This window comes from Gossypium hirsutum, chromosome A04 (assembly GCF_007990345.1).
Source record: "Gossypium hirsutum isolate 1008001.06 chromosome A04, Gossypium_hirsutum_v2.1, whole genome shotgun sequence".
NCBI classification, from domain to species: Eukaryota; Viridiplantae; Streptophyta; class Magnoliopsida; order Malvales; family Malvaceae; genus Gossypium; species Gossypium hirsutum.
The window spans coordinates 69,880,159-69,952,247 of NC_053427.1; the positions used below are offsets into that span (position 1 = coordinate 69,880,159).

Genomic DNA, 72,089 nt, shown 5'->3' on the forward strand with positions numbered 1-72,089 from the left:
CTCGATTTTCAGTAGTGACGGAACAATGGTTTTGATGCCACAAATTTTCATCATGTCAACTTGTAAATATTATTTATAGAATATTTATGGAGCCATTAGAGTTGTATTAAAATTTGGTTCAGGAATATTAACATTTAAACAGCTAATTAAAGCAAAAGAACTAAATTGTAAAAGGTGCAAAACTTATTAATTAATGCACTAGGATGATTTAATGGCCTAATTAATAAAGGTGGAAGGACCGATGGCGAAATTAGTCCTTATTTTAGATAGTGCACCGTAATGAGATTTAATTTAAAGAAAAAAATTGAATAAAAATTAAGTTTAATGGTAAAATAGTAAATATTGTAAAATTAAAACAAAATTAATGAAGTGAAAGGCATTTTTCTTCTTCATTTTCACTGCATCTTGCTGAAAACAACATGGAAACCTTGCTTAGAGGTTTGGCCAGTGTTATCTCTTGCATGTAAGTCCGTTTTGAGTCTGTTTCTTATAATTTTTATGTTTCTGATACCGTTGCAACTAGGTCCAACTAGCCCATACCTTTATTTTTGAATCTGTTAAAAATTTTAGAAGTTTCCATTGATAAATCTTGAATGTTTTTTATGATAAATATGTATTTGAAGCATTGATTGTATTATTTGGTGATTCTGTGAAGTGATTTTTGTTAGATTTTGATTTTAGGATTAAATTGTGAAAATGTTAAAATTTTAGGGTCTAATAGTGAATTTGATGTTTATTAGGGACTGTTTGAGGGCCTAGTATATTCGGTTGAAATGTTGACTTGAGAAAAATGGTTAATTTGATGATTTTTGAGTTAAGGGATTAAATTGCAAAAGTTGTAAAAATTATGGGTAATTGTGTAAATTAAAAAAAATAAAAGGGTACAAAATGTAAAATTAATTGGAATGTGAAATGTAAGCTAATAATTGAGAAGTTTTATATTTTAGATCAAGATCCAGTTCATACTCCTGGAAAAGAAAAAATTGCAGAATAGTTCCTAAACTTCTACAACTACTACAATTCAGTCCAGGTAAGTTCATATAGTTATAAATTAACATCTATATGGAATTTTTTATGATATTATGCAATACGATAGATGCATTTGATTATAAATGGTGTAAAGTGATTTAAGGAAAATTTGTTGAAATTCTATACTTGGATCGGATTGAACGCGGGATAGAGTACAATCGAGATATGGTGTGCTATGGGGGATTGAAGTGGAGACTGTTGTGGAGTGATATATATATATGTTTCTCGAGTAAACTGAGGTTCAACATTTGTTGTGAACTCTCGTGTTTTCTTGGGTACGTAGTTTTCTTGGGTTGGCCGGATATTATCGAAAGTTTGTGAATGGATTTTCAAAAATAGCTTTACCGATGAAAAAGTTATTGCAAAAGAATGTTCCATTTGTTTGGAGTGAGCAGTGTCAGAAAATTTTTGAAATGTTGAAACAAATGTTGACAGAGGTACCAGTATTGACTTTGCCAGAGTCGAGAAAAGATTTCGTCATGTACAGTGATGCTTCTTTAAATGGTCTCGGGTGTATACTGAAACAAAACAGAAAGGTAATTGCTTATGCTTCACGGCAATTGAAACCGCATGAACGCAATTATCCGACACATGGTCTAAAATTAGCAGCAATGATATTTGCCTTGAAGATTTGGAGACATTACCTATACGGTGAAAATTGTTATATTTACACTGATCATAAAAGTCTCAAGTATCTTCTATCACAGAAAGAATTGAATTTGAGACAGCGTCAGTGGATAGAACTTTTAAATGATTATGATTGTGTTAATGACTATCATCCGGGTAAAGCTAATGTAGTAGCTGACGCATTGAGTAGAAAAGTTGCAACTGAATTGAGAGTAATGTTTGCACGACTCAGTATTATTGATGATGGAAGTCTTTTAGCTGAATTGAGAGTAAAACCAGTAATGTTTGATCAAATCAGAATAGCACAGTTAGAAGACGAAAAGTTAATGAAGAAAAAGGAGATGATACAGAATGGTACAACAGAGAACTTTAGTATTGATGAAAATGATTGTCTGAGATTTCAGAATCGACTTTGTATTCCAACTACTTCAGAGTTGAAAGAGTTAAATACTTCGAGAAGCACATGACAGTTCTTTTGCATTACATCCCGGAGGAACAAAGATGTACCGTGATTTACGGGAACTGTATTGGTGGCCAGGTATGAAAAGAGATATAGTGGAATATGTGGCTAAATGTTTAACATGTCAGCGAGTTAAAGCTGAACATCAGGTTCTGACTGGATTACTTCAGCCTATTAATATTCCTGAATGGAAATGGGACTGCATCACAATGGACTTTGTAACCGGGTTACCGATGTCAACTGGTAAGAAAAATGCTATTTGGGTGATTGTTGGTCGGCTCACAAAGTCAGCTCATTTTATAGCAGTCAGAATAGATTGGTCACTTCAAAAGTTGGCAGAAACTTATATCTAGGAAATTGTAAAACTACATGGTATTCCTGTATCAATAATTTCTGACTGGGATCCACGGTTTACATCAAGGTTCTGGAACAAGTTGCATGAATCTCTCGGTACTCGACTTCATTTTAGTACAGCTTTTCATCCACAAACTGATGGACAGTCAGAACGAGTTATTCAGATTTTAGAAGACATGCTCCGAGCTTGTATCATTGATTTTGAATCAGGTTGGGAACGTTATTTACCATTAGCTAAATTTGTATATAATAATAGCTACCAATCAAGTATTCAAATGGCACCGTATGAAGATTTGTATGGTCGGAGATGTCGATCACCAATGTGTTGGACGGAATTGAATGAAAGAAAAGTGGTTGGTCCAGAGTTGATTCAATAAATGGAAAGAATTGTTCGAAAGATTCGAGAAAGGTTGAAAATAGCTTTTGATAGGCAGAAATCGTACGCAGATTTGAAATGACCAGACATTGAGTACTCAGTTGGAGACAAAGTATTTCTTAAAGTCTCTCCTTGGAAGAAAATTTTGAGATTCGGTCGGAAGGATAAATTGAGTCCACGATACATTGGACCGTATGAGATTATAGAAAGAATTGGACTAGTGGCATATCGTTTAGCTCTGCCTCTTGAATTACGGAAGATTCATGATGTTTTCCATGTTGCTATGTTAAAAAGATACCGATCAGATCCATCTCATTTGATTTCAACTGAAGATATAAAGATTCGACCTGATTTGTCATATGAAGAAGAACCGATTAAAATACTGGAACGAGAAGTAAAGAACTTACGTAATAAACTAGTTCCCTTAGTAAAAGTGTTATGGAGAAGTCATAATATTGAAGAAGCAACGTGGGAACCGGAAGATACAATGAGATCACAGTACCCCAATCTCTTTTCAGGTAAATTTCGAGGATGAAATTTATTAAGGGGGAAGAAATGTAATGACCCAAAATTTACGGGTATTGAAAATTTAAATTTTTGATAATTTCCACAAAATGAATTCGTAAATATTTACTAGAAATATTTATGAAGTTAGTAGTGTGGTTAATTAGATTTTGGTCAAGTGAATTAGCTTGAATTAAGGCTAAGTTAGTGAAAGGACTAGATTGAATATAGGGTAAAAGTTTAATTATAAACTATAGAAAAGTCAAGGGACTAAATTAGAAAAGAAGCCTTATGTGACAAGTGTGTGGTATGTCTAAGTACATTTGCATTACTTTGATTGGTACAAATGTATGTATAAATAAGTATTTACTTATTATTTAAGAAATAATAATTATAATTTAAAATATAATAATATAATAGTTATAATAAATAAAAGAATAAAAACATAAAGAAAAAGGAAAAAGAAGGGCACGAATAGCAGGGAAAGAAAGAAGAAAAAAAGGGAAAGAAAAAGAAAAGGAAAATTTAGGGTTTTGGAGTTTCAAGCTTAATTGGTAAGTCAATTTGATCCATTTTCTTGTAATTTTGGTGTCTATGGAATCGTAGGAAGAAATACTACTTGAGTTATGTTGAAATTTAGAAAGTTAATAAATTTTTAGATGTTGACTAAGTTGTATGAATTGATGAATTATTGGTTTAATTGATAGAAATTCAAGTTAAAAGTGGGAAAATGATTTATTTGTAAATATAGATAAAAGTTTTGTTATAGTAGGGATTAAATTGTTTAAATTGTAGAATTGATGCTTTATATTGAATATTAAGAGTTCAAAACTTGTTAAAAGTAGGTATAAAATGAAATTTATAAGGTTATTTGAAGAAAAAGAATGGTTATGGTGGTAGGACCTAATTGGAAATATAGTAAAAGTTACATGGAAATTAAAGAGTGTGTTATTAAATAACATATATTGATAATTTTAAATGTTAAATTTTATGTAGCCAATGTAGCACCAGAAACGTCATCAAAAAATGGAAAGGAGAAAGTGAACGAGGATATCGAATAAACCTGAGAATTTTGGTTTGTATTTCTATAAACTATGCTTAGAGATTTAATAAAATGTAATTGTTATTTTAATAGTTTGAATGTATGATGAATGATATGATGGAAACTGTTACTACTTTTGTATTGAAATGAAACAATTTTGAATACCCTATTAATAGTGTCGGGCTAGTCGGATACAGTTGGCATGCCATGGGATTGAAAGTGTTCAAGGATATTCCGACTGTGTGTCGATGAGACACTATATGTGTCGACTACTTTGACTGTTCCGAATTCGTTCCGAAGAGGTACTTTGTACCTGACTATGACTGTTATTATTACTGTTACTGTTACCCTACGGTGTATTCCGATTTCGACCAATGAAACACTGTATATTATCCACGGTGTGTGGGTTGGATCTGCGTATCCTTTTAGGTCTGAGTCATGTTAATAGGGATAAATGAAAATACTGAAGACTGTTTTCTATTGATTGTGTGACTGTGACTGGTATATGATACTGACAGAGTTATGAAATGAATGTAAAAGATTAAGCTGTTAAGATTGTGAATGTAAAAGGATTTAAACTACAATGTATATACATGGTTTATATTGTTCTAAGCGTTAGTCTATAGAAATACCACTGAGTGTTTACTCAACGTACAGTTTGTTTCTGTGCGCGGGATTAGGTACGAAAGAAAGCTAAGGACTCAGCATCCAAGCCAATCCCGGACTCAAAGTGGTGAACACTTTTCTTTTGGTAAAATGGCATGTACCTAGGTTGTTAAGGTGTTATTTTGTACATGATAGTGAATAAACATGATAGTTGCTGAAGCATGGTATGAAATATGCATATTTTGGAAGTTAAACTTATATGAGTTTGACTAGTATGATAATGTAGTATAATTTTGATATGAATTGTGGTACATAATCCTTAAGAGGTATTGAAGTGAATGAATGAATATTTGCTAAGTTTGAATGGCATAATGAATGATATTTGATTTAAGAACTATTAGCAAATGTTTGGGTGTGAATTAGATGTGTTAAGCATGTGAAAATAGCTTAAAAATGGTCAAAAATCATGTTTTCACACGACAAGTCACATGGGCGTGTGCTCAGCCCAGTGGCTCTCTGTTTATGTCGCACAAGCTGTTCCCACGATTGTGTGTGCAAGTCAGATCTGCCCACTGCCTGGCCCCACGACCATGGGAACCCCACAGGCTGGCCACACGGCCATGTTCTAGGCCACACGGGCATGTGCCCCTATCTTCAAGGAAAAATTTCTAAAGTTGCCAATTTAGTCTCGAATCACTTCTAAAACATATATTGGGCCCCGTAGGCCCATATTAGGGACTTTATGATGAAATTTGATAAGAATTAATCCGGAATGCAAAATTCATGACTTGATTTTGTATAAATGTTAGTGTATAAGTTTGGTAATGCCTCATAACCCTATTTCGGTGACGGATACGGGTTAGGGGTGTTACATATAACCTCATTTACAATTCATCCACAAAACAACTATCAACTAGACATCCTAGGTACATGCCGACACAAAAGATAAACATCACCACATTTGAGTTCACGATCGTTGTTGGATGCTAAATCGGCGATATTTAATAATTCGAATATTTAAAGACAAGAGAATACAAAATGCACAATTAAAATATAAACACATATTAATGACTAAGATCACAACTATCATATGTCAACCTTTTAAATTCATACATATTAGCACACCATTTCAACATCATTTCGTACTATACTCAAATTGCACATGCTAACATCTTTTATTTGATTAACAATGTCCCAATTCACACAATTGCTATATAAATAGCTATTCACATATCAAACCAAAATTGTTTATACATTGGCATTAGCCATTCAATATTCAATTCATGAGTATATAACTCATGTATCTCAATTAGTCACAACATATCTCATTTTCATGTTTCAAATCTCTATCCCATTTTCAAATCACATACAATATCATCCAATATCAATTATAGAACCGTTTTATTTAATTACCCCTATTAAAACGACTCGGACTGGGATGGATACACGGATCCAACCAACACACCAATTCGGCACCCACTGCCTCATCAAATAAAATTTGAAGTAATATGTGCCCAGCGCTTTATACATTGACACCTAGTGTCTCATCGGTTAAATCAAAGTAAATTGGCACCCAGTTCCTCATCGACTCGACGTCAAAGAAATCCCTGAACTCTTCCTATCCGATGGCATGCTATCTATATCCGACTCAGCCCGATACAGTTAATAGGGTTTAATTTCACATTTCGAAAATAACCAATATCCAATATAAAATTTTCATATAATCACATATACACATGAGTTCAATTCAATCTATAATAATCAATATTCAACTTTCACACTAGCACATATATTCCTTTCAATTCAATAATTAATACATTCATAATTTATATACCAACTCAATCCATTTCAATCAACTTTAATTCAATCCAATATTAAAGTGCCAAATACTTACCTCAACCACTTACCATATGCATTAAATAAAAAAAATACAACAATTAGTAACTAGGTTCAGATTATAAAAATACAAACCGTGGATTTCGAGCTATTCGACTTCGATTTTATCCTTCCCCTTTTTAGTCGAAGATTCCGGTACGATGTTACCTACGGAATTAAAACAATTAGAATTCATCAACACAAAACAATTCAATTTCATATTGAATATTTAAATTTTTACTCAATATTTGTCTAAATTTCAATTTAGTCCCTAAACTGAGACTAATTTTTATTCTTTACAGTTAATTCTATATTTTTATACAAATTTCACTGTAAACTAAATTTAACTTCCTATTTTCACTTAAACCCCTAAATTTTTAATTTTTCACAATTTAATCCCTATTACTCGAAATTTACAATTTATTCTATAATTTAATCCTTTTTAATTTCTAGCTTAAAAATATATCAATTTAGTCCCTAATACTAAAACTATTCAACATTAACAACATTTAAAATCTTAATAATTGCTAAAATTTTAACTTGGGTCGAGTAGCTCTAGGTACCGAGATTCCAAAAACATTAAAATTACAAAAAAATGGACTAAATTGACTAACCAATTGAACTTTGCACCCTAGAAGTCCCTAAGCCGTGCGTCTTTCTTTCTTCTTTCTCTTTTTCTTTTTCTAGCCGTGCGTCTTTCTTTCTTCTTTCTCTTTTACTTTTTCTTTCTTTTCTTTCTAATTTGTATATTCCCTTTCTTTATATTTTTTACACTAACTATTATTATATAATACATATATACATTTACTTAATTATTAAGATATTTTAACTTTTATTATTATAATATATAAAATAAATTTACACATATAAGATATATATAATTCACTAATGCCGTCCACTTAATGGAATAAGGTATAATTGATTCTTTATCCCCTTTAATTAATCTTTAATCTATAATTCAACTTTCACCCTATACAAAATTTAGCCCTTATACTTAATTACTTTTAATTCAAGTAAATTCGCTTAACCGAAACCTAACTAACTACACAACTAACAAGTTTGATTTACGGGAACAGAGTCCCGGGAATGCACTTTTTGACACCTCTCATCTATTTATAGCCCTTCTTGCACAGTCGTTAACCGTGTAAAATCCACCCATTGAAAATCATTATGTCTCCCACTAAGAGGTCAGCTGGTTCTAATTCAACCGAACCAGAATTGGATCTCAACCCTGTCCAATTTCAGTTACTATCTTTTCTTGATCTTTCAGTAGAGACCGGAAGCTCATTATTTCTTTTAATTTAACCCCTTAATTTTTTAATTTTCATACTTAAAGGTATCCGGGTGTGACATTAAATATCTTTGAGGTGTCGCTCCAAAGGATCTTACTATCGTCGCAGTGTCACTCCATAGAGTCGATAAACTGTTGTCACAGTGTCACTCTAGTGAGCCACTCAATATCATTTCGTCTCATTTCCCACATTGATGGTCGAACGCCGTAGTGTCCCATCCGCAATGCTTAAAGCTTCACATATCACAGTGCACACAGCAACATTGGACTGCGAAATCTAACTGAAATTTCATTTCCCTATCCTTCCGCCTATTACTCCATTTCGCCACTTTTATCATTGATGTTCGAACACCGTAGTGTCCCTCTACAAGGCCCGGAGCTTTGCATATCACGACTTGTACCCAGCAATATCGGATTGCAGAATCTAAAGAAAACTTCTTTTCCCTCCAAACTCCACAATTCGTAAACACACAGACACAGGCATAATATCACATAACATAATAACGTGGAGTACACTAATTATATATATATATCGTATCACAACCATTTTATGCATACAGATAGACTTGCAGATACTCATATAACTACTCGTCCCTATACATATATAACACTCAAAACACATCCATGTATGGAGTATAGAAACTCACTTGATGCATCATTTCCTTATCGGTTTAGATTTTTCGAATGCTAGAGCTTCCATTCTCCTGGCAACTAAGCATTACAACCAAAGTTATAAATTCCATCTTAAAAATTCAGTTTCCAAAAACATGCAGAACCCCTCAAAGGTTTTGATAATTTTTAACTTTGTTTCTTAAATTTACGAACACTGAAAGACTTGGAACCTTACCAGCTCACTAGATTCTTTAGTTTTTCAACTCAAACCTGATGATCACCGCTCCATACAGAGCTTCCCGTGACTATCTCTTCTTCAAAGTAAATAAGAATAAGATGAAGAGAGAAAAACTTAATAGAATTGAGAAGAATTCCCCCTAGTAATTCATTTCTCCGCTATTTATAGGCCTTCACACATGATCTTCAACCTTATAAAAACTATCCATTAGTAAGCATTTTGTCTGCCACTAACGAACTAGTTGGTTTTCATCCAACCGAACTAGAATTGAAACTCAAATATGTCCTAATTAGCCACTAACTTTTGATTTCTTTCAATTTAACCCCTAATTATTCCTAAATTTCAAACTTAACGAAAAATCGAGTGTGACACATTCTCAATACAATAAGCGCCCCACTTGGACATAACAAGCTTGTACTGGTTGAAGGCATAACATAATGAGATCCATGGTGCATGTCTTTCATACTTTGCATGATGACAACTTTTCTTATAACAACTTGTCACATCATTCTAGTGGATAAGAGAACCTTTCCTGTAAATACCTTCCCAACGTGGAAGAAAGGATCAACATTTCAACCTTAAAGTTACTTTGAGCAAACTCATTCTCTCTCTCTCTCTCTCTCTCTCTCTCTCTCTCTCAATCCGCGTGTCCTCTTATTCCTTTTCAACTCTCTACCTTTTTAACCGATCTCCACAAAACCACCACTTGCTTATCCCCGCTTCCTCCTTACTCTCCTCCTTTGTTGCACTTTACATCAACAATATTGATGTAAAGATAAATAGCTAAGCTTCATAAAATATTAGCAATTTAGAGAAAAAAATCATGATTCAAAGAGATAAAGAGTGCAAATTTGTGAATCTGATTAGAAAATTTTTGACAACACATTTTTCTAATGCAGGTGGTATAATAATATGGAATTAATACCTGAAAATATATACTCAAAATTTGCAAATCATATGTTTTCTTTTCTACAAATCTTGGTCCTGCTTGCAAGTAGTTCAACAATATTTAATTGTGGCATCAGTGCCATGTTGAAATTTAGATTTTAACCTCTCTTTTTTTTTAAATATAATCTCCCAACATTAGTTTTATATTATTTGCTGGTTCTATTTAAAATAGTAATTAAATTTGTTAGTTCGAATTTTATTATTAATTTCGCACTATCTTTAAGTTATAGATTTAGTGTTTATCCTTTAAGTTAATTGTTTTCAATTCATGTATCTTTTGAATTTTGACTTTTTAATCTAATAATCGTTTAATCTATTAATTAAAATGATATGAGTTTTCTGTAAGTATTATAAATATTTAGTTTTGGTTGCTAATATTTTATCTCTTCTCAGAGATAAATAAGATTATCCTTTAGGAAGGTGTGCATCCAAGCTTGAAACAAGTGTCAATGTTGCTTCACTTACTTCTCTTTTGAAAGAAAAACTCTAGTTTGTTGTTGTCCAAAAGAATTATTGTTTGAGAATTATTACGTTTGGAGCTCCAATTTAGAACATCTGCGATTCAGAGTAGTTACCATTTTGAAAACAACTCTTGTTGAGAGTAACTAATATTTGAAACAACTTCTATTTAGAATAATGGTTGTAGACACTCAATTTTGCCCGGCCCATTTCAGTATTTAAAATAATAAACCCAAAAAAAAACGAAGTCCAAGTTCAGTCCAGAATTACAAATATAATTTGGCCCGATCGGAATGGCCCATTACTTGAAAAAATTTAAGGTCCATCTACAAGCTTGACTCATATGGAAATATAATCTTCAATGATATGTAATCTTAGATATGATACAATCTTAAATATGATTGCAATCTTAGATATGATACAATCTTAGATATGATTGCAATCTTAGATATGATATACAATCTTAGAAGATATGATTTTGTAATCTTGGAGATTTAATTTATAGATATCATTTAATCTTAACCGTTGATGTAATTGATCTGTACCGTTGGATTTGGGGAGGCTCAACTATAAATAGAGGCCTCTCCCTTCATTGTAAATCACTGGAGTTTTGGGAAGCAATAAGAATTCTTGAGAGCATTCACTCAAATTTCTCTCCCTCTTGCGTTCTTACTCTCTCTGGTTTGTTCTTATTTTATTCTTCGTCTATCTTAGTTTTTCAACCTTTTTTAATTTCACCCCTTTTTTATATACTTTTAAACTTATTTTTAATTTATTATATATATTATTTATTATATTATTTATATTTTCAAAATTTGTAAATTATTATTATATATTATATTTTAACTTATATATCTTATATATTTATTTATTTATATTATACATTATTTTAAAAACTTACATTTTTATATTATATATTATAAATTATTTCATTTATTATTATTTTATATACTATCATATATTATCTATTTTAAAATTCACTATTAAATATTATATTTTTATGTATTATTAAATGTTTATATTATTTGATATAATACAATATCATATTTTTTTATTATTTTATCTTAAAATTAAAGTTTATCTATAATATATTATTATCACCCATTTCTAAATTGTATTTTAATTATATACACATATATCCAAATTACTCACTTTATTTTATTAAACCTTTTTATATTTTTTATATTATAAATTGTCCATGTATTAAATGTTATTTTCATGATTTTATAAAGCGTTGATTGCTTGATAACATATGTTATTATATTATTATTATTATTTTTATATATTATTGTATTTGTTTGTCTTGTTTTGTTTTTATACAATCATACATCATGCATCATTTTCTCGTTTATTAATATGTTTAAATATATGTTGAATTACATGTTTATATATTTTATCTATTCTTTTTTAATATATGTTGTTTTTTATGTATATTTTACTTATTTAAAATTTGCCATATTTTATATTTCTTATATATATATATATTAATTAATGTATGACATTTATGTTATTGTTATTATGCTTTTATTTACCTATTTCTATAATATGTTATCTTGTATGTTATGTTTTATTATGTTAATGTGCTCCTTCATGCATCAGTTTTAAAAACGAGACTTCAAAGTTTTCAAAAATAAAAAGGCAATGCTAGGTGTTTGGAAGCTTCGAAAAAGTAGTGCCCTAACTTATTGGATTGCAACTTTTCTCGTTGAGTTCGAATAGTCAAGTACCCTTCTAATTTTTTTTAAGGTTTTCAAAATACGAGCAATTGTCTTGGAATTTCAAAGCGTTGTGTCCTAACTTATTGGATGTGACATTTTGTCGTTTCGAGATAGGGATTTCAGAAAGGGGGGCTAACTTAGTGTCAATATTTTGATACGAGTGAATCTCAATTTTCAAAATCAAAATATTCTAAAGAGGATTGCATCTTAAAATTTTTGAATTTCCGACATTAAAGACACTTGATAATCAATTAGGTACCAATTTTTGGGCGTTACGAGGGTGCTAACCCTTCCTCGTACGTAACCGGCTCCCGAACCCATTTTCTGATTTCGTACACCAAAACTAATGATTTTAAAACAAAACATTTTATAAGGTGATCCAATCACACCTAAAAAGATTGGTGGCGACTCCCGTTTTCATTTTTCTTAAAGTCGATTCCTATTTTCCAAAACTCGATTTGAAAATGGTTTCGACAGCTTGGCGACTCCACTGGGGACTAATAAGAGAGACAAGCCGTGTAATTAATTATCTCTTGTCTTAATGTCGGAAATTAAAAATTTTAAAATTTAATCTTCTTTGCATTACATGTGTTTGTGTTATTGCATGTGTTGCTATATTCTAATACGCATTGCATTTGCATGACCGTTGTGGTCACACCCTTAAGTGGGAGTGAGAAGCTACGCCTTCGTGAGGTTTTCGCCTCCGTGCAGGATAGTGGATCACTTTCGGGATACATCCATACCTATGGTTTCGTGAGATTTTCATCTCCGTGTAGCCATAGGGAAATGTGTCCCCCTGAACTGAACTCGATTCAAATGAGCCTATAATGGGTGAGGATCGAGGAATCTGCTGGTTCAGGTACCTCAACTTTAGAACTAAACCACATATAGAAGGACCGTAAGAGCTCAACCTAGATAGAATTATACCGTAATTATTACCCTTACAGGTTATCTTTGAGTTTATTGTTATCATGTGATACTAACTATCTCCTTTATTTTGTTGCATATCATTTCGCATTTAAAAGGTATCGATTTTCGGTCAGTTTCTAAGTTAGAGAGTTTTATTATGGAGAACGGACTTCTTGATAGAGTGGAAGACAACGCTAACGTCTATATATGGTCAGAGCAAACTCAGTTAGTAAAGGAAAGTAGTCTAGCCATGGGATATGTGTCAGAGCTGTCAGACTACATTCGTATCACATAAGATAATCAGCATGAGTTAAAGGAAATATGGGATCAATGGGGTAGCGAAGCCAAGCAGTTGTTCTACAACAACCATGGGGACTTGCAGTACTTGCTTGACTTGGGAATAGACGAGAATTTGTTTCGGGCCATCACTCAGTATTGGAATCTTGTATACAGTTGCTTTACATTTGGAAAAGCCTATATGGTACCCGTGGTGGAGGACTATTCAATTTTGTGGCATTGTCCTATGATTCAAGTTGATAAAGTTTACTCAAGGGCTAACTGTATTCCAACTTTTGTGAGGAAGTTGATGAATGTCATAGGGGGAGGGAGTGAGCTAAAATGGAAAAAACAGGAGGGAAAAGGGGCAGTCTTGGAATTCCTGCCTCATCTGCCACTAGTGCGTCTTAATGTTGTTTCCAATCAAAGCAGAATTGGATACGAAGAAGATTGTTCGACACTCTATGGCAAGGCGTGCTGCAGGGCAAAAGGTAATGTACTCACCAATCATTTTAAGGTGAACAAGAAGAGTATTGATGGACATTTCCACTATTACAACGTTTCTCTTTCATAGGAAGATGGTCGATGGTAAGAGTGTTGGAAGAAAAGTGATTGACAGAATGCGTGGACCTACAAAGGTGAGTTGGATGGAAAGAATTGTGCCTATGATGGTAAAAGGCTTATTTATTATAGGACCAAACAACAAGCATGAGTTCACTATGTTGCACTTATCAGAGATAATGGAAATGCAAGCCCTGATGATCTATCAAAATGGACGCAAAAGAATGAGACTAAAGAAGTCCATATCATTTAAAAGACCTTTAAAGTAGAGATTAACTATGCTGAGAAGATACCCATCTAAGCATTTCAAAATGCTTTGCGTGGACAGGAATCTGAAAGCTCTCAAGAAACCCTAAAGGTGTTGAATATCACTTTAAGGTAGCATGTTAAGCAGGAATGCCCACTTGTTTGCCAATCTTTCTTTCAAGATAATCAAAACAACTTCATAGAAGGGGTGTCCATAGATGTAGAGATTATCTTATGAGTGAAGCCATAGCTCAAATTCGGGATGGTAGTAGATCATTTATGGACCATGAAGGTACAAGCTGATACATTGAGCACAGTCAAATCATTGTCAAGAGTTAGCTTTGTTGAGTTAAAACTTTGAGCTATAGGACGAAGGTGTATTTGTAATCCATCCATATGTAAAGATATTCGTTTTCTAAATAAAGTTTTCTAAATGAAATTAAGTCGAGATCGATACCTTTTTGCATTCATGCATTTGTATTACATCGCATTATATGCATTTAAATTATAAAAAGACCATAATTAGTTAAAGTTATTAAAAAAAAGAGAAAGAAAAAGAGAGAGAGAGAGAGAGAGAGAGAGAGAAGAGGGCCACGGTTAAGTAAAAAAGAGACGTTCCCTTACATATCCCTGACTTTTGTGTCAAGAGGGATAACTTACCCGGAGAAGGGGGTGTTTGGAAATGAAAATAATCCCATCAATGTCATACATGAGGAAGGGACTGAACAAAGAAATCTTGAGGGCATTCGCCCTTACGAACCGGGAAGTTCTTTAAACAATTGGACTGCAGAAGAACTTCCTGTAATCTTTAGGAATTTTACGGAGTAATATTCAGAACACTCTTGTTACTCTAAAGCCTAGGAGTAATGAGATTTCTTTTGAGAAGTGGGCTCATGTTTAGACATTTTTATTTTCAATAAAACATACTTTTATTATTTATCCGAGTAAATATTCTTTCATTCTGATTCTTTTGACCTTTGACATTCTTTATAAATTTTCATTTCATGTAAATAGTCATTTTTGAATTCATTTATTCCTTGTATATTCTTTTGTGTGCCTATCATAGATCCCTAGATATCAATGACACGGGCAACGATACTATAGATTCAGAGTTCCTTTTGAGTGCGATATGTATTTAGAGGAATCTCAGTACTTTGAAGGTGACAGAAATTGTGACTTGTTTCTGAATTTGTTGAAAATGGTTTTTACCCCATGAAGTGGTGGTAGGAAATATAGCCTTAGAGGAAAGAAAGATTGCGAAATTAGAATTAGCTGAGGAGACAAAACAAGACCTTGTTGAGACTATTATGAGAATTCAAAAATATGGTCCAAAAACGCATGCAGGAGGATTTGCAATTGCCAGGATAAACATGAGGTTTTGGGGCACTGTTGGTCCACCATGGAAAGGGATCGCATCAGTTGTACAATGAATGCCAAATTTAAAGGAGTAAAGACTTATGGGGCATGTATGTTATGGGCCCGAGCTCATCAAAAGTTTCAAGCTGACAATGACTCATCTTTGTAGATTTCAACTACTCCATTAAGAGTGGGAGATAGCTTCATATGCCAATATTACAAAGTCAAAAGTCATCTATTTCAAAAAAAAAAGATTATATATAACTGCACAATGCCAAAAGTTTGCAGTCTTTTCAAAGATAATGCGTCATACCACAGTACAACAAAGGTTGCCAAAAGAAAAGAAAAAGAAGAAAAAACAAATTACAAAAGATGACCGAGAATGGTAAAAATTGGCATAAGAAACTACCGCCTACTCTCTATGCTTACGTTGGGGCAAACACCTTCAATTCTAGTTGTTTCAAAGGTTCCAACCATCATCCTTGGAATGGGTGCATTGTTTGGCTTTCCTGAGCAGTCTGATGTGCCTTCAATACCTGCGATGGTTAGCTCCAGGCGGTGGCCATTGATGTTCGGCTATGGGGCATCAGGCCGTACATAGTCTCTGAAGCTTAAAATGATAGATTCTTTCTTCAAAACCAGTTTCTGACAAAGTTGATGATGGTATCATGAAGGAAGCTCTCTTAGACTTCTATACAAGTTCAGAGAAGAGGAAACCTGATCAAATCATTACTTTCAGGGAGAGGGTTAGCGAGTCTCAATTCATTCAAGTTTTGATCAAGTTATTGAGGCTTGCAAGTTCCTTGGCGAGAAGTGGAACCCTAAAGATTGTGGTTATTATTGTACGAAAAACCATCATACCAAGTTTTTTTTTCAGCAGGGATCTCCTGACAATGTGCTACATGGTACTGTCATTGACAACAAAGTATGCCATCCAAAGAACAATGAATTTTACCTTGGTACCCATGCTGGAATGATTGGAATCACGAGGCAGACCCACTATCATGTTCTCTTAGACCAGGCTGCGTTTTCGGCTGATGATGTGACAGCCCAAAATTGACCCTAGTCGGGAAGTGGTTTCGGGACCACTAAACCGAGTCATAAAAATAATTAACCGTCGTAATCGATGCTCATTATATGTACATGTGCATGTGTGAAAATTTTGTGTTTGAATTTTGTTAATTGTAAGTGAATTTTATCAAATAGGACTTATGTGAGGAAATTTTGAAATGTGATAGGTCAAAGCATAAGGATCTATTAGTGCATGAAATAAAAAGGGGGGACTTGCATGTCAATTTCCCCCCTAAATAGTAGTGGCCAGCCATGACAAGGTGGATAGACAAATTGTGATGGGTAAAACATATTATGAAAAGTTTATGACAACATGTTGTGTTAAGAACAATAAAATATGAGGGGAGTGGGAGGAGAAACCAAAGTTGTTTCATCCTTGCTCCCCCATTTTGCCGAAACTAGAAGAAAAAAAAAGGCTTCATCCTCTTTGTTCTTCTTGACCGAAAAATCAAAGGAAGAAGAAAGAGTTCTCTTGCTTTATGTTCGGTTTGGATGAGGATTAAGAGGAGGTAAGTACCTTGAAATTCTTGGAAAATTTTGTATAAAGAAGGTGGTTAGTTCAAGTTCTAATCATTCCATGGCTTAAGTTTTGATTGTTAGGAGGTTTGATATTTGGCCAAGTAGTTTGAAGCTCTTAGCACATATATATATATTTTTCTTCTTTCTTGAAGGTTGAAATTTGGGTTGTTATTAAGGAGGTGCCGAATGTGGTCCTTGAAGGGCCTTGAGGAACAATATATGTGGCTTGGGTTATAACATTCGGCCATGGTAGTTTGAGGATTAAGGATTTTATTTCTTGTTAAAATTGGATGAATCTTAGTGTGTGAGTGTTTGAACTAACTAAGGATCAAATAGATGCATGGGTACAAAGTAGGAAGAATCGGCTACTATGGTTGATACTAATGCCGAATGTGAAAATGTTATATTAAATAATGTATGTGATTTGAGTTAATAATATGAAAAGAATATTTAGATGTATTATAATTGATTAAGTATTAAATCAAAAGTTGCTAAAATTGCCATTTCTTTAGCCGAATATGTGTTTGATCAATGAAGAATTTGTTGAAGAATATAGGTGAACTTGGTAAGAGTATTCGGCTTAGTGTATAAATGATATAAAGATTTTAGAAATTATTTTGGTTAGGTGTATGTATGATTAAGTATATTCGGCAATATACTTAAAGTGAGTACATGATATTATATTATAATTATTGAGCTTAAGTATATGGATATGTGTATATGTGGTCATATAATGACATTTTGGTTTGAAAATTTAATGATATGTGATTGCCGAATGTGATAAATAAATTCATATTATTGGTTTAAATATTGAATACTCCTATTTGTATTCTTTAAGCTCAAGAGCAAGGGGGAACTAAATCCGATAAAGGGAAGGAAAAAGTAATTGAATAGCCATTAAAGTTGTTCGACAACATCCGAGGTAAGTCTTCAAGTAATGACCCTATTTGAATTATAATGAAATGATTAGTCATACTATGATGGATAGCCGAATGTGCATAGAGACTATGTTATAAAGCCAATTGAAATCATGCTCTTTGTGTGTGGCTATTGAGCCGAAATTGGAAAGGTTTAATAAATGCTTTGTGTTTGAGCCTTAGTAACGAAAGTGAAATATGGATGTGTCATGATTGTTGATATATGTGTGCATGAGCATTTGAATGATATCCGGGCTAAGTCCCGAAGGCAATTGTGCTAGTGATTTTATCCGGGCTAAGACCCGAAGGCATTTGTGCGAGTTGATATATCCAGGCTAAGACCCGAAGGCATTTGTGCGAGTTGATATATCCGGGCTAAGACCCGAGGGCATTTGTGCTTGTGGTTATATCCGGCTAAATTCCGAAGAAACTTGGGTTCGAAGGTGAGCGTGTTGTGCTGTAATAAATTCAATTAATACGCTCGAAAAACCCAAACGATAAGGTATGTTTGCGTGTGCAACGGAAAAGTCGATTCGTTTTAAATAGTATTCGTTCAATCGACTAACGAACTTTCAGCTTTTAGATAGGTTAATACCTTGTGTGTATATGTTGATGAAATGTGAAGTAAGTATGTTTATGAGAATTTGTATTAATAAAGTGATTCATTTAGCTATGTGAATGTAATACTTTAGTCAAAGCCGATTTCATTACTTGAAACTTACTAAGCTTTAAAATGCTTACCCCGTTGCTTTGGCTTTCTGTTTTATAGATTTGTTCGTTAGATATCGGATTCGGGATCATCGAAGTCGAAGTCATCCACGCTATCAAAGCCCATTTGGTACTCTTTTAGTTGAACTCTGGATATGGCATGTATAGGACTACCCGTTTGTTGTGGGTCATGGACCCTTTGGATTTGTATAATTTTGGATAGCCATGCGAAAATGGCTTATATATGTTTGAGCATAATGTTACATCATTTGGTATGGATATGGTTATTGACAGGTGTGGATATGCTTAACAAGGATTGGCCATGGGAATGGTTAATCACTATCATAATTTGTGCTATTTATGCTAAAAGGGCTAGTTGAAACATGGAAACTATGAAATAGGTAAAGTCTACCTTAAAGGCAGATGCTGACAGCAGTAGTGATGTAGATTTGGAAAATCACTAAAAATAGTAGGAATGGAATTAAATAGTGAATAAATTATGTAAACGAACCTTAATGAATCTATTTTCATAGGAAAGTAACAAAACAATCATATGGACAGTATGTTAAGAGATATTCAGGTTATCGTGAGATAGGGCCAGAACGGTTTCTGGATTTCCTGTTCCGACTTTGGAAATTCATTATAAATCAAACAGAGACAATTAGGAGTCATTCCATATATGTATAGATTCCTCTCTGAGTCTAGTTTCTATAGAAACAAACGGCATCAGTATTGAAGCCCTGTACAGGGAGATATCCAAGTCGTAATGCGCAAAGGTCAGTGTAGTCGATCCCTGTAACATGGGAGAATTTGACTAATAAACTGTACTAATTGGCCCAACCAAAAATTCTAGAAAAAAATATGTAGATGGAAATATAAGTCTAGTTTCAGGGAAAATTTACGAAACTGGATTCCGAGTTTCTGAACTCAAGATATGATTTTTAAAGCGACTAGTACGCAGATTGGCAGTTTCTGGGAAATTTTTTTTATAAGTGGTTTAAAGTCTGTTAACACCTCGTGTTCGACTCCAGTGACGGTCTCGGGTTCGGGGTGTTACAGATGATCTGCAAGAGTTTGTTCATTCTCTATCCTACATGTATCAAATGAGCACTACAGCCATATTTTTTGTGCCTCCTATTTGCTACGCTCATTTGGCAGCTTCACAGTTGGGGGCAATTTATGAAGATTAGGGATGCTTTAGAAACATCATCGAGTCATGGTGGGATGTATGCTCCAGGAGTAATCTCTGTACCTCAAATTTCCAGGTTGAAGGATAAAGTCAGCAATTTCATTCTTGTCTGCTGAGAACCATTGAACCATCTTTTTGTAGAGTTTGACAAACAACAGCCAGGATGGCTGCTGGGGTAATCCCTTTCTCATGGGTTTATGAATCAAGATTTTTCCTCCAAGCTTTGATGGAGTCAAGAATTGAATACCTCTAGTAAACTTAACTTGAAAGTATTCATCCAAAGCAAATGTACCAAGAATGGATGACACAGACTTATGACAAAGAAGGTTCGTCCAAAAGAATCTCATAAAGGAAACCTTGCAAAAGGATGCCGAATTGGGAAGGGCCATATGTTACGAAAAGGGCTTTCTCTAGAGGTGCATTGATTTTGACAAGAAATGGATAGGAAGAATTTATCTGATCCAGTGAATTCGGACTCAGTCAAAGAGTACTTTGTCTGAAGGGGAAGGGAAGCCAAGGTGAAAACCCGCAAAAGGCACTTTGGGACTTCTATTTCAAAAAAAAAGAGAAAAAAAGAAAAGAAAAAGAGAAAAAAATAAAGAGAAAAAGAAAAAAATGGAGAGGCCAAAGTGAAAACTCGCAAAGGGCGCCTTGAGACCAAATGGGTTTTGAGTTGAAAACCCGAAAGGGCAGCTCAAATTTGGAAAGTCATGCAGTGACCTTGCTATACCGGATTCGACGAGAAGTGAAGTATGTTACATATCGAGGCATCAATGAATTACTTTGAATCTTTTAAACACGTGTTGAACTTAAGAAAGTCTTCATGGAGCTGGTGTATAGATGCTCAAGCGGCGATATCTGGGGCATCTGATTTTTTGTCCTGTTTACTATCTTTGGATTCTCTTTCTTCTCAAAGATAGATTCCTAGATTAACCTCCTTTGTCTTTTTGATAAATCATTATCCTCAAGATCAATTTAATCGTCCCATTATTAATAAAGTGTGTTGCATAGAAATAATGATTGATGAACTAAATATCTTTACAAACGAAGTTTTGCATATTACTCTGGAAATTTCTAGATAATACAAGAAACTGAAACAAGACAATTTTTTAAAGAATTTCCATATTTGAGGGTCGGATGTACTCGGGGAAATTTCTTCTTCAGTCCAAAAGGTGGTTGGACATTTTAAATTGATCTTAAGAAAGGATCATTTCATAAACATCTCCAGCGGGTCACAACATTTGGAGAATGGCACAATAGGACTAAGTTGATTCAAAGCATACAAGCAGAGTATGATTGATACATCAAGAAGTATAAAGTTAAAACTTCGATGAGGGAATGAGTGATGACGCCCGAAATAAGGGTCATATTCATAACATTTTGCATTATAACATGTCTAATTAGGAGAATTTGACTCACTTCGATCATAGGCATGAACTCATACGCATTCTACAGGTTATGTCTTTTATGGGACAATGTAGATCAAAGAAACAAGATTTGGCATCCCTATGTTTATAGGGAACAGATCGAAGATAGTAGATTTGACATTCCTGTGCTCTCTGCGAAGCAGATTGAAGATTCCAGCATGGCATCCCTGTGTTTATAGGGAACAAGTTGAAGATAGCAGATTTGGCATCCTTGTGTTTATAGGGAACAGATCAAAGATAGCAGATCTAACCTTTAGATGTTTATACTGAAGCAGATCCGAGATGATTTGGCATTCTTGTGTTTACAAGGAACAAATCGAGGACATAGCAGATTTGACTCTCAGACGTTCTCAAATATAGTAGATCTAACCTTCAGATGTTTATACTGAAGCAGATCCAAGATGATTTGGTATTCTTGTGTTTACAAGGAACAAATCGAGGACATAACAGATTTGACTCTCAAACGTTCTCAAATATAACAGATCTAACCTTCAAATGTTTATACTGAAGCAGATCCAAGATGATTTGGTATTCTTGTGTTTACAAGAAACAAATCGAGGAAATAGCAGATTTGACTCTCATACGTTCTCAAATATAGCAGATCTAACCTTTAGATGTTTATACTGAAGCAGATCCAAGATGGTTTGGCATCCTTGTGCTTACAAGGAACAAATCGAGGATATTGCAGATATGGCTCTCAAATGTTCTCAAACAGACTTAAGATGGTTTGGCATCCTTGTGCTTACAAGGAACAAATCGAGGACCTTGCAGACATGACTCTCAAATGTTCTCAAACAGACTCAAGATGGTTTAGGCATCCTTGTTCTTACAAGGAACAAGTCGAGGACCTTGCAGATATGATTCTCAAATGTTCTCAAACAGACTCAAGATGATTTGACATCCTTACAAATCGAAGAAGCAGACTCAGTGTCTCTGTGTTTGGCAGAAAACAGATCAAAGATATCAACATAGCATTCTTGAGGTCGTAGGGAGAAGGTAGAAGACCATTCGAGGAAAAGATCGCAAAGATTGGGCTAGGCCGGGCAAATTTGGTCCTTTATGGTCTTTGCGCAATTCCTATTACATAGCAATGAGCAAAAAGGGGCAGCTGTAGACACTCAATTTTGCCCGGCCCATTTCAGTATTTAAAATAATAAACCCCCCAAAAAAAACGAAGTCCAAGTTCAGTCCAGAATTACAAATATAATTTGGCCCGATCGGAATGGCCCATTACTTGAAAAAATTTAAGGTCCATCTACAAGCTTGACTCATATGAAAATATAATCTTCAATGATATGTAATCTTAGATATGATACAATCTTAAATATGATTGCAATCTTAGATATGATACAATCTTAGATATGATTGCAATCTTAGATATGATATACAATCTTAGAAGATATGATTTTGTAATCTTGGAGATTTAATTTATAGATATCCTTTAATCTTAACCGTTGATGTAATTAATCTGTACCGTTGGATTTGGGGAGGCTCAACTATAAATAGAGGCCTCTCCCTTCATTGTAAATCACTGGAGTTTTGGGAAGCAATAAGAATTCTTGAGAGCATTCACTCAAATTTCTCTCCCTCTTGCGTTCTTACTCTCTCTGGTTTATTCTTATTTTATTCTTCGTCTATCTTTGTTTTTCAACCTTTTTTAATTTCACCCCTTTTTTATATACTTTTAAACTTATTTTTAATTTATTATATATATTATTTATTATATTATTTATATTTTCAAAATTTGTAAATTATTATTATATATTATATTTTAACTTATATATCTTATATATTTATTTATATTATACATTATTTTAAAAACTTAAATTTTTATATTATATATTATAAATTATTTCATTTATTATTATTTTTATATACTATCATATATTATCTATTTTAAAATTCACTATTAAATACTATATTTTTATGTATTATTAAATGTTTATATTTTTGATATAATACAATATCATATTTTTTTTATTATTTTATCTTAAAATTAAAGTTTATCTATAATATATTATTATCACCCATTTCTAAATTGTATTTTAATTATATACACATATATCCAAATTACTCACTTTATTTTATTAAACTTTTTTATATTTTTTATATTATAAATTGTCCATGTATTAAATGCTATTTTCATGATTTTATAAAGTGTTGATTGCTTGATAACATATGTTACTATATCATTATTATTATTTTTATATATTATTGTATTTGTTTGTCTTGTTTTGTTTTTATACAATCATACATCATGCATCATTTTCTCGTTTATTAATATGTTTAAATATATGTTGAATTACATGTTTATATATTTTATCTATTCTTCTTTAATATATGTTGTTTTTTTATGTATATTTTACTTATTTAAAATTTGCCATATTTTATATTTCTTATATATATATTAATTAATGTATGACATTTATGTTATTGTTATTATGCTTTTATTTACCTATTTCTATAATATGTTATCTTGTATGTTATGTTTTATTATGTTAATGTGCTCCTTCATGCATCAGTTTTAAAAACGAGACTTCAAAGTTTTCAAAAATAAAAAGGCAATGCTAGGTGTTTGGAAGCTTCGAAAAAGTAGTGCCCTAACTTATTGGGTTGCAACTTTTCTCGTTGAGTTCGAATAGTCAAGTACCCTTCTAATTTTTTTTTAAGGTTTTCAAAATACGAGCAATTGTCATGGAATTTCAAAGTGTTGTGTCCTAACTTATTGGATGTGACATTTTGTCGTTTCGAGATAGGGATTTCGAAAAGGGGGGCGAACTTAGTGTCAATATTTTGATACGAGTGAATCTCAATTTTCAAAATCAAAATATTCTAAAGAGGATTGCATCTTAAAATTTTTGAATTTCCGACATTAAAGACACTTGATAATCAATTAGGTACCAATTTTTGGGCGTTACGAGGGTGCTAACCCTTCCTCGTACGTAACCGACTCCCGAACCCATTTTCTGATTTCGTACACCAAAACTAATGATTTTAAAACAAAATATTTTATAAGGTGATCCAATCACACCTAAAAAGATTGGTGGCGACTCCCGTTTTCATTTTTCTTAAAGTCGATTCCTATTTTCCTAAACTCCATTTGAAAATGGTTTCGACAGCTTGGTGACTCCACTGGGGACTAATAAGAGAGTCAAGCCGTGTAATTTATTATCTCTTTTCTTAATGTCGGAAATTAAAAATTTTAAAATTTAATCTTCTTTGCATTACATTTGTTTGTGTTATTGCATGTGTTGCTATATCCTAATACGCATTGCAATTGCATGACCGTTGTGGTCACACCCTTAAGTGGGAGTGAGAAGCTACGCCTTCGTGAGGTTTTCGCCTCCGTGCAGGATAGTGGATCACTTTCGGGATACATCCGTACCTATGGTTTCGTGAGATTTTCATCTCCGTGTAGCCATAGGGAAATGTGTCCCCCTGAACTGAACTCGATTCAAATGAGCCTATAATGGGTGAGGATCGAGGAATCTGCTGGTTCAGGTACCTCAACTTTAGAACTAAACCACATGTATAAGGACCGTAAGAGCTCAACCTAAATAGAATTATACCGTAATTATTAACCTTGCAGGTTATCTTTGAGTTTATTGTTATCATGTGATACTAACTATCTCCTTTATTTTGTTGCATATCATTTCGCATTTAAAAGGTATCGATTTTCGGTCAGTTTCTAAGTCAGTTAGTAAAGGAAAATAGTCTAGCCATGGGATATGTGTCAGAGTTGTCAGACTACATTCGTATCACACAGGATAATCAGCATGAGTTAAAGGAAATATGGGATCAATGGGGTAACGAAGCCAAGCAGTTGTTCTACAACAACCATGGGGACTTGCAGTACTTGCTTGACTTGGGAATAGACGAGAATTTGTTTCGGGCCATCACTTAGTATTGGAATCTTGTATACAGTTGCTTTACGTTTGGGAAAGCCTATATGGTACCCGTGGTGGAGGAATATTCAATTTTGTGGCGTTGTCCTATGATTCAAGTTGATAAAGTTTACTCAAGGGCTAACTGTATTCCAACTTTTGTGAGGAAGTTGATGAATGTCATAGGGGGAGGGAGTGAGCTAAAATGGAAAGAACAGGAGGGAACAAGGGCAGTCTTGGAATTCCTGCCTCTTCCGCCACTAGTGCGTCTTAATGTTGTTTCCAATCAAAGCAGAATTAGATACGAAGAAGATTGTTCGACACTCTATGGCAAGGCGTGCTGCAGGGCAAAAGGTAATGTACTCACCAATCATTTTAAGGTGAACAAGAAGAGTATTGATGGACATTTCCACTATTACAACATTTCTCTTTCACAGGAAGATGGTCGATGGTAAGAATGTTGGAAGAAAAATGATTGATAGAATGCGTGGACCTACAAAGGTGAGTTGGATGGAAAGAATTGTACCTATGATGGTAAAAGGCTTATTTATTATAAGACCATACAACAAGCATAAGTTCACTATGTTGCACTTATCAGAGATAATGGAAATGCAAGCCCTAATGATCTGTCAAAATGGACACAAAAGAATGAGATTAAAGAAGTCCATATCATTTAAAAGACCTTTAAAGTAGAGATTAACTATGCTGAGAAGATACCCATCTAAGCATTTCAAAATGCTTTGCGTGGACAGGAATCTGAAAGCTCTCAAGAAACCCTAAAGGTGTTGAATATCATTTTAAGGTAGCATGTTAAGCAGGAATGTCCACTTGTTTGCCAATCTTTCTTTCAAGATAATCAAAACAACTTCACAAAAGGGGTGTCCATAGATGTAGAGATTATCTTATGAGTGAAGCCATAGCTCAAATTCGGGATGGTAGTAGATCATTTACGGACCATGAAGGTACAAGCTGATACATTGAGCACAGTCAAATCATTGTCAAGAGTTAGCTTTGTTGAGTTAAAACTTTGGGCCATAGGACGAAGGCGTATTTGTAATCCATCCATATGTAAAGATATTCTTGTTCTAAATAAAGTTTTCTAAATGAAATTAAGTCGAGATCGATACCTTTTTGCATTCATGCATTTGTATTACATCGCATTATATGCATTTAAATTATAAAAAGACCATGATTAGTTAAAGTTATTAAAAAAAAGAGAAAGAAAAAGAGAGAGAGAGAGAGAGAAGAGGGTCACGGCTAAGTGAAAAAGAGACGTTCCCTTACATATCCCTGACTTTTGTGTCAAGAGGGATAGCTTACCCGAAGAAGGGGGTGTTTGGAAATGAAAATAATCCCATCAATGTCATACATGAGGAAGGGACTAAATAAAGAAATCTTGAGGGCAGTCGCCCTTACGAACCGGGAAGTTCTTTAAACAATTGGACTGCAGAAGAACTTCCTGTAATCTTTAGGAATTTTACGGAGTAATATTCAGAACACTCTTGTTGCTCTAAAGCCTAGGAGTAATGAGATTTCTTTTGAGAAGTGGGCTCATGTTCAGACATTTTTATTTTCAATAAAACATACTTTTATTATTTATCCGAGTAAATATTCTTTCATTCTGATTCTTTTGACCTTTGACATTCTTTATAAATTTTCATTTCATGTAAATAGTCATTTTGAATTCATTTATTCCTTGTATATTCTTTTGTGTGCCTATCATAGATCCCTAGATATCAATGACACGGGCAACGATACTATAGATTCAGAGTTCCTTTTGAGTGCGATATGTGTTTAGAGGAATCTCAGTACTTTGAAGGTGACAGAAATTGTGACTTGTTTCTGAATTTGTTGAAAATGGTTTTTACCCCATGAAGTGGTGGTAGGAAATATAGCCTTAGAGGAAAGAAAGATTGCGAAATTGGAATTAGTTGAGGAGACAAAACAAGACCTTGTTGAGACTATTATGGGAATTCAAAAATATGGTCCAAAAACGCATGCAGGAGGATTTGCAATTGCCAGGATAAACATGAGGTTTTGGGGCACTGTTGGTCCACCATGGAAAGGGATCGCATGAGTTGTACAATGAATGCCAAATTTAAAGGAGTAAAGACTTATGGGGCATGTATGTTATGGGCCCGAGCTCATCAAAAGTTTCAAGCTGATAATGACTCATCTTTGTAGATGTCAACTACTCCATTAAGAGTGGGAGATAGCTTCATATGCCAATATTACAAAGTCAAAAGTCATCTATTTCAAAAAAAAAGATTATATATAACTGCACAATGCCAAAAGTTTGCAGTCTTTTCAAAGATAATGCGTCATACCACAGTACAACAAAGGTTGCCAAAAGAAAAGAAAAAGAAGAAAAAACAAATTACAAAAGATGACCGAGAATGGTAAAAATTGGCATAAGAAACTACCGCCTACTCTTTATGCTTACGCTGGGGCAAACACCTTCAATTCTAGTTGTTTCAAAGGTTCCAACCATCATCCTTGGAATGGGTGCATTGTTTGGCTTTCCTGAGCAGTCTGATGTGCCTTCAATACCTGCGATGGTTAGCTCCAAGCGGTGGCCATTGATGTTCGGCTATGGGGCATCAGGCCGTACATAGTCTCTGAAGCTTAAAATGATAGATTCTTTCTTCAAAACCAGTTTCTGACAAAGTTGATGACGGTATCATGAAGGAAGCTCTCTTAGACTTCTATACAAGTTCAGAGAAGAGGAAACCTGATCAAATCATTACTTTCAGGGAGAGGGTTAGCGAGTCTCAATTCAATCAAGTTTTGATCAAGTTATTGAGGCTTGCAAGTTCCTTGGCGAGAAGTGGAACCCTAAAGATTGTGGTTATTATTGTATGAAAAACCATCATACCAAGTTTTTTTTCAGCAGGGATCTCCTGACAATGTGCTACATGGTACTGTCATTGACAACAAAGTATGCCATCCAAAGAACAATGAATTTTACCTTGGTACCCATGCTGGAATGATTGGAATCACGAGGCAGACCCACTATCATGTTCTCTTAGACCAGGCTGGGTTTTCGGCTGATGATCTGCAAGAGTTTGTTCATTCTCTATCCTACATGTATCAAATGAGCACTGCAGCCATATTTTTTGTGCCTCCTATTTGCTACGCTCATTTGGCAGCTTCACAGTTGGGGGCAATTTATGAAGATTAGGGATGCTTTAGAAACATCATCGAGTCATGGTGGGATGTATGCTCCAGGAGTAATCTCTGTACCTCAGCTTTCCAGGTTGAAGGATAAAGTCAGCAATTTCATTCTTGTCTGCTGAGAATCATTGAACCATCTTTTTGTAGAGTTTGACAAACAACAGCCAGGATGGCTGCTGGGGTAATCCCTTTCTCATGGGTTTATGAATCAAGATTTTTCCTCCAAGCTTTGATGGAGTCAAGAATTGAATACCTCTAGTAAACTTAACTTGAAAGTATTCATCCAAAGCAAATATACCAAGAATGGATGACACAGACTTATGACAAAGAAGGTTCGTCCAAAAGAATCTCATAATGGAAACCTTGCAAAAGGATACCGAATTGGGAAGGGCCATATGTTACGAAAAGGGCTTTCTCTAGAGGTGCATTGATTTTGACAAGAAATGGATAGGAAGAATTTATCTGATCCAGTGAATTCGGACTCAGTCAAAGAGTACTTTGTCTGAAGGGGAAGGGAAGCCAAGGTGAAAACCCGCAAAGGGCACTTTGGGACTTCTATTTCAAAAAAAAGAGAAAAAAGGAAAAGAAAAAGAGAAAAAAATAAAGAGAAAAAAGAAAAAAATGGAGAGGCCAAAGTGAAAACCCGCAAAGGGTGCCTTGAGACCAAAGGGGTTTTGAGTTGAAAACCCGAAAGGGTAGCTCAAATTTGGAAAGTCATGCAGTGACCTTGCTATACCGGATTCGACGAGAAGTGAAGTATGTTACATATCGAGGCATCAATGAATTACTTTGGATCTTTTAAACACATGTTGAACTTAAGAAAGTCTTCATGGAGCTGGTGTATAGACGCTCAAGCGGCGATATCTGGGGCATCTGATTTTTTGTCCTGTTTACTATCTTTGGATTCTCTTTCTTCTCAAAGATAGATTCCTAGATTAACCTCCTTTGTCTTTTTGATAAATCATTATCCTCAAGATCAATTTATTCGTCCCATTATTCATAAAGTTTGTTGCATAGAAATAATGATTGATGAACTAAATATCTTTACAAACGAAGTTTTGCATATTACTCTGGAAATTTCTAGATAATACAAGAAACTGAAACAAGACAATTGTTTAAAGAATTTCCATATTTGAGGGTCGGATGTACTCGGGGAAATTTCTTCTTCAGTCCAAAAGGTGGTTGGACATTTTAAATTGATCTTAAGAAAGAATCATTTCATAAACATCTCCAGCGGGTCACAACATTTGGAGAATGGCACAATAGGACTAAGTTGATTCAAAGCATACAAGCAGAGTATGATTGATACATCAAGAAGTATAAAGTTAAAACTTCGATGAGGGAATGAGTGATGACGCCCGAAATAAGGGTCATATTCATAACATTTTGCATTATAACATGTCTAATTAGGAGAATTTGACTCACTTCGATCATAGGCATGAACTCATACGCATTCTACAGGTTATGTCTTTTATGGGACAATGTAGATCAAATAAACAAGATTTGGCATCCCTATGTTTATAGGGAACAGATCGAAGATAGTAGATCTGACATTCCTGTGCTCTTTGCGAAGCAGATTGAAGATTTCAGCATGGCATCCCTGTGTTTATAGGGAACAAGTTGAAGATAGCAGATTTGGCATCCTTGTGTTTATAGGGAACAGATCAAAGATAGCAGATCTAACCTTTAGATGTTTATATTGAAGCAGATCCGAGATGATTTGGCATTCTTGTGTTTACAAGGAACAAATCGAGGACATAGCAGATTTGACTCTCAGACGTTCTCAAATATAGCAGATCTAACCTTCAGATGTTTATACTGAAGCAGATCCAAGATGATTTGGTATTCTTGTGTTTACAAGGAACAAATCGAGGACATAACAGATTTGACTCTCAGACGTTCTCAAATATAACAGATCTAACCTTCAGATGTTTATACTGAAGCAGATCCAAGATGATTTGGTATTCTTGTGTTTACAAGAAACAAATCGAGGAAATAGCAGATTTGACTCTCATACGTTCTCAAATATAGCAGATCTAACCTTTAGATGTTTATACTGAAGCAGATCCAAGATGGTTTGGCATCCTTGTGCTTACAAGGAACAAATCGAGGACATTGCAGATATGACTCTCAAATGTTCTCAAACAGACTCAAGATGGTTTGGCATCCTTGTGCTTACAAGGAACAAATCGAGGACCTTGCAGACATGACTCTAAAATGTTCTCAAACAGACTCAAGATGGTTTAGGCATCCTTGTTCTTACAAGGAACAAGTCGAGGACCTTGCAGATATGATTCTCAAATGTTCTCAAACAGACTCAAGATGATTTGACATCCTTACAAATCCAAGATGGTTTGGCATCCTTGTGCTTACAAGGAACAAATCGAGGACATTGCAGATATGACTCTCAAATGTTCTCAAACAGACTCAAGATGGTTTGGCATCCTTGTGCTTACAAGGAACAAATCAAGGACATTGCAGATATGACTCTCAAATGTTCTCAAACAGACTCAAGATGGTTTGGCATCCTTGTGCTTACAAGGAACAAATCGAGGACCTTGCATACATGACTCTCAAATGTTCTCAAACAGACTCAAGATGGTTTAGACATCCTTGTGCTTACAAGGAACAAGTCGAGGACCTTGCAGATATGATTCTCAAATGTTCTCAAACAGACTCAAGATGATTTGACATCCTCACAAATCGAAGAAGCAGACTCAGTGTCTCTGTGTTCGGTAGAAAAGAGATCAAAGATATCAACATAGCATTCTTGAGGTCGTAGGGAGAAGGTAGAAGACCATTCGAGGAAAAGATCGCAAAGATTGGGCTAGGCCGGGCAAATTTGGTCCTTTATGGTCTTTGCTCAATTCCTATTACATAGCAATGAGCAAAGAGGGGCAGCTGTAGACACTCAATTTTGCCCGGCCCATTTCAGTATTTAAAATAATAAACCCCAAAAAAAACGAAGTCCAAGTTCAGTCCAGAATTACAAATATAATTTGGCCCGATCGGAATGGCCCATTACTTGAAAAAATTTAAGGTCCATCTACAAGCTTGACTCATATGGAAATATAATCTTCAATGATATGTAATCTTAGATATGATACAATCTTAAATATGATTGCAATCTTAGATATGATACAATCTTAGATATGATTGCAATCTTAGATATAATACAATCTTAGATATGATTGCAATCTTAGATATGATATACAATCTTAGAAGATATGATTTTGTAATCTTGGTGATTTAATTTGTAGATATCCTTTAATCTTAACCGTTGATGTAATTAATCTGTACCGTTGAATTTGGGGAGGCTCAACTATAAATAGAGGCCTCTTCCTTCATTGTAAATCACTGGAGTTTTGGGAAGCAATAAGAATTCTTGAGAGCATTCACTCAAATTTCTCTCCCTCTTACGTTCTTACTCTCTCTGGTTTGTTCTTATTTTATTCTTCGTCTATCTTAGTTTTTCAACCTTTTTTAATTTCACCCCTTTTTTATATACTTTTAAACTTATTTTTAATTTATTATATATATTATTTATTATATTATTTATATTTTCAAAATTTGTAAATTATTATTATATATTATATTTTAACTTATATATCTTATATATTTATTTATTTATATTATACATTATTTTAAAAACTTACATTTTTATATTATATATTATAAATTATTTTATTTATTATTATTTTTATATACTATCATATATTATCTATTTTAAAATTCACTATTAAATATTATATTTTTATGTATTATTAAATGTTTATATTATTTGATATAATACAATATCATATTTTTTTATTATTTTATCTTAAAATTAAAGTTTATATATAATATTTTATTATCACCCATTTCTAAATTGTATCTTAATTATATACACATATATCCAAATTACTCACTTTATTTTATTAAACCTTTTTATATTTTTTATATTATAAATTGTCCATGTATTAAATGCTATTTTCATGATTTTATAAAGTGTTGATTGCTTGATAACATATGTTACTATATTATTATTATTATTTTTATATATTATTGTATTTGTTTGTCTTGTTTTGTTTTTATACAATCATACATCATGCATCATTTTCTCGTTTATTAATATGTTTAAATATATGTTGAATTACATGTTTATATATTTTATCTATTCTTCTTTAATATATGTTGTTTTTTTATGTATATTTTACTTATTTAAAATTTGCCATATTTTATATTTCTTATATATATATATTAATTAATGTATGACATTTATGTTATTGTTATTATGCTTTTATTTACCTATTTCTATAATATGTTATCTTGTATGTTATGTTTTATTATGTTAATGTGCTCCTTCATGCATCAGTTTTAAAAACGAGACTTCAAAGTTTTCAAAAATAAAAAGGCAATGCTAGGTGTTTGGAAGCTTCGAAAAAGTAGTACCCTAACTTATTGGGTTGCAACTTTTCTCGTTGAGTTCGAATAGTCAAGTACCCTTCTAATTTTTTTTTTAAGGTTTTCAAAATACGAGCAATTGTCTTGAAATTTCAAAGCGTTGTATCCTAACTTATTGGATGTGACATTTTGTCGTTTCGAGATAGGGATTTCAAAAAGGGGGCTAACTTAGTGTCAATATTTTGATACGAGTGAATCTCAATTTTCAAAATCAAAATATTCTAAAGAGGATTGCATCTTAAAATTTTTGAATTTCCGACATTGAAGACACTTGATAATCAATTAGGTACCAATTTTTGGGCGTTACGAGGGTGCTAACCCTTCCTCGTACGTAACCGGCTCCCGAACCCATTTTCTGATTTCGTACACCAAAACTAATGATTTTAAAACAAAACATTTTATAAGGTGATCCAATCACACCTAAAAAGATTGGTGGCGACTCCCGTTTTCATTTTTCTTAAAGTCGATTCTCATTTTCCAAAACTCGATTTGAAAATGGCTTCGACAACGGTGGTTCAAGAACATCATCGTTCAAAATAGTTTCTATTTTAAACAATTATGTTGAGAAAAACTCGTATTCAAAACAACTTCTATAAAAACAATAACTATATATATTAAGAACAACTCGTGTATAGAATTGATCTAAACGGCCATTATTCAAGAACAATCATTCTTTAAGAACCACTTGTATTCCAAGATATGTTTCATAGAAGATGTTTCACAAAGTACGGCTTTACGGAAGTGGAAATAAAAATAACGATAATAAACACAATTGAAACAATTTTGTCACTTGGTGACATGGAAGAGTGGTGGCCTCAGCAAGTGACGTAAACGATGCTCCATTGAAATACGTAGGTGTTTGCTGTTTTTCTCTTTTAACTTGTTCGTTTTCCAACCATCATCATCATCTTATACCAAATATAATCTTCCATTCCATTCATTTCAACGCAATGCTTGAAAATTATGTGGAAATAAAATGAGATATTTGTGGCAACCACATATGAAAGGTGAAGTTTACTACATCTAACTTTAGAGGACCAAACAATTGTCCATTTTCTGTCGAAATATGCTTGGCATGGCATGCTCGTTCATGAACCGTACGCCCCTATCACTGTCCGGTGTGAAGTTTTCATTGCGGACGCAACTCTCGAAATGTTTGAAATAGTAACTTCCAACTCTTTTTTTTTATGTATTTTAAAATTTAAATTTTGTTTTTCTAAAATAATATATAATAAGTATAATTTCACATCATATTCACAAAAAATTCATATTATTTTAGTTAATAGATTTTAATAACTACATCTCAAAACAAAATAAAAATTTTAAAATTCGAAAAATATAATACTTAAAATGATAAAAAATATAAACTAAATCTATAATTTATGTATATTACGATAATAATAATAAAATTTGACATAATAAATTTAAATGTTACATCTTTGAATTAAAACTAAAATTTCAAAAAAAAAACTATAATTAATCATAGCTTATATGTATTAAAATGGCTGATAGCAATATTTTTTTTCCTTTAAACATCTTTTGGACAAATGCAGTGCCCCTTCACCGTGCCTCTCTTTATGCCCCATCAGTAAAACTTTCACACGAGGTTAAACTCATTTTATATTAATATTTTGGCTTAAATGTGTAAAAAAAATTTAAGTAATTAACCTTTTAAAATGCAACACAAAATTCCTCAAACTTTTCCAGAGAAGTAATTAAGCTCCTGCATTTTTTTATATTCAATTAGGTGCTTGAACTGTTAAAATCATCAAAAAGATCCTTAAAATTTTTCAAAAAAAAAAACAATTGAACTCCTGCTCTCTTTTTTTTCACTAAATTATCAAAATGCATAAAAAAGTCCATTTGAACGCAAACTTTAACAGTTGACCATTAAAGTTAACTGTTCTTAATTTTTTTCAATTAAAGTCACTCCATGTAATAACCACTGCATCACATTTAATAAAAAAATTATTTAAAAAATAAAAATCAATACAAGTTATAAAAATTATTAAACTTTAATAAAAATATAAAAAATATTTAAAATTTACTAAAAAGTAGTAAAAATATAAATAATTGTAAATTTTTATAAAAATCATAAAAAAATTATAAAACTCATCAAAAAGGCCCTTTAACAATTGACTGTTAAAGTTAACGATCCCCAATCTTTTTTTAATTAAAGTCATCACGTGTCGCAACACAACGCGACATATGACGAAAAATGATAAAAAAATAAAAATCAATAAAAGTTATATAAAAATTATAAGATGTTCCTTTTGGTATGACAATTTTTATAATTCTTTTACAAATTTTATATTTCTTTACATTTTTTATCATTTTATTATGACTTTATAAACTTTTATATCTTCTTTTCTATACTTCTATATATTTTATAATTTTTTTACGATTTTATAATATTTTTTCTAATTATTAATAAAAATTATTTCTTATATTTTTATTAAAATTTAATAATTTTTATATTTTTTATTGATTTTTTATCATTTTTTACCACATGCCACGCCATGGTTATGACACGTGGTGGCTTTAATTAAAAAAAATTAGGGGCAATTAGCTTTCACGGTCAACCGTCAAAGGACCTTTTTTGATGCATTTTGGCAGAGTGTAAAAAGAAAAAAAAGTAAAGGCTTAATTGTTGTTTTTTGAAAAAAAAATTTGAGGGCCTTTTTGATATATTTTAAGAGTTCAAGTATCTAATTGACTGAAAAAACAAGGACTTAAGTACTTTTTAAAAAACAAATTGAATACTTTTTACACCATTGAGCTTAATACTTTTTACTTGAATGTCTCGACTCGTCACGTAAAAAAAAAAGAAAGAAAAATGAGGCAAAACTCGTTAACTTGTCCCTACACATAAAAGTAAAAGAAAAAAATTGCATTCTAAAAGGAAAAAGGGATGGATCTGTCACAAAACTTGAAACATTAATCAATAAAATTTTCCATTTCAATTAATCAGTTGGCAGCAGCAGTAGCGGTGAGTGGTGCAAGGTTGGGCGGCTTGGCAGGGCAGTGGCGACAACTGGTTGGAACAGGGAACAGGATGGCACTAAGACAGGGGTAGAGGTTTGCATGGGCCGGGTCAGGCCAGGTTCGGGTAGGGCTCAACTAAAAATTTAAGCCCGTTTACTAGGCTCAGGCTAAAAAATGGGCCTGAAATTTTGCTTAAGCCTGACCCGGATAAAAATGTTAAAACCCGGGCCTGACCCAGCCCGCTCATATTAATTTTTATATAATTTTAGAATATATATAATACATCAAAAATACTAAAAACATCAAAATAAATATTTCCCAGCAAATTGAAAATAAACTTTAAAAAATATGTATACTTAAATAACACTAAGATATATACAACTTAAAAAGCAAATGCCTCAAAAATAATAACAAAATTAATAATAAAATAAGTTTTATACAATATCCAAACAATAACAATAAAATAGTAGCAACATAACAGTAAAATTGTAACAAAATAGGAAGAAAACAATAAGAAAATAATATATTTTTCAAAAAAAGGACTTTTTTGTCATTTAGTGAATTAGGGGTTGATTTAGGCCAAGGCCAAAAATGCCTTACCCGAGGCCTGGACCATTTTTTAAATGGCCCTTATTTTTTTGTCGAAGCCCATTTTTCGGGCCTATATTTTTGCCCAAACCCTTCCACATTTTGGGCAAGCCTTCGGGCGGGGCCGGGTGGCCCGACCCATGAACAGGTCTAGACAGGAGAAACAACAGCCGAACGAGGAAAGGGAAAGAAAGTAAAAGAAGAAACGAATAAAAGGAGAAATTCAGCTTAAGGATATTTTATTTTAAGTGATTTTTGTGTTTTTCCCTTTCAATAAACCAAATTTGAAATGATAGGAGATGTAACACCCCTCACTAGTATTCAACGCCGGAATAAGGTTACGGAGCATAACCGGACTTACAATACATATAAATGTACTTTTATCATACATTCAATCATTTCGTACAATCATCATTCAAATTCAATCAATTTATCACTTATACGAGCCTATGAGTCCCTAAATATGCTTTGGGAGTGATTCGGGACTAAACCGGTAACTCAAGAAACTTTCGCAGAACTTTGAAAATTTTTCTTAAAACAGGGGGCACACGCCCGTGTGGCTAGGCCGTGTGTCTCACACGGCCACCAGAGACGCCCGTGTCACAAGCCATGTAGACATTCAAAATAGGAGCACATGGCCGTGTCCCAGCCCGTGTCTTACCCCGTGTAACTCTCTGACTTGGGTCACACGGTCGACACACATGCCCGTGTACCCTAAAAATGGTCATACACACTCGTGTACCAGGTCGTGTAATAGGCCATGTCAATCCTATAGGGTATACTAACTTATGCCACATGGCTAAGTCACACACCCGTGTGTGAGGCCATGTGGAGCATACTGACTTGTTTTCAAATTCAACACCAGGGGACACACGGCCGTGTAACATAACTGTGTGTCACACATGGCTGAGACACACGCCCGTATCTCTACCCTTGTGGACAAAAATAGGTTATTTACAAAGCCATTTTGCCACCCATTTTACACATACCTATTTAAGCTGAAATTTGCAAAATTTTATAACCCAATAAGTAGCAAATCCAAAACATTTCATACAAATGTTAAACTAATTCAACTACAATCATTTCTAAATTCAATATTCAAACGATAAAACCAATCGAACATGGTATTCAAATACCTAAATTATAATCAAGCATTTTCCATTCATATGCCTATCACATATCAAGACAATATTTGCATATTTCCATTCCATTACTACTTGCCAAAACATACCATATTGAATACTTATATGCAACCAAAACATTATACCAAGTTAAGCCAAATCACATGGCTTTATTTTATACACAACATGTACCAAAATCACTAACTCAAGTAACTATAACTATCATCCTTATAACTAGCCTATACATGCCATATTTACATATATCCATGAGTTCAAAAGTACCAATCGGCAATTGGATAGTGTGATGCGTATCTCCGACTTTATTCGAATCGAGCGAGCTATCGAACCTCTATAATACACAGAAAAGAAACAGAGAAAACTTTATAGCTTAGTAAGCCTATATAATTTAGAATTAAATCATTTATACATAATTAAGACAATAAATAAAGTATGCTCAATTCAATTACCAAATGCTTAAAAATAAGTATTCATCAACAAGTTAGTCACATAAGTGCATGTAATTATCCATTATCTCAATTTAATACTACATACATTGTATCATATCAAATTCATATATCACGTACATCATTTGTAACATTTCACTCTCAATTATATATACAATAATTCATTTGATAACAGTAACTCATCTATATAAACAATACTTACATCCATATAAGCAGTAATTCATCCGTATAAACACATAACTTTTTCACATAACCAATAACAGAATTTATACTCGTTGAAACCTATTAGAATATCGAGGGATACTCAGGTGATATACTTTACATGTATAAATCAGTAATCCTTCAATTCATTATCATTTCTGCTCTTTCGAGCTATGATCAGTAAGCTCCTCCTGAGTTGATGGACAGTAAGCTCTATTGAGCTGAAACGGTAAACTTTGACGAGCTAAAAACAGTAAGCTCTTACGAGCTGATATATCGGTAAGCTCATACGAGCTGTGGTGAGTCCGTAGCACATGCAGGATCTCGACCAAAACGGTAACCCTAGTGACATGTCACTCATATCCTACGACTTTCTATGGTTCAAACAGAACTCAGTATTTAATAATTCTCATCAATTAGGCATTCGAACTCAATAATACCATTTACTCTATTATACTTTTATTTCAAATAATCTACAAGTATTTATAAATTTGATTCTAATTATACGAACTTACCTCGAGTTGCTCGGATGGAAATTATCGGCTATTCGTTCACTTTTCCTTTTTCCCGATCTAATCTCGATCTCACCTTATCTTGATCTATATATTATCAAATTTAGCACATTCAGCATTATATCTATTCAATTTATCCTATAATTTACAATTTGGAAAATTTACATATTTTCCCCTAATGTTTCACATTTTCACAATTTAGTCCTTATCACATAAAATTGCAAATTCATGCAATTTAGTACAAACTCATGCTTAGCTGAATTTCATACATGTTACTAGCAGCCCATATTTTCAATTTATTCACACTTTTAACCGCCACATTTCACATTTTATCAATTTAATCCCTTTTTGACATTTTTACTAAAATTCACTTTACAAAACTTGTACATCTAACAACAATGATTTATTTTCCATCATCAACTAACAAAATACTCATGTATTCAACAATGACAACATTCAAATACTTTAACAGTTTTGAAATCAGAGATACAGGCTAGCGAGATTAAGCTGCAACGATCTCAAAAACGTAAAAATTATTAAAAAGGATCAAAAACAATACCTTAATGAACAATTTAACCAAGGCCGAATAGAAAACCTAGAACTTTAGCTTTTCTTCTTGCCAAATTTGGCTAAAGAAGATGATGATTATATAAAATGAATTTTGTTTTATTTATTATATCATTTATTAACTATTTTACCATTTTAACCTTAAAATTAATACAAAATTTCATTTATGCCAAACCATTAACATCCACTAACCAAATAATGGTATATTTACCATTTAAGGACTAAAATTCAAGGTTCTATAGCTATCTGACATCATTAGCTAATAGAACAGCACTTTTATAATTTACGCGATTTAGTCCTTTTTACCGAATTAACCACTCAAATAATGAAATTTCTTAATAAAACTTTCACATAATCAATCTATCATGCTATAGATCTTATTAAAATAATAAAATAAATATTTTGACTTCGGATTTGTGGTTCCAAAACCACTATTCTGATTTTACCTAAAAACGGGTTGTTACAGGAGAGAGAATTATTTTCTATCCTAATGTATAAAAATCAATCATTCCAAATTGAAATGATAGAAGAAGAGGAAATGAGAAAGAAGTGTATGTCAATTCAAAATTATGCATTTCTTAAAATTTTCGTTTTCTTTATTCTCATTTTTCAACTTTACCAAATAATAAATAAAAAGAAAAAAAATTCTTTCATTTATTTCATATTTTCTACCAAGCATGCTTATAAAAAGTAAAATTACATTTTCTATATTGTTTCAATTTTCAATTTTTTTCTATTTTTTCCTAGTCTAACCACCAAACAAAGTCTAGATGAAGGCCTCATTCACAAATAATAATAATAATAATAATAATAATAATAATAATAAAATAAAACATAGAATAATGTCTTAAACCCCCCCAAAAAAATACTATAGTATGTTTTTCAATTTTAAAAGTTTTATTTTTAAATTATAGTTATTTATTTGACTCTTTAACTTTATAAAAGAATATTTTAGTCATTCATTGAATTTTTATTTATTTTAACTTTTAAATTTGTATTTTTTGTCAAATTACCCTAAAATAGATGAAAAAGTTAATGTTTGTTAACTTTGTTGACGTGGCATATACATGAATTGTCATATGGGTGATATGTCAGCATTTAATTAATTTTTTAAAAATTTTAAATTTTTTAAAAATATTATTTTGTATTATTATATTTTTTATAAATTTTTTGAAAAAATTAAAAAAATTCACGTGCATATCACGTTAGCAAAGTTAAAAGACATTTATTTTTACATCTATTTTAGAGTGATTTGACAAAAAAATATAAATTTAAAAATTAAATTAAATTAAATAAAAGACAAAAATAATTTTATTATAAAATAAAAAAACTAAATAAATTATTATGTGTTTAAAAAAAGTAGTCATATTGAATCATTATATGACTAATGGACATAAGTAGAGTGGCAGGTAAAGGTGTTAGATTCATTTTGATGAAATGAAGTAATATTAGTTTTAATCCCTTTTAATTATATATTATTTAACACAAGTTTTTTAAAATGTTTTTTTTTTTAATTTGTGTCTCCAGATTTTTATAAATTTATTTTGACCCTCAACATAACTAATACATATTTCAGCTATTCCATTACAAAGTCAGACAATGAAACCTTTATTTTTCTTTTTTGACATTACACCATCTTCTTATCAATGTTTTTAAGACTTATCAAATATTTCATTGAAAATACAGCCTTCATATATGATTTATCTCACCAAATCTTGTCATTTTGAAAACTTCATTTTACTTATCATTTGTTAAATAAGCTGTTAAATTAAAAAGTACTAACATAAATCACAAAATAAGCTGTACAATTTAAATTGGAACTAAAACCTACATATAGTAATCGCACGTGATGAGACTCAAAGATCCACACATATAATTATAAATTATGAATCTCGAATTTAAAACTTTCACCTTTCTCATTTGAATCAAAATCGAGTTATATTTTATTTTTAGTATACATCAATTAATATTAATTAATGAAAATGAAAACGGCATGGTTTCTATCTTGTCATTTTGATAGTAGCAACTTTGGCGGTGCCGGGTCTTGACCAATTATTGACAATGATACTATGATAAATTGATATTATTATTGTAATAATAAATACGAATCGATTTTATAAACAAAAATAGATATAACCATCGCGAGCTTGGGTTAGGCCATTTTATTTATGCAATTCTATGATATTTAAATTGAATTTATTCAATAAAATTCATAACCAACAAAATCTCAAAGAGAACGATGGAAATCTGATTTATTCCCGAGTTTCATTGTTTGTTTGAATATTCTAAAATGTAAATAAATAAGGAGAATAATATTGATGAAACTATCAGCGGCACTCCTTTAATCTTTTATATATATATATATTGGGTGCGGTTTCACCAATCGGTGGCACCGAACTAAAATGTGATGACCTAAAATTTTTAAGGACCTAATATGTAAATTTTATATTTTGATTTAAAAGCTTTTAAGGTTCCGCGAGACAGCTTTACGGCACCAAAGTTTAAAAGAGTAAATTGCTTCATAAGCCCTTCTTATTTATTTTCTTTTATTTCTCTTCAACACCAAAAATAGAGAGGCTTACGAATTAATCCAAAAAGTTTTTTCTACTAAAAAGTATTTTTGTAAAAAATCAAATTTCAACTGAAAATAAATTTCATTTATTTTTTTTTGAAAAATATTTTTTAAAATTATTTTATTCCAATTCGAATAATTTTTTGAAAAGTAATTTTCTTTGAAAAATAATAAAATTTATTTCCAGTTGGAATCAACTTTTTTACAAAAAATACTTTTTAGTAAAATAAATATTTTGGACTAATTGATAAGAGGCCTCTCTATTTTTTGTGTTGAAGGGAAATAAAAAATAATAATAAACAAGAAGGGTTTATGAAGCAATTTACCTTTTTGAACTTTGGTTTCAGCGGCACCCTTAAAAGCTGTTCAATCAAAATGACAAATTTACATATCAAACCTCTAAATATTTTAAGTCATCACATTTCTGTTGCCGATTAGTCAGGTTGCACCCAAATTTTTTCTTTTTAAGATTAAATAGGTGTTGATAGACGGCACCAAATATTCAGAGTACATTTTGCTTAATTTCGTCATATTATTCTCCTTATCCTATTATAGTATTTATTTATTTTATATTATTAATATAAAAAAGCCAAAATCTAAAGATGGTTGGATCCATATATATTATTTAATAATTATTTTCAATTCAATTTATATTTAAAAATTAATGAGTTTACTCGTGAATAAAACAAAGCAGCTCCAAATAAAGGGTCAATGATGTTGTGGGCAATGCCACTTGCAAAATTGTAGCTGGGTCATGGTCATGAAGGTTGACATCCTGACCTATTCCATACCACAGATTAAAGCCGTCACGAAAGACCCTGACCCAAGTTTTCTCATAGCAAAGCCTTTGATTTCTTCAATTGGTTAGATGGAAGTATAATGTGGCAATCTCAAAGCCACACTGGGTCTCCCTTTTAAGTCCTATTGGAAATTTGCTTCCCTTCATTGAATCATTTCATTAGTTTGAAAATGATATTCATGTTGTATTTTGTTTCTATTACTATTTAATTGAATTTTTGTGGCTGTAATTAGAATGAAAAAGTTGTGCGTAAAAATCCAGACTAAATGCGTCTAAAACCCCTATATTGTTATTTTTTTTAATATCTAATATTACCTCTTTTACTATTAAAAACATCGTAAAATTTATCATAAGTCTCCGTATCATATCGTGAAATTTATTTTAATTTTTGTACATTTAAAAAGTTGACATTTTAATCTTTACATGTTAAATTTGTTGTTAATAAAAGGATATGACATGGCATTAAATTAAGTAATAAATGAAATTAAGAGGTTAAATAACTGTTTTGAAGAGCGAATAGAGATAAGCAGTTGACTTTACTCTTATCTCAAATAATTTTTTACAAAATTATTTAATAATTACCACTGTTGACTATATTTATTGATAACTGAAAAGATGCCCCTTTTTCATACGTGATAAAATTTAGTAATTGAACAAATCAGAATTTGCTTATTTTCGGAGATTATGTTAACAGATTTCGAATCATATGAAAATTGACCTTTTTTCACATTGCAATGAATTCGTGGGCCACTTATTTATTACTCCAATCTTTCTGGCATCCAACTCTCTTTCTTCACGCTTTTTCACTATGAAATCCAAATCTTTATATAATTTAATTAAGTCTATCAACCCAGTCATTAGCTGGGTTTAAAGCTGAATTGTTAATAGTACTATGCATACTTAATACATGAATAACTCGGTTTTGAAGTGATAAAAAAAATACTCTTGACTTCATCTATTTATCATTTGATCCACGTGCTTTTCGTAGGTTCCAACACATATTTAGATGCTAATACTTTAACATGGAGAAATTAACCCTAAAAGTTTTGGAAGAAGACTTCAAAAAGGTGCAACTGGGTTAGGATTTGGAGACCATATCAACTACTTAACACCCGGGGGAAAAATGGAAATTAATTGTAACGCTGTATTGACTGAATTTTAAGTCTAACATTTCAGGAATATTTCTTCAAATGGCAGAAATTTCCAACTTAGTTGGTAATATAGAATTAGAAAAAAAAAAAATTCTTGGCATTTTGAAATTTTGTGATTTGCCGTTATCCAACGCTCTATAAATTCCCCACCCACTCATTCTTCATCTTAAATCTCCCAAACAACCTAGAGAAAGCTTGCGAAACATACACAGCTTCACAATACGTGCCTCTTCCTGCCCAGGAAAGGAATGAAGAGCCTTTGTTTCAGCCCCAGGACGGCTTCCTTGTCCATCTCTCGCCAATCCAACTCACCTTCGCTATCTAGTACTGCTCGGCTCGCCGTAGATTCTCCCAATCCGCGATCGAGCAGACCATCGACGCCGCTGCCGCAATCATCACGAAATGGGATGCCGAAACGTCAGCTTACGCTAGAGTTACCTCTCTTTTCCACGAAAGCAAGAGAGAAGCCATGCAGTTCATAAAATCCGTCAACGAGCTACAAGATATCATGCATTTGCTGGTTTCTGATCAAGATTCCGGTTCTGAAAAGTTCAGTCAGGCTCAACGTTTGATGCAGATCGCAATGAAGAGGCTTCAAAAAGAGTTTTACCAGATTCTGTCGACGAACCGGGCGGATTTGGATCCGGAATCCGTTTCCACCCGGTCATCACGGACTTCCACAAGCATGTCGGATTATGATGATGATGGCTCGCCGGATGATGAGATTCGCACCGCAGGGGATTCCATCACTGAGTTAGAGGATGTTTCTTCTACGGCTATGTCGGACCTGAAATTGATAGCAGATTGCATGATCGCTTCTGGTTACGCTAAAGAATGCATACGAGTATATAAAATTATTCGAAAGTCGATAATCGATGAAGCCATTTACAAGCTGGGGATCGAGAAACTAAGCTCATCTCAGGTTAATAAAATGGATTGGGATATACTGGATTTGAAAATCAAGAAATGGTTAGATGCCGAGAAAATTTCGTTTAGGACACTTTTCAAAGGAGAAAGAATCCTCTGTGATCACGTCTTTTCTTCGTCGGATTCCATCAAAGAATCTTGCTTTGCGGAGATCTCAAAAGAAGGCGCCACGCTTTTGTTTGGATTCCCCGAACTCGTCGCCAAGGCTAAGAAATCGCCGATGGAGAAAATGTTCCGTATTCTCGATATGTACACGGCTATTTCAGAGGATTGGCAAGAGATTGAAACGATCTTTGCTTTTGAATCAGTTTCAGCCGTCCGATTGCAAGCTATTAACTCGCTAGTTCGACTCAGCGAGTCAGTCCTGTCGTTGTTGACGGATTTCGAGTCTACAATCCATAAGGACTCCTCCAAAGCAATGACTCCAGGCGGCGGTCTGCATCGTTTAACGATGTACTCGATGGATTACCTCACTCTCCTTGCCGATTATGGTAACATCCTCACTGACATTATCTCGGACTGGCCACCACCAGCAAAGTCATCGTTACCGGAATCTTTCTTCGACAGTCCGGTTTCCGAAGATTCTCCGAGGCCTGCGATCTCCGTCCGCATAGCGTGGCTAATCCTCGTCCTACTCTGCAAACTCGACTGCAAATCAAAGCATTACAAAGACGTCTCATTATCGTACCTATTCCTAGCCAACAATCTCCAACATGTAATCTCCAAAGTCTATGCATCCAATCTCATGTATTTACTGGGCGAGGAATGGATAACGAAACATGAAGCCAGGGTGAGACAGTTGGCGGCGAACTACGAGCGGTTAGCTTGGGGCCAAGTGTTCGCATCATTGCCGGAGAATCCAACGGCTTCGATGACCGGCGGGAAAGCTAAAGAACGTTTCATGAAATTTACTTCAAGCTTTGAAGATGCATACAGTAAGCAGTGTTCCTGCGTCGTACCCGATCTGAAACTGCGAGACGAGATCAAGGCTTCAATCGAGACAAAAGTCGTAGCAGTGTATAGGGAGTTTTATGATATGCATAAATCAACGGTGGGAGAAGAAAGTAGCGAGAAATTATTCGTCCGATTTTCGCCTGAAGATGTAGGGAATTACTTGTTGGAATTGTTCATTGCGACGGTTAGTTCTGGAAGTTCATCTACATCTTCTTCAACATCGTCTCATCATCATCGGTATATGCGCTCACTCTTACGAGCGTAGAGTTTGTCAGTCTTTTCTTCTTAGGAAAAAAAAAGGTTAAGGAGATTTTATGTTGATGTAATCCTCAATATCCTTCTGAGGTAGTCATATAACGATTTTTTAACGATATTTTCTGTAAATGGTCTAATTCCTGATTTTCATGTCCTCAAATATATGCTTTACCAATCATTTCATTCATTCTTCAATTGCGTAAGATTCAAATAAAAGGCCTATCTTCCTCTTTTGTAATATATTTTGGATTATATTTTAATTTTTTTATTGAAAAATAGGTAATATAACCTATTAGAGGAGTGAGTAAAATAATTTTCATTAAATTTGAGGTTTAAATATAAAATATAATAATAAATTTAGCCCATTATCTTTACATATTTATTTAATTTAAACCTTATTTTTTATTGAAAATAAATTAAAAAATTTTGAAAGAGTTAAAAAACCTTAGTAACAAATTAAAAAAATTAATTAACCATTTTTAAAATTTTAAAATTATATAAAAAATCATAAAAATTATAAACAAATTTTATAAAAATATTTATTTTTAAAAAAAATTATAATTTTTTATTAAAGAATATTAATACTGACCCATTAAAGTCTAATGATTAAAAGATTTTTTAAAAAAAATTTAACCCCTACTCTTTTATTGGGTTGGCATTGTTAATTTTTAATAAAAATTTTATAATTTTAAATTTTTTATAAGTTTTGTTTACAATTTTTATGATTTTTTAAAATAAATTTTAAAATTTAAAAGGGCTTAATTGACTCTCTTTTTTTGTTACTAAGGCCTTTTTGACCCTATAGTTTTATTAGTTTCAAAATTTTTTAATTTACTTCCAATAAAAGAGTAGGGGTCAAAATGAATAAATGTGTAAAGTCTGAGGGTTAAATTTATTAATATACCTTATATACAAACACCAAAACAAATATTTAATAGTGCAATTTTAACGGAAGGGTTGTTTTTGCTCACTCATCTAGTGTACCGAAACTAATTTGCTAATTTTTTTAGTAGAGAGGCTAAAATGCAATCTATAGTATAGTACAAGGGGTTTTGTGATACTTTTACCAAACTTTTCTCTTCCTAAGTTGAAAAAGAAAAAAAATTAATATAATCTTGATGTTTAAATTTGGTAATTAGGTCAAATTTAGCATCTATATTTTCTTTTCACTTTAGTACTTGACTTTGATTATTAGATTCATTTTAGTATTTGAACTTGTGAACGTAACTTGAATTGGGTAAAAGTTTGATGATGTAACATTTTGCAATTATAATTGATTTAAATTTTGCTAAGTTGACCATTTGGATGATGATGATGATGATGATGAGAAATAGACGGTTGATTATTTGCTGATGGAAGGGTGTTAGGTAAAAAATTTTCTATTTTTTAAAAGGACTAAAAGAACAATTTTTTATAGTGTAATTTTTACAACAAAATATAAAAATGCTGACATGGCAAGTCTAATCAACTTCTTGTTAATAAGATAACAACTGAGTGACCATTTTGATAATTTTTTCTAACGACAGTGACTCAATCAACCTCTGATATAGTTTACCCTAAAATTTTATATAATCTCGACAATAATTAAATTAGAGTTTTTTTAAGTCACTTTGAAAAGATTAATTTATTCCTAAATCTATAGTACACAATCCGCAAAGTAATTTAATCAACCCAAACACGAGAAATTTGTGGAGAAGAAATGGAAAGGGGACAAAACTTTATTTATAGCCATAAAAAAAAGAGGGGGGGAATTTAAAATGGGATGAGACCTACCTTTTTGACACTTGAATTGGATATGCAACTTTTAAAATGCTGGGTCTCAAACAACAACATTCGAGGAACAACAGTGGCGTGACAGCTCAATTAAATATGTTGGTAGTGAAGAATTTTGTGTTAGAGGGACTGAGATAAAATTTTAAAAAATTGGAGAGTCTAAAGCTAAAAATTATGCTTAAATTGAATAAATAATTGTTTTTTGAGAGGCTAAAATGCAGTTTTTGATTTGGTTAAAGTTAAAAAGGATTAAATTGAAGTATTAGTTTTTATAAGGGATTAAAAGGCAAGGGAAGTTGGATATGTGTATAGCTTTTTTCGCCCACTATTTTTCTTTTGTTTAAAAATATCTCTCAATTTATTCCAATCCATTGCTTTGTTATTACATGTTTCTCGGACAGAGTAAACTCAATGATAGAGCACCCTTAACGGGGTGTCAAGTCCACTGCGTTAACGTCCGTATATACATTATATATATATGAAGAAAAAGAAAGATTATTTACTACCTTGATTTTTCATTGCTTTGACACCATAAGTTGCAAAAAAAGGTAACATTATTTAAAAAAAAAAAACAACATAAAGGAATAAGGTTCTATTTTGCATCTTTTGATGGAGTATGGTAAAGATGAAGGTGCATTCTCTCTCTACTTTTGATCATTCTTTAGGTTTTCGAAAAATCCCAGGTGAATGGAATCAAGGGATTGATAGTATTATTTTAGAATTAATGTGTTTTTTTTTCTTTTTGAACATGAATGAAATGTGCAAAGAATGCGAGAATGATTTGGAGAAAGGACTTCTTTCACGGCCTGCGCATTTACGGGACACGATACTACCGGGTTCGCCTACGTCAAGGCCTACTTTGTTTCTATCCAATTCAGGGAAGCCCTTGGTGGTTTCAAATTCCAGCAAGTCTCTTGCTTCTGGTTCTAATTCCGAAAAGCGGTTAGATAAAAAGAAGTACGTGAAACAAGTGACTGGCTGCCACAACGATACCGAAATACACCTTGCCGCACAACGCGGTGATGTTGTAGCAATTAGACAGATTCTAGCAGAAATTGATGATCGAATGACTGGTATAGTTAGTGCAGCAGAATTTGAGGCAGAGGTAAGTCGTTTATACAACAATGTTTGCATGTCAACGTCTATAAAATGTGTTGCATCGGCATTTTGATCATCTTTTACATGGTTTTTATTAAGGTGGAAGGAATAAGGGTAGCAATTGTGAATGAAGTGAATGAATTAGGGGAGACGGCGTTGTTTATAGCGGCTGAAAAAGGGTATATTGATATAGTAAAAGAGCTTTTACCGTATACATCTAAGGAGGTTATTAAATTGAAGAATCGGTTCGAGCTTGATCCATTGCATATTGCGGCAAACCGAGGTCATGAAGGTATGTATGAACAACTTTCTGTCTTATGAGTGTAAATTTAAGGCCAAAATTGAGTAAAATATGTTTGGTTTGAATGCTTGTACACAATCCGAAAGTTGCATCTTAGGATACTGCAGTTTGTCTCAGTTCAATGAACACCTTTTATACAGCCATTGTGCAGGTGCTGTTGGATCACGATCCGAGCCTAAGTAAAACAGTCGGGCAAGCAAATGCAACCCCTCTTGTATCGGCAGCAACAAAAGGGCATACGGGTGTAGTACATGCATTGCTCAAGAATGATCCTAGCCTGATAGACATACCAAAGGCAAATGGGAAAAATCCATTACACTTTGCTGTAAGGCAAGGGCATGTTGATATTGTCAAAGCATTGCTTGACAAGGATCCACAATTGGCAACAAAGACTGATAAAAAAGGGCAAACTGCATTGCATATGGCAGTTAAAGGAGTAAGCTATGAAGTGGTGAGGCTGCTTCTTAAGACAGATCCTTCCACTGTCACACTTCCGGACAAGTTTGGTAATACGGCATTACATATCGCTACTCGAAAAAAACGGACAGAGGTATCAACAATCGATTAGTGTCATATATGAAACATTTTAGAAAATGTGTTCATTCTTACCTGTAAGTGTTTCCTGCAGATAGTGAATGAACTTCTACAGATCCCAGACACTAGTGTGAATGCACTTACAAGAGACCAGAAAACAGCTCTCGACATTGCCGAAGGGCTTCCGCTCTCTGAGGAGATTGTCGAAATAAAAGAGTGTTTGTCTAGTTTCGGTGGTGTGAGAGCGAACGAGCTGAACCAACCGCCAGATGAGCTGAGGAAAACCATGAAAGAGATCAAGAAAGAAGTGCATACTCAGCTAGAGCAAACCCTCAAAACAAACAGAAATGTGGACGGCATTGTCCTGGAGCTGATTAAGCTTCACCAGCAAGGCATCAACAATGCCACCAATCAAGTCACAGTGGTAGCCGTGCTTTTCGCAACTGTTGCATTTATGACAATTTTCACGGTCCCTGGGGGCGATAATGACAACGGGGTGGCCACCGTCGCTCGAGGAACATCGTTTAAGATCTTCTGTGTGTTCAACGCGCTCGCGCTCTTTACGTCACTCGCTGTCGTGGTCGTACAAATCACAATCGTAAGAGGAGAACTAAAAACAGAGAAAAGGTTTGTTGAGGTGATTAATAAGTTGATGTGGTTGGCCTCTGTCTGCACCAGTATTTCATATATTTCATCATCGTATATAGTGGCGGGTCGACGTAACAGGTGGGCTGCAATTCTTGTAACAGTTATAGGAGGAGTAACAATGGGTGGAGTTCTGGGTGCCATGACTTATTTGGTGGTGAAAAACAAAAGGGTTCGAAAAGTTAAAAAGAAAGACAAGAATTCAACCAATCAAACAGATTCCCTGAGTTTATCAGGTACTGATACAGAAGTGAACACAATCTATGCCCTTTGATGTTCATACTAGTTGGAAAATGGCCTATGCTAAATGGTTCATTGATAGAACATACATGAATATGTTTGGTAAGCTAGAAAATGAAACATATAGTAACCCAGTCTTGGCTCTCTTGTGTTTTTTTTTTCTTTAATCATGTTGTTACATCATTTACTCGTGGGTAATTAATTAATTAGAAAAAGGAAAACTTAAAAAAAAATAGTTTGAGGGAAATAAAAAGGTTCATCAAGACGACATCAACCAATAAACCCAAAAAACATTATATTCATGGATAAATTGATAAATTATTTTCTTAATATATATATAATAATGAGAAGGGATTATACGAAGAATGACAAATCAGATTTTTCTTTCTAATTTTCAACTTCTTTTTTTTTTTTGCTAAAAGATTTAAATCCAACTAAAAAAATAAAAAGTCAAGAGGAAAGCCTGATTTGTCATCCTCCTATATAAAATGAATAAAAATAACGTAAAATTACAATTTCATACAATCATTTCCCATAAATAATTATACATAATACTTATAAACTTCCAATAAATTGAAACATTTTATACATACCAATGTGGTAGCCAGCCTTTGAGTTATTTACTAGAGTTTTCCGTTTTACCTTTTTTCCCTTTTTTGGTCAACCATAAGCCTCCTTTTGTGTTCGCACTCGATTTTTACATTTACAAAATGAATCAATAATTATTTAGATGTCCAGATTAAAAAAAATTGTCTCAAACTTTTTTTAATGTGTATTTGTATACTTTTATTTTATTTAAATATTGTTATAATAATTAGATTATATATAGTGTAAAATAATACAAGAGTGACAATTCAAACAGCAAAAGATGCAAAGAATTATTAGAATTGGAGTGATTCACATCGTAGGTTGTGTAAAGTGCCACTAAAGATAATGGTTTGAAGGTGTTGAGGTCGTATCTAAGTAAAGTGTAAGCTATCTCTCAAGTCTTGTGTGTCTTCTTATATGTGTCTTTCCTTGCACTGATGTGGAAAAGGGTATTTATAGAGGAAGACTAGCTTAGCATGGGTCTCAACTAGAGTTGCTCATGAGTCGGGTTCGAATCTTAACAAAATTTTTTGACCTAACCCGAGAAATGAGCCTAATTTTATATTCAAGTTTAACCCGGATAAAAAAAACTAAAACCCGGGCTCGACCTAGCCCGATCGTATTAATTTTTTTTATTGGACACTAAGATAAATGCAACTTAACAAGCAAATACCTCTAGAAAAGTAGCAAAATTAACAATAAAACAAGTATTATACAATATTCAAACATTAACAACAAAATAGTAGCAACATAACAGTGAAATGAGAGCAAACAGTGGGAAAACAATAGCAAAACATGGAAAAACAACAGCAAAATAGTAGAGGCATTTTTATTACGAATTCGGGTTGGGTCGGGCCTAGGCAAGAAAAACCTTGCTTGAAGCTTGGCCTATTTTCTAAATGGGTCTTATTTTGTTGCCCAAGCCCATTTTTGGGTCTATATTTTTGCCCAAACCCTCCCATTTTTCGAGCAAGCCTTCAGGCCAAGCTGAGTGGCCTAGCCCATGGATAACTCTAGTCTCAACCAATGTTTTTGAAATTAGACCGGTGGTTGAATCTGTTTGGTTCAAATGAAATAAACTATTAAAAATTCATGAAATTTTTTATTTCCCAAAATAAACTTTAATATTTAAATATAAAACAATTTTCTAATCCTTATTTTACCCCTAGCAAAATTTGACAATTTTACCCTTGGTAAAATCTTGACGATTTTGCCATTGGTAAAATTTCAAGAAAATATGTTTAATATTTCACAACTCAACATGTTCATTATGACCGAATGATTTCATTTTTGGGCTTCAAAATAGTCCAAAAATATAAAATCATTCTCTGATCATTTTTTAAATAATCCATATAGGATTGCAAATTTACATTGTCATTTTTGGAAACCTACATTCATTTCCAAATTATTCCATTTCTCCATTTCAGAGAAAACCATAATCATTCCTAAATGTTTCCCATTTCTCTTTTTCTATTCATTTCGTTCATTTTTATTCAAACATGCAATTTATTTATGATTTTAACGAGCTAGCGGACGACCGATTGGATATATGTAGTTGAGACTCAAATAATTTATAATTAAGTTCAGGCTTTTCACCTAATAATTATAAACTCATTTAGTCATGAAGTCATTTTACCATATTATCGTGACCGAGCTCTCTTCAACGAGATACGTTTCAACGCGTATAAGCATGGCGGGTCAGTAGCATCCTTGGTTACACATAACTCTGTGACTAATTGCTCATTGTAGGCATTCTACAATTCCAATAGGCATTAACGCTCCTATTGTTCCTGAAACTTGCGTTGTTGGTCTAAAAGTTGCTCTTTTACGAGATGCATCTTTTCTTACATCTCATTGACTTATTGTTGGGGCTAGATGTTTGTTGTTGCTGGAGATCTGATTTAGGGGCAAAACAACAACAGTGGGTTGAGATTGGAGAGTTTCCAGATTGGAAAAAAAATTGGCGCAATACATTGTCTTTGGAATCTAAAAGAGAAGTGCCAAGTGAGATTTGTGTGCCTAGGGTAGCTAATGGCACAACTGTGGTAGTGGTGAGATCATTTAGAGAAGTGGAGAAAGGAATGTTGAGGGAGGCCATGAATTGGGTAAAAGCTTCAAGAAGGCTAACAATTAGGTGGCTTGTAGTTTGAGTACTGGAAGAATAAGTGTGGTTTGAAAGAAGCTCAGTGTTAACAGGGTCTTTGTCATTCCCTTGAGTGGAGTTGGCAAGGTTGGTACAGTTAAGGAGGTTGGAAGTAGCATCTTTCTGGGTCTAAGACATTGTTTGATTCACATTCACCACACCAACTATTGATACAAAGTACAATAAGGGATGAGACATAGAATAAGGTAAGAAGGAGTGAATGGTGATTCTATGGAGACTAGTTGTAATAGCCCAAACTTACTGGTGGCAGAAATAGTGATTCTGGGACCATGATTCTGATGAGCGAGTTAGTATTTTAATATTTATTTAATGTTTATGAGTAATTATTAGGGTCGTGTTAAAATTTGGTTAATAAATTTTAATGTTTAGTTAGTTAATTAAGTAAAAAACACTAAATCGTAAAAGTATCAAAAGTTAATGTTTATTAGATAAATGTAATAAATAATCTTAGATTATTTAGTTGAAGGGTTAAAATGTTAAATAAACCTTTAGTGTATTTAGTGGACAATTATGGGTATGATTTTGTTATTTTATAAGTTAATAACCTAAGGGTAAAATGGTAAATAAATAAATCTTAAACTAAAACAAAACAAATTAGTATCATCTTTATTATTTGTATTCTCCACCGAATTTTAAGAAAAGAAATCACTATTTCTATAGCATTAAGTTTTGGCCAACTCAAAAGCTTGCATGTAAGTGATTTTAATTTCATTTTTAGTCATTTTGTTTTTGTTTTTGTTATCGTATTAACTTAACCTAGCTAGCTCGGAGGTCAATTTGTAAAGTTGTTAAAGGTCTAGGGACATTCCATGGATGAAATTGACGTGTTCTTGAAGTTAATTGATAGATTATTAAATTTGATTGTTAAATATACATGTTTTGTTAAGTGATTTTTAGTGATTTTAAGGTTTAGGGATTAATTTGTTAAAAGAGTAAAATTCATTAGTGTTAATGTGAAATTTTGATAAATATAGGATGTCAGGGAACTTTATGAAAATAAGCTAGCAAGAAATTTTATTAATTGTGGCTAAATTGTAAGTTTCAGGTTTAGGGACTAAATTGCATAAAGGTTAAAATGTTAAGGGTAATTTTGTAATTTCACATTAAAATGGGTTATAAGCTAGAATTAATGATATTAAGCTATTTGGAATGTTTAATTGAATGAAATTATTATTTAGATCAAGAAAAAAAATCAACCGGACTTGAATCGAGGAAAAAATAAGGTTTCGAATTAGTCATCGACTTTACTGTTACAACCGTATTAGTCGAGGTAAGTTCATATAATTATTAAACTTAATAATTTTTTTATTATATGTTAATTAATGTTATGCTAGGTATAAATTAAGTTGATAAAAATATGATACTTTGGATATTAGATGGTTTAATAGTCCCACTTAAACCTTGTGAATACTTAGGATACAAATGACATGTCATTAGGGGATATATGGTTTTGGGTGCTGGTCCTAGATGTCTCACCAATGGCTAAGGTCCTACATTTTCTAGGGACTCTCCACAGCTTGTGTGAGTAGTATCGTGTAGCTAACATCCTAACCCACAACCCATGTGAGTAGGCCCATTTCACAGCTCATGTGAGTATTATAGAGACGATTACAGTTACATGAAAAGGCACACTTTGTGTAAATGTTTCCCGTGTATCCAATTTTATTCTATGTGGTTCAACGAGCAATTAGGGTTAAATGGGAAAGTACATATATGAAACGAGCTATGTTATTGAGCATATGAAATGGAAAGTATGATAGGTGTAATTGGATTGAAAAGGAACTAAATGAATATGGATGGATGGTTTTGTTTATTAAAATTTCTTTTATGAAATGTTCCATGAATTAGTTGAATTTATAGCTAATTATACACAAACTAACCTTATGGAGTTGTATGTATAGGATTGAAATGTATGCACATGACTAAATGATTGAATCCATGCTTGAATGGTCAAGATATAACATATTCGGTAAGTTTAAAGTTCACATTATATGAGCTTACTAAGCTAATTGCTTATGTTAGTGGTTTATTGTTCTGTAGGTCATCGGAAAGCTTGAACGGTTGGAATCTCGTCGAAGCACAACCACACTATCCTTCCATCATTTTGGTGGTTTTTGGTTACCTTGGTGCAAGGCTATAAATGTCATGTAATAGGTGCTTTAGACTAGATTTTTAATATGATGTGTTTCTGTATTGCTTGTATCTCCTTTTACACATATGATTTGGTTTGTAAATGTTTAAACTTATATGGTTATGATCATTTTGGTAATAATTTTAAAGTGGTAAGTTATGGTGGTGTAGTATGAGAATAAAATGGTCTTTTGGTATAAATGTTATGCGTTTAAGGTGTGGAATTGCAAATTTGTGCTTGAATTGAATTGGTTTGTGAATTGAGGTGTTTTTTGATGGCATATTGGTTAGTAATAGGATGGATGAATGTTTGACATGTTTTTGGTATTTTGAATGTGCTTTTAACCATGTGAAATAAGCTAGTTATAGTGTTTCTTATTGTGCAAGAAATGGTGCTTGAATTGGCTTGTTTTAGAGGTTAAAAATGGAGCATACGAGCTGTCACACGGCAGTGTGCCACACACGGCCACCCCACATGGCCGTGTGTCATTATTGTTTTACATGTAGGTTTCACACGGTCTGAGACACAGCCTGTAACATGACCGTGTGTCTCAAGTCAATATGTAACACGGTTTGGCACATGACTTATGACACGGCCGTGTGACCCATCATCGAATGCACACACAGTTTGGCACAAGGCTTGCGACATGGCCGTGTGATCTTATTTCAAATACCCACACGGATAGACACACAGGCTGGGACATGACCATGTGTCCAGACTTCGAGTGTCCACATGGTTTGGGCTATGTCACATGGCCGTTTGACCCTCGTTTCCAAAAGTTTCAAGTTTTTCTAAAATTTTTTGTTTTGTTTCAATTTGATCCTAGAATGTTCTTAAACTGTACTTAGGGCCCCGTAAGCTCGATTTAAGGCCCATAAGTGTATTATTTCTTTAATTAAATTGAGTTATTAAATGTTGTAAATTAAATTGCAAGATTGTTCTATTGTAAGTTAAATGTTCTGATTTGTACAATAATGCTCGTTACCCTAATCTGTCTGGCGACGGGTATGGGTTAGGAGTGTTACATTGGTTCACCTAAAGAGGCGAAGAGCTAGAAAGGAACAAGAGGACAAACTAACTAAGAGAGAGAAAGAGGTAATGGATTTTCTCAGAGTAACTTTAGGGTTGAAAATTTGATCATTTCTTCCTCATCAAGAGGATATTTATAAGAGATATTTGTTGGAAAAAACTCAGTTTGACAACGGTTTTCTAGCACAACAGAAAATTAAAATTTTGAAAATCAACTCGGTTAGTGATAATTATACCAATAAAACTTAATCGAATTCATACTTGTGTTTTTGGATAAGTGAATCCTTGATGTTCTCTAACTTTCAACCAAAATATCTTATTCGCTATTCTCATACCACGAACTGCTTCGAGTGTGAGCTCGAACCAATTGAACCAAAACACAAAACTAGAAAAAGTTTTATTTTTAGGGTGAAAACAAAAATTTTCTCTTCTTTAAAAAAAATCGATAAAATTATTATTCTAAAAAAATATATTTAAAATTTGAGAATAAGTTCTCTCTATTTTTCGGTAGAATAGCAATCTCTCAAAAGTTCTCTAAATAACTCTACCGATGTCATCTATTTATAGGAAGTGAAGGTAGAACCCTTTTTGAGTTGTAGTGGTTTATTTCAAATAGAAAAACATCATCCTACTTAGAATAGGAGTAGGGTAGACATTTTTCCTAGTATTCCTACTAGGATTGTCGCCCCATCATATTCATGAGATGGTTTTGGGCCTCTCTCATATCAGGTCTAATTACGAGTACTTCTTAGGCCTTTTTGACCCAGTACTTTGTAATGTGATCCAACTCAATTCAGTTTTTTTATTTCCCAAAATAAACTTTAATATTTATATGGAAAACAATTTTCTCATCCCTATTTTATCCCCAACAAAAATTTGACGATTTTACCCTTGATAAAATTTTAACAATTTTGCCGCTAGTAAAATTTTGAGAAAATATTTCCAACATTTCACAACTCAAAATGTTCATTATGACCGAATGATTTATTTTCATTTTTGGGCTTCAAAACAGTCGAGAAACATAAAATCATTCTTTTGATTATTTTTTAAGTAATCCATGTAGGATTGCAAATTTTTATTTTCATTTTTGGAAACCTACGTTCATTTCCAAATGATTCCATTTTTCCATTTCGGAGAAAACCATAATCATTCCTAGATGTTTCTTATTTCTCTTTTTCTATTCATTCCGTTCATTTTTATTCAAACACGTAATTCATTTCTAGTTTCAATGAGCTAGCGGAGGGACCAATTAGACATATGTAGTTGAGGCTCAAATGATTTATAATTAAGCTTCTACTTTTCATCTATTAATTATAAACTCATTTAGTCATGAAGTCATTCCATTATAGAATCGTGACTAAGCTTTCCTCAACGACGTACTATTACGAAAGTAACTATTCAGTGCTAGTCTAATGATCTTATCATAAGTGTGTTACCCTCATAGGATATCATTGATCTCTTTGGGATAATATCCATTCTCCCAATATGATCGTATTTTATATCATGGTAACATTACATCTCTCTTCATGAAAATCACTATTAAATAGTGATCAAGTCATCCATCACAAAGACGGACGATCTGTGGCCACATTTACTTTTTATCAACCATGTAATGCGAATGAAAGGATATCATTTACCCATGTTTTGGATTATGAATTCCACTATTTTGAATGACGTTACATACTACAGAAGTCGTGCACCCAATGCACTAGCTTTTGGTTCCTTATCTATTTGAACTTAGATTTTTACTTACATCAAAATGTATGAGTCACGCATACATAGTCCACCATCCACTCAGGATTTAGATATGCCACACTATGAACGTCACAAATGAATAAATCCATAAACGGATTCAGGATCTATTTTGCTTGGGTCTTGTTCAATGAACTATTAGTCTTGTAACGACCCACAATTTACGGTTATCAGAAAGTGCATTTTGGATCTTCGTTTTCGACAAACGGATTAGTAAATATTTATAATAAATATTTACGAAGTTAGTTGTGTGGTTAATTAGGATTTTGGCTAGGTGAATTAGCTTGAATTAAGGTTAATTATCTGTAAGGATTAAATTGAATAAAGGAAGAAAGTTTAATTATAGATTAAAAGAAAAGTGAAGGGACTAAATTAATAATTAAACCATAAATGACAAGTGTATGGTAATAAATAAATACAAGTGTATAAATATTGTACATATGTATAAAATACTAATATATGAATACTTATATTTAAGAATAGTATATTATATTATTATAATAAATAAAGTAAATAAAAGAAATAAAAGAATAAACAAATAAATAAAAGAAAGGAAAAGAAACAAAAGAACAGAGAAGGAACGAAACAGGGGAGAAAGAAAAGAAAAAGGAAAATTAGGGTTTTAAGGTTCCAAGTTCAATTGGTAAGTCAATTTTGCTCATTTTCTTGTAATTTTGATGTTTTTAGGATTCTAAAACAAAATATTACTTGATTTATGTTGAAATTTTAGAAGTTAGTGAATTTTTAGAAGTTGTTCATGTTGAATAAATTGAAGTGATAGGGGTTAAATTGATAGAAGTTCAAGTTAGAAGTGAAAAATGGATTGAATTGTAGAATAAATCATAAGTTTTGAGCAATAAGGATTAAATTGTGAAATTTCAAAATTAGGGTTTTAAGGTGAAATTAGAGAGTTGAAATTAGTCTAAGTGGAAATTGAATAAGATATGAAATTAGTTTTGGAAAAATAAAGTTAATCTTAGTTTAAGGATTAAATTGAAATTTAGGAAAAAGTTGAGTATAAATTGAAATATTCAATGTGAAATTGTGTGTATTGATGATTTTAAATTGTTTTAATTTCCGTAACTAACGTTGTGCTGGAGACTTCGGCTAAGAAAGGAAAAGAGAAAGTCAACGATGAGTGATTCAAAAATTACGGTTTGTATTTCTATAATTCGAACTTAATAATTAATTGTTGAATTTATTACTTGATGTGTATGGTAAGCGGATTAAGGTGAGTAATTGATATTGTGATATTGAATTGAATTGAATTGATTTTATGATCATATGTGAATATTTGAATTAGAATGAATATTGTTTGAAATTGAAAAGTGAATTGAAACCCTATTAACTGTATTGGGCTGAGTCGGATATAGTTGGCATGTCATAGGATTTGAAGTGTACAGGGATACTTCGACTTCGAGTCGATGAGACACTGAGTGTCAAATTATTACTTCGGATAAATTCGATGAGGTATTAGGTACCAACTTACTTCGGCATGGTCGACGAGACACTGGGTATCAATCTATTACTTTGAATTATCCAATGAGGCACTGGGTGCTAAACTGGTGTGTTTTTGTTGGATCCGTGTATCTGTCTGAGTCCGAGTCGTGTTAATAAAGGTAAATAAATGAATTGGCAACATGAATGATTTTGAATTATTTTGAATATGAAATTGGAATGGGATATGGAATTGAATTATTCAAATGAAAAGCATGAATCATGGATTCATGGAATGGATATTGATATTGAAAATGAATTGTGTATCCTATTGAGAAAAGCTATTTGAATAACAATTATGAGATTGAAATAGCAAGGTATGAGAATTGAAAGTATTATAAATGATGTGTTTATGAAATTGATTATTTATTTGAATGATCTTTGTTATGTGTGATTATATATATAAATATTATAAATTCTAGCTTAAAAAGTATTCAAATTATAGAAATACCACTGAGTTTATACTCAGCGTACGGTTTGCTTTCTGTGTGCTGGTTAGGTTAAAGTCAAATTGTTGAATCAACATCCAAAGCTGATCCTGAACTCAACGTGGTGAAGTATATTTCTTTTTAGGTAATAGCATGTTCCTAAGATGTTTATGTTGGTCATTTTAAAAAAAAATGTTTGTAAATGATATTATAAAATGTTACTGGTTGGTTATATACAAATATATATGTTATGTTGAGTAAAATATGTGGTATGTTTAAGTTGATACCTAAGTGGATATGAAATAGGCAAAAATTTGGGTTGAAATGGTATAAAAATTTGAGTTAGCTTGAATGATGTTTTAATGGTTTGTTTGGACAATATATGTGAAGTACCTATGAGTATACATTGGATAGGTTATTAGGTTGATGTTTTTTACATGTGTTAAAGATGTTTGATCATGTGTTGAAGTGGTTGAACGATTGGTTTTTGAGTTGCTTGTTGTTTAAGTTTGCAGGGTTGGTATACTTAATGTTTAAAGTTTATTTTAAGTCCACACGGCCAGACACACGGGCACGTGACTGGACCATATGAGACACACGATTATCACACGGGCATGTGCTCCAGCTGTGTGAAAATTGCACCTAATTTTCAAAAAAAAAATAAATTGACTACACAGCCTAGCACATAGGCATGTGGCTTAGCCGTTTGATGTAAGTAAGAGAGTTACACGGGTAGAACACGACCTGAAACACGGGAATGTCCTAGGGTCACATGGGCATGTCCTTTTGCCACACGGGCGTGTAAACCCTACACCTAGGAAAAATTTTGAGGATTCCGCGAAAAATTTTTAGAGAACCAGAATAAGTCCCAGATTGTTTCTAATACATATTTAGGGCCTCGAGGGCCCAATAAATGGATGATATGATTAATTTATGAAGTGTATGCTAAGAGATTTGTTTAATGTTCATATTTGGTCTGAAAAGTTTGGTCATACTCCGCAACCCTGTTCTGACGACAGATAAGGGTTAGGGGGTGTTACAAGTCTAGTCAGTTACATCTATGTCTCTTTCTTCAGTGAGTCATCCGCTCCGATCCCCAAGACAAGCCATCTCCTCAATTGGACTTGATAGACGACATATTACTCTTTTAATCGGTTTGTTCATTTCTGATTAGATTAAGGACATGTTTAGCTTTGTCTACTAATACAAGTTATTTTTTCATACTATGATCTGACAATGTAATACGGTATAATATTAGTTAAACATTTATATAACCAATGAGTAACATTTTCTTCCATTTTGTTTTGCATGCAAAAATCATGTGGGGATAATTATACAAAGTATATTAATGTAATTAATGAATTTGTTTTCTTAACCAAACAGTTCAAAAAATTACAATTATATATTTATAAAAATACTACACTTAGGACACCAGATCCAACAAGATCCTCTTGTCCACTAGCATGACATGGCAAGTTGTTATAAGAAAAGTTGCCATCATGTAAAGCATGGAACATATGTGGATCTTATTTTGTTATGCCTTCAAATAGTGCGAGGTTGTTATGCCCAAGTTGGATCTTTTTTGTACTGAGAACGTGTTCACACTTAAGGAGTGTTCACACCTAAAAGTGGGTGGCTCAGAAGCGGGTGGACTTGTCAGGAGTGCTTATCTAGCAAATAACCTTGAAAATGAAGCGGTGTCGCTCCTTCAATCGGGGCAGGTGGTCAACCAGGACATTGTCTTAAGTGGAATGAAAAAGAAGGTCAACATCTTTTGTCTTGTTGACACGTGTCCAAGTGATAGAGGGATATAGCAAATATAATTCCCATCCTGATCCAAGCATTTTAAATTATTTTTAAGCTCAAGGATGACAACCCCATACTCAAAACATGCTATCTTCATTGCTTATACATTTAATTGGTTTTCTTACCCATTCGAAACAAAAAAAATTATATTAATTTCGTAAAAATTTGTTAAAACTTTCTAATGTTTCAGAAATATCATGATTAATAAAATAAAATAAAATAAAAACTTAATTATATGTCTTCATGGGAATTGTTAGCATTATTAATCCAAAGTGAATTTGATATTTCTTTATGGGATTTTCAACAAAAACATTTGATATTTCTTTTCAAATCAAATCTTATTGTTATGCTATGTGAAAAGAATCAAAGTAAATTTTCATTTTTATTAGGGTTTAATGGTACAAAAATCAAACTGTGTACAAAAAAGATTCAAAAGAACTTTTATTTTCTTATATGATACAATATACAATTCATCAGTGCATATGCCGGTTAGAATTTGTGCCGCATCGGGGTGGTCGATGGTTATGAGCTGAACTTCTTCAAAGTTCAGCTTCCGGGCAGGGTTGTTTTGTTGGGTTCACCATATGTTGATGTAAATCCTTGCATTCGCAGTAGCCATCGTGCATTACCCGATCTATAAATAGGTGTTTGGGAAGATGACCCACCACGATAGAACAAAGATCCCAGAGGTGTTTGTGTCACCCACGATGAATAAGCGTAACTATGTTGAGTCCCATAAGCCGATGGGACAACGAGTGGACTCACCGTCGGTGCCTTATGCATAGATGGCCTATACATCATCATAGGTGCCATCTTCATCAGGAAATGAGATAGCCCAGGCGTGTGCCACATCGCCAACCTAACATAAAACTAGAAGCAAAAAAATGTGGTGCAACATTTTGTGCTTCTGTGAAAATAAAAGGGTTAGGATACAGACCAGAAAAAGACGGTGCATACTCAACATGTAACACCCCTTACTCGAGTCTGAGGTCGGGACGGGATACGAGGCATTACTCGACTTAAACACAAGCACATGAGCATAACAAAATCATAAAAACTCGATCAAATTTTAAATTTTTCAATAATTGTCTATAAGACCTTGACATGGGCCTACGATGGCCAAATCACGCTATGAAAATGGTTCGGTGATAGTCTGAAGATTTTTGGAAGATTTGAAAAGTACTACTTGAAACATGGGCACACGCCCGTGTGATCAATTCGACACGGTCGTGATGAAGGCCCGTGTGACTATCACCGCCTAAGCAAAATAGGGACACACCTGTGTCCCTTACCCGTGTGGATTTATTTTCTAATTCGAACCTACAGAGGTTTTCACATGGCCGGGCACACGCCCGTGTCTATAACCCTTGTTCCTCACACGGCCATGACACACTCGTGTCGCAGCCCGTGTGTAAAAACCTTGACATTTTGTTTCTGACATCAGCAACAAACTAGGGACACACAGCCAAGGCATACGCCGGTCGCCAGAGGCCGTGTCCTTCACCCGGCTGAGACACACGGCCATGCCTCTGCCCGTGTGTTTACTACCATGCATACTGACTTACAAATTCGAGGTGCAAGGGACGCACGACCCCACAACACGCCTATGGGGCTGACCGTGTGTCGCACACGGCCTAGACACATGCCCGTGTGTCTACCCGTGTGAACAAAAATAAGGCTATCTACCAAGCCTTTTTGCCACCCTTGCATTAATTCATACCACATCAAGACAAACCAATTTCATACACAACCACATGGCTAAATCAGCCCCCAATAGAACATTCCACACATTACAAAATCATTCAATTTACTCATTCTCAAAAGAAGATCATCATTTGCATTTATCAATAACCAATATTTGCCACCATCCATGGCATTATACAAAATGATTTAATAGCTATGACAAGACACTCGTTTGGCCCAAAATAATATGACCATTACAAAAAGACTAGTTTCTATACATGTCATAATCAAAATGATAACACTAGCTATACCAAATGCTTCAGGGATAGTGTGACTGGCTTCTCCGACATAAGACGATGATCCACGAGCTACTTTGGCGGTACTATAAGAAGATGGAAAGGAAAAAGGGTAAGCATAAAGCTTAGTAATTCGCATGCAAATAATGAAATAACTACAAATTATCATAAGGGATCATACTCCCAAAATAACTCAATTTGCACACGAAGGTGAGGATTCATAAATATTATTAGTTCATATTCATCTCTCACCAAGTATACAACGATGATTGAATTCATATTTCATACTTCAGGTAAAATACAAAAGTGGTCATAAGCATAACCTACTCACTTTTCTTCCTTACTAAACATACAACGTAAATGAAGCTCATATTTCGTAATTCTTATTTAGGTACCTGTACCGCTCACCACATGGTCATAAGTTCTCTCATTTCGATATAAATCATAAATCTCCCATTGAATCATTTGAAACACTATAGGATATTCAATTGCCCCAAACATGAGATAAGATGCCGACACCATGTCTCAGACATGGTCTTACACTGACTATCACGTCAAATTCGATGCCATGTCCCTGACAGGTCTTACACTGACTTTTATATATTGAGGCCGATGCCGTGTCCCAGACAGGTCTTGTACTGGCTCTCATCTATCGGTGTCGATGCCATGTCCCAAGTAGGTCTTACACTGACATACAACAAGCTGACGCCATGTCCCAGACAGGTCTTACACTAGCTTGTATATCTCAAGGCCGATGTATGTCCCAGACATGTCTTACATTAGCTCTCGGCTCAATGTCAATGCATGTCCCAGACATGTCTTACACTGGCTTGTATATCTCGAGGCTGATGTATGTCCCAGTCATGTCTTACACAGGCTCTCATAATGTGGCCGATGCATGTCCCAGACATGTCTTACACTAGCACACATATCACCCAATGTCATGCCATGAATATCCAAATCTATTCCCAATGTTCAACCGGGAGTCTTCATTACATTAATTCCTCAACATGCATATTCATATTCACAATAAAAAAAATTATACAATATCAATTTAAGCACACATCATAACAATATAGATGCATTATTAACATACAACTTACATTGGTTTACAAAATGTGAACAACTAATTGGCCTAATCAACAAGCTTGGCCTTTCCGCGGTCCACGTTAGGATTTCATATTTCTTGATCTAAATGGAAAAATTTAATCATTTAATCATCAATTAAATCTAAACACTCAATAATTGATAAATTGGGCAAAATGACTATTTTTCCCCTAGACTTTTACAAAATGACCATTTTACCCTTAGGCATGAAAATTGATTTTTATCGAATTTCCTTATTAGCCAAGCGTAATCGACCATTTATTAATCTTATGAAAACCCCAAATTTCCATTATTTCACAACATTACTACCTATTTTACAAACTTTACAAAATGGTCCTATTAGGGTTTTCATGAGAAGTCCTTTCACAAAAGTTGTTTATTTAACAACCAAGGTTCATTTTCTTCCATAAAAACTCAGCAAACATCATAAATACTTTCATGGGAAATCCCTAGACTATCAACCATTTTGGGAAATGGTCCCCTCATTAGTTAGCTCATGTTACAAAGGTCCCAAAAATATAAAAATTATCAAATATGACCATGAAAATCACTTACTTGTAAGAGGATAGCTTGGCTGAAATTTTAAAGGTTCAAAACCCTTATTTTTGCTAGGAATTTTCAGTGGTAATGGGGAAGATAGGAGGGTGATATCATCTTTCTTTTATTTTATTTTCTTTTTAGTCAAATAAGCCACCAAATTTCACCTAACCTTGAAAATTGATTTTCCTTGTCTCCTATGGCCGACCATGCCTCTTTAAGGGGTATAATTGCTCTTTAAAGACCTCTAATTATGGTTCTCTAGCTATTTGATATTTCTATCAAGTCAAATAAAAGTTTTACCCTTTATGCGATTTAGTCTTTTTTTCGAAATTAAGCTCACAAATGCTAAAATTAATTCACCAAATTTTTTATGCACTCATATAATCATAATATGTCTCCAAAATAATGATAAAAATAATTTCTCGGCCTTGGATTTGTGGTCCCAAAACTACTATTCTGACTAAGCCCGAAATCGGGTTGTTACAATTCTCCCCCTTAGGGATTTTCATCCATGAAAATCTTACCGGTGAATAAATTTGGGTATTGGTCTCTCATGGTCTCCTCAGGTTCCCAAGTGGCTTCTTTGATTCCATTTCTATGCCACAATACTTTCACAAGTACTATACTCTTATTCCTCAATTATTTAATCTCTTGAGCTAAAATCTTAACCGGCTCTTCGCCATAAGTCATGTCCGGCTGAATCTCAACCTCAGTTGGCGAGATCACATGCGAAGGATCCGATCTATATCAACATAACATTGATACATGAAACACGTTGTGAATCTTTTCCAACTCTGAGGGCAAATTCAATCGATAGGCAACAGGTCCTACTCTCCCGGTAACCTTATAAGGTCCTATGAAACGAGGACTCAGGTTGCATTTTCTTCCAAATCTGAGGACTTTTCTCCATGGGGATACTTTCAAAAACACCCTATCATTGACTTGAAACTCAATTTCCTTTCATTTCAAATCCACGTAGGGTTTCTGTCTATCCGTAGCGGCCTTCAAACAGTTGCAAATCACCTTAACTTTCTCTTCGGTTTCTTTGACTAGGTCCACCCCATGAATCTGATTTTCTTTAAGTTTGATCCAATATAAGGGCGTCCGACACTTGCGTCCATGTAAAGCCTCATAAGGCACCATTTTTCAGACTTGACTGATAACTATTGTTGTAGGCGAATTCAAAAAGCGATAAGTACTTTTCCCAATCGCCTTAAAACTCGAGAACACAACACTGCAACCTGTCTTTTAAGATCTAAATCACTCTTTCTGACTGACCGTCAGTTTGCAAGTAAAATGTTGTGCTAAAATTCAATTTTGTTCCTAGTGCCTCTTGTAACTTCTTCCAAAATCGTGAGGTAAATTTCGGATCTCTATCCAAAATAATCGACAAGGGTACTCCATGAAGTCTCACGATCTCGAAAACATATAATTCAACCAATTTCTTAAGGGAATAGTCGATACGCACTGGTATAAAATGCGTCGACTTGGTAAGCCTATAAAAAACTACCCAAATGGAATTCTTTTTCCTTTGTGTCAAATGCAACCCCGACACGAAATCCATGTTTACACAGTTCCATTTCCTCTCGGGAACCATTACAGGTTGAAGTAAACCCGAAGGTACTTGGTGTTCAGCCTTTACTTGTTGAAAAATTAGACACTTAGAAACAAACTCCAAAATTTCTTTTTTCATTCCCGACCACCAATACATTTTCTTCAAGTCGTTATACATTTTGACACTACCCAGATAAATAGACAAGCAACAACTATGTGCTTCTCGTAGAATCCACTGAATAAGTTCATCGTCCTTGGGTACACAAACCCTATCTTTGAACATTATACACCCATCAGTACCAATCCGAAAGTTTGATTCATAATCTATCTTGATCTAAGTCATCTTGGCTTGCAATTCCTTATCACCATTCTGAGCTTCACAGATCTCTTGAAGGAACATCAGTCTAGCTCTCAGTTCTGCTAGAATCGAACCATCATTGGCCTCATACAACTGAGTGTTCATGGCCTTCAAGGCGAATAATGACTTTCTACTCAGTGCGTCAGCAACTACATTTGCCTTTCCTAGGTGGTAGTCGATTATCAACTCGTAGTCTTTTATCAATTCCAACCATCTTCATTGTTGTAGGTTCAAATCCTTCTAATTCATTAAATATTTGAAGCTTCTATGGTCGGTGAACACTTGGAATTTCTCTCCATACAAATAGTGTCTCTAAATTTTCAACGCGAACACGACGGTGGCCAACTCTAAATCATGCGTCAGGTAGTTTCTCTCATGTGGCTTCAGCTGTCTCGAAGCGTAAGCTATGACCTTACCTTCTTGCATGAGTACGCATCCCAATCCATTCAAGGAGGCGTCGCTATACAGTACAAACTCTTTTCTCGGTTCCGACTGTACTTAAACTAGGGCTTCAGTCAATAAAGCTTTTAATGTCTCAACAATTTGTTGGCACTTATCATTCCACTCGAACTTGACCTCTTTTTGTAGTAGCCTAGTCATCGAAGTAGCTATCATCGAGAACCCTTTAACAAACCATTTGTAGTACCCAGCTAAGCCTAGAAAGCTTCTAATCTCTGACACATTTCTCGGTGGTTTCTACTGTACAATAGCCAAGATCTTACTTGGGTCAACTATAATTCTATCACCCAACACGATGTGTCCTAAGAACCCAACCTCTCAGAGCCAAAACTCACTTTTACTAAACTTGGCATATAGCTGCTTATCCCTCAAGGTCTGTAAAACAGTTCTCAAATGCTCCGCGTGTTCACTCGCAACTCAAGAATAAATTAATAAATCATCGATAAAGGCCACCACAAACTTATCCAAATACGGTTAGAAAATGAGGTTCATCAAGTCCATAAACACCGTAGGGGCATTTGTTAAACCAAAGGGCATAACAAAGAACTCATAGTGCCCATACCTCGTCCTAAACGCGATTTTCGGTACATCTTGCTCCTTTACTCTGAGCTGGTAATAACCGAACCTTAAGTCTATCTTGGAAAACACGGTGGCTCCTTTCAATTGGTCAAACAGATCGTCTATCCTTGGTAAGGGATACTTATTCTTTACAGTCACCTTGTTAAACTGTCTGTAGTTTATACATAACCTCATCAACCTGTCTTTCTTTCTCATAAAAAGTACCGAAGCACCTCACGGAAAATAGCTCGGTTTTGCAAAACCTTTATCCGTTAACTCTTGTAGCTGAACTTTCAACTCCTTTAACTTCGTCAGAGCCATCCTATAGGAGCAATCAAGATGAGTGTCACACTAGAAACTAACTTAATTCCGAATTTAACTTCCCTCACTGGAGGCAATCCGGGTAATTCCTCCGGAAACACATCTGTGAACTCACATACCACTGGTACTAACTCAATCTTCAATTCAAATGCCTGAGTATTCAATACAAAAGTGAGGTAAGCTTCATACCCTTTTCTCAAATATCTCACTGCCGACATGGACGATATCACTATAGGCAAATTGTCTAATTCACCCGTTTCAACCCAAATAACATCCCCGCTCCCACATTCCAACTTGATAACTTTTCGACCACAGTCCACTGCAACCATGAGAAGTAAACCAATCCTTCCCAAGGATTACATCAAATTCATTAAATGGCAATAACATCAAGTTAGTCGGAAAACAATGTCCTCTAATTATCAAAGGACAATTTCTATATACTTGGTCAACCAACACATGTTTACCTAACGGGTTGGACACTTTTACCACAAATTCAGTGGACTCGACTAGCATATTCATATTGGGTATCAATTTCATACAAATATAAGAATAGGTAGACCCCGGGTCAATCAAAGCAATGATAGATATATTATGGATAGAAAAGGTACCCGTAATCACATCGGGAAACTCTGCCTCTTCACAGGCACATATAGCATAAGTCATTGCAAATGTTCTGCCCTCGGACCTTATAGCAGGATTTCTGGGTGCACCTCTACTGCTAGCCCGACTTCCCGAATTCTTCTGTGGTCTACCCCTTGAAGCTGAATTACTCGATCTCACAGCTTGCTCTCTACTTTTCTCGCCCATCTCGGGACAACTACGGATAAAATGGTCAAGCAACCCACATTTGAAACAGCTCATTTCATTTCTTTGGCATTCACTGAAATGACGTCTACCGCACTGAGGACACTCTGGTTGATCCGGGCGAGCACTACCAACACTCACGATAGAAGTGGTTTGGGCTTTTGTCACCGTATACTGCTTATTCTTACTCTTGCTCGAGAACCCCACTAACACATTTGATCGAGTAGGAAACTCCCTTGATCTTTTAGATGAGGTCTGATGTGATTTCCCCATCTGTCTGTTTATTGAGTCACGAGACTCAATATCCGCTATTCTCTTTTCTTTGGCCAATTTTTCGGCCTTGCAGGTTCTCTTAACAAGTACCACAAATTCTCTTAACTCTAAGATGCTAACCAACAATCAGATGTCTTCGTTCAATCCATCTTCGAACCTCTTACACATTGTGGCTTCTGTGGATATGCACTCTAGCGTATATTTGCTGAGCCTCACTAATTCGCACTCATACTCTGTCACTGTCATATGGCCTTGCTTCAGTTCAAGAAATTCCTTCCTCTTTTGATCGACAAACCGTTGGCTAATGTACTTCTTTCGAAATTCGTCCTAGAAGAATCCCCAAGTTACCCACTCTCTCGGCAAAACAGACACGAGAGTATTCCACCACTGATAGGCTGAATCTCGCAAGAATGACACGACACACTTCATGCACTCTTCGGGTGTGCATGATAGCTCATCAAATACCCTAATGGTATTTTCCAACCAAAACTCTACTCTCTCCGAGTCATCATCAATATTCGCTTGGAATTCCTCAGCCTCATGCTTACGAATTTTGTCTATTAGAGGTTTCTCCCTCCTAGCCATTTCTACTCATTGAGGAGTTTTAGGGATGGGTTGAGAAATCGGGGAAGGTGGAGAAGGTAGAGTATTCAGATTTGCACGAATAAAATCTGAGTACCAAGCATCCATCATATGAAGGTAGGCTTCTTTAGCTCCTCTACCCTGACTCATTGTCACGGGTACACTATCTACCGGTGCGGTCCCTTCAGCGAGAGCCAGTGCATTACTTTTCACATCATCCGCCGTAGCCACGTCAGGTTCCATTTACTATAAATAACAACACAATTTATTTTGTCAAGAGTCATCATACTGTCAATATACAACTATGGCATGTATAGCTACACTCACGCTAGGTTAGTGCTAGAATCGACTAAATCATATCTCTAATACCACTAAATGTAACACCCTTTACCCGAATCCGAGGCCAGGACAAGATACTAGGCTAAACATAACCAAATCATAAAAACTCGATCAAATTTAAAATGTTTCAATAATTGTCTACAAGACCTTGACATGGGCCTACAACTCCCAAATCACGCTGTGAAAATGGTTCAGGGATAGTCTGAATATTTTTGGAAGATTTGAAAAGAACTACTTGAAACAGGGGCACACGCCCGTGTGGTCAATTCAACAAATTTCTGATGAAGGCCCGTGTGACTCACACAACTTAAGCAAAATAGCGACACGCCCGTGTCCCTTACCCGTGTGGATTTATTTTCTAATTCGAACCTACAAGGGTTTTCACACGGCCGGGCACACGCCCGTATCTATAACTTGTGTCACTCACACAGCCATGATAGCCCGTGTCGCAGCCTGTGTGTAAAAACCTTAACATTCTGTTTCTGACGTCAGCAACAAACTAGGGGCACACGACCAAGGTACACGCCCGTGGCCAGAGGCCGTGTCCTTCACCCGGCGAGACACACGGCCATGTCTCTACCCGTGTGTTTACTACTATGCATACTGACTTGCAAACTCAAGGTGTAGAGGCTACACAATCGCACAACACACTCATGGGACTGACCGTATGTCGCACACGGCCTAGACACACGCCCGTGTGTCTACCCATGTGGACAAAAATAAGGCTATCTACCAAGCCTGTTTGCCACCCTTACTTGCATTAATTCATACCATATAAAGACAAACCAATTTCATACACAACCACATGGCTAAATCAGCTGCCAATTGAACATTCCACACATTAGGGTCACTCTACTTATTCACAAACAACTCAACCACATGCAAAATCATTCCATTTACTCATTCCCAAAAGAAGATCATTTGTATTTATCAATAACCAATATTGGCCACCATCCATGGCATTATACAAAATGACTCAATAGCTATGACAAGACACTCATTTGGCCCAAAACAATGTGACCATTACAAAAAGACTAATTCCTATACATGCCATAATCAAAATAATAACACTAGCTATACCAAATGCTTCAATGATAGTGTGACTGGCTTCCCCGACGTAAGATGATGATCCACGAGCTACTTTGGTGGCACTATAAGAAGATGGAAAGGAAAAAGGGTAAGTATAAAGCTTAGTAAGTCGCATGTAAATAATGAAATAACTACAAATTATCATAAGGGATCATACTCCTAAAATAACTCAATTTGCACACGAAGGTGAGGATTCATAAATATTATTAGTTCGTATTCATCTCT

At 33.8% G+C, this 72,089-nt stretch overlaps 1 protein-coding gene and 3 pseudogenes across 1 annotated transcript; all 4 read left to right on the plus strand.

Annotated features, from left to right (window-relative positions):
- Positions 1–15,855: 15,855 nt before the first annotated feature.
- LOC107963356 (protein argonaute 4A-like) lies at positions 15,856–20,092 on the plus strand (annotated as a pseudogene).
- A 7,492-nt stretch (positions 20,093–27,584) lies between these two features.
- Positions 27,585–28,583, plus strand: LOC121228079 (protein argonaute 4-like; annotated as a pseudogene).
- A 15,225-nt stretch (positions 28,584–43,808) lies between these two features.
- LOC107948379 (exocyst complex component EXO70H1-like) lies at positions 43,809–46,153 on the plus strand (annotated as a pseudogene).
- A 2,040-nt stretch (positions 46,154–48,193) lies between these two features.
- LOC107947809 (ankyrin repeat-containing protein ITN1) lies at positions 48,194–50,689 on the plus strand. Its single transcript, XM_041111107.1, has 5 exons — positions 48,194–48,319; positions 48,456–48,800; positions 48,893–49,078; positions 49,228–49,637; positions 49,716–50,689. Exons 1-5 carry the CDS (start codon positions 48,298–48,300, stop codon positions 50,538–50,540), a joined length of 1,788 nt encoding a protein of 595 aa, XP_040967041.1. The 5' UTR covers positions 48,194–48,297; the 3' UTR covers positions 50,541–50,689.
- The last annotated feature ends 21,400 nt before the right edge of the window (positions 50,690–72,089 follow it).

Excerpts from the sequence above, each read along its gene's own strand:
- LOC107947809 (XM_041111107.1), top strand. The coding sequence starts at position 48,298 with ATGGAGTATGGTAAAGATGAAG. Across the intron at positions 48,801-48,892 it reads ATTTGAGGCAGAGGTAAGTC|GAATAAGGGTAGCAATTGTG; the intron begins GTTTATACAACA and ends TTAAGGTGGAAG. Across the intron at positions 49,638-49,715 it reads CTCGAAAAAAACGGACAGAG|ATAGTGAATGAACTTCTACA; the intron begins GTATCAACAATC and ends TGTTTCCTGCAG.